This window comes from Schistocerca cancellata, chromosome 2 (genome assembly GCF_023864275.1).
Source record: "Schistocerca cancellata isolate TAMUIC-IGC-003103 chromosome 2, iqSchCanc2.1, whole genome shotgun sequence".
Lineage (NCBI taxonomy): Eukaryota > Metazoa > Arthropoda > Insecta > Orthoptera > Acrididae > Schistocerca > Schistocerca cancellata.
Window position 1 is genome coordinate 95,447,857 of NC_064627.1, and position 72,089 is coordinate 95,519,945.

Consider the following 72,089-nt stretch of genomic DNA (forward strand, 5'->3'; position numbering starts at 1 on the left):
TGAAACACAGAAATTGCATCGATATTGAATACAAAAGGCAAAATTTCGACTTACTTACAAGAGGAGTAACTCTTCTAATAGTTCGTGCTTTGAGCCTTTCCTGGGACAGCAGTATTAGATTCCTATGCACCATTGCAGGTTTACTGTATCCCTTGGCCCTTCAAATCAACGATGAAACACAGAAATTGCATCGATATTGAATACAAAAGGCAAAATATCGACATATTTACAAGAGAAGTAACTCTCCTAATAGTTCGTGCTTTGAGCCTTTCCTGGGACTGCAGTATTAGATTCCGATGCACCAATGCAGGTTTACTGTATCCCTTGGACCTTCAAATCAACGATGAAACACAGAAACTGCATCGATATTGAATACAAGAGGCAAAATGTCGACTTATTTACAAGAGGAATTACTCTTTTAATAGTTCGTGCTTTGAGCCTTTCCTGGGACAGCAGTATTAATTCCGATGCACCATTGCAGGTTTACTGTATCCCTTGGCCTTTCAAATCAACGATGAAACACAGACACTGCACCGATATTGAATACAAAAGGCAAAATAGCGACTTATTTACAAGAGGAGTAACTCTTCTAATAGTTCGTGCTTTGAGCCTTCCCTGGGACAGCAGTATTAGATTCAGATGCACCATTGCAGGATTACTGTATCCCTTGGACCTTCAAATCAACGATGAAGCACAGAAATTGCATCGATATTGAATACAAATGGCAAAATGTCGACTTATTTACAAGAGGAGTAACTCTTCTAATAGTTCGTGCTTTGAGCCTTTCCTGGGACACCAGTATTAGATTCCGATGCACCATTGCAGGTTTACTGTATCCCTTGGACCTTCAAATCAACGATGAAACACAGAAATTGCATCGATATTGAAAACAAAATGCAAAATGTCGATTTATTTATTAGAGGAGTAACTCTTCTAATAGTTCGTGCTTTGAGCCTTTCCTGGGACTGCAGTATTAGATTCCTATGCAACCATTGCAGGTTTACTGTATCCCCTGGACCTTCAAATCAACGATGAAACACAGAAATTGCATCGATATTGAATACAAAATGCAAAATGTCGACTTAATTACACGAGGAGTAACTCAACAAATAGTTCGTGCTTTGAGCCTTTCCTGGGACTGCAGTATTAGATTCCGATGCACCATTGCAGGTTTACTGTATCCCTTGGACCTCCAAATCATCAATGAAACACAGAAATTGCATCGATATTGAATAAAAATGCAAAATGTCGACTTATGTATAAGCGGAGTAACTTTTCTAATAGTTCGTGCTTTGAGCCTTTCCTGGGACAGCAGTATTAGATTCCGATGCACCTTTGCAGATTTACTGTATCCCTTGGACCTTCGAATCAACGATGAAACACAGAAATTGCTTCGATATTGAATACAAAAGGGAAAATGTCGACTTATTTATAAGAGCAGTAACTCTTCTAATAGTTCGTGCTTTGAGCCTCTCCTGGGCCAGCAGTATTAGATTCCGATGCACCATTGCATGTTTACTGTATTCCTTGCACCTTCAAATCAACGATGAAACACAGAAATTGCATCGATATTGAATACAGAAGGCAAAATGTCGACTTATTTACAAGAGGAGTAACTCTTCAAATTGTTCGTGTTTGAGCCTTTCCTAAGACAGCAGTATTAGATTCCGATGCACCATTGCAGGTTAACTGTATCCCTTGGACCTCCAAATCATCAATGAAACACAGAAATTGCATCGATATTGAATAAAAATGCAAAATGTCGACTTATTTATTAGAGGAGTAACTCTTCTAATAGTTCGTGATTTGAGCGTTTCCTGGGTCAGCAGTATTAGATCCCGATGCACCATTTCAGGTTTACTGTACCCTATGACCTTCAAATCAACGATGAAACACAGAAATTGCATCGATATTGAAACAAAAGGCAAAATGTAGACTTATTTATAAGAGCAGTAACTCTTCTAATAGTTCGTGCTTTGAGCCTCTTCTGGGACAGCAGTATTAGATTCCGATGCACCATTGCATGTTTACTGTATCCCTTGCACCTTCAAATCAACGATGAAACACAGAAATTGCATCGATATTGAATACAAAAGGCAAAATGTCGACTTATTTACAAGAGGAGTAACTCTTCTAATAGTTCGTGCTTTGAGCCATTCCTGGGACAGCAGTATTAGATTCCGATGCACCATTGCAGGATTACTGTATCCCTTGGACCTTCAAATCCACCATGAAACACAGAAATTGCATCGATATTGAATACAAAAGGCAAAATGTCAACTTATTTACAAGTTGAGTAACTTTTCTAATACTTCGTGCTTTGATCCTTTCCTGGGACAGCAGTATTAGATTCCGATGCACCATTGCAGGTTTACTGTATCCCTTGGACATTCAAATCAACGATGAAACACAGAGATTGCATCGATATTGAATACAAAATGCAAAATGTCGATTTATTTATTAGAGGAGTAACTCTTCTAATAGTTCGTGTTTTGAGCCTATCCCGGGACTGCAGTATTAGATTCCGATGCAACCATTGCATGTTTACTGTATCCCTTGGACCTTCAAATCAACGATGAAACACAGAAATTGCATCGATATTGAATACAAGATGCAAAATGTCGACTTATTTACAAGAGGAATAACTCTTCTAATACTTCGTGCTGTGAGCCTTTCCTGGGACAGCGGTATTTATTCCGATGCACCATTGCAGGTTTACTGTATCCCTTGGACCTTCAAATCAACGGTGAAATACAGAAATTGCATCGATATTGAATACAAAATGCAAAATGTCGACTTATTCACAAGAGGAGTAACTCTTCAAATAGTTCGTGCTTTGAGCCTTTCCTGGGACAGCAGTATTAGATTCCGATGCACCATTGCAGGTTTACTGTATCCCTTGGACCTTCAAATTAACAATGAAACACAGAACTTGCATCGATATTGAATACAAAAGGCAAAATGTCAACTTATTTACAAGTTGAGTTACTTTTCTAATACTTCGTGCTTTGAGCCTTTCCTGGGACAGCAGTATTAGATTCCGATGCACCATTTCAGGTTTACTGTATCCCTAGGACCTTCAAATCAACGATGAAACACAGAAATTGCATCGATATTTAATACAAAAGGCAAAATGTCGACCTATTTTTAAGAGCAGTAACTCTTCTAATAGTTCGTGCTTTGAGCCTTTCCTGGGACAGCAGTATTAGATTCCTATGCACCATTGCAGATTTACTGTATCCCTTGGACCTTCAAATCAACGATGTAAAACAGAAATTGCATCGATATTGAATACAAAAGGCATAATGTCGACTTATTTACAAGAGGAGTAAGTCTTCTAATAGTTCCTGCTTTGAGCCTTTTCTGGGACGGCAGTATTAGATTCCGATGCTCCATTTCAGGTTTACTGTATCCCTTGGACCTTCAAATCAACGATGAAACACAGAAATTGCATCGATATTGAATACAAGAGGCAAAATGTCGACTTATTTACAAGAGGAATAACTCTTCTATTAGTTCGTGCTTTGAGCCTTTCCTGGGACAGCAGTATTATTTCCGATGCACCATTGCAGGTTTACTGTATCCCTTGGACCTTCAAATCAACGATGAAACACAGAAATTGCATCGATATTGAATACAAAAGGCAAAATTTCGACTTACTTACAAGAGGAGTAACTCTTCTAATAGGTCGTGTTTTGAGCCTTTCCTGGGACAGCAGTATTAGATTCCTATGCACCATTGCAGGTTTACTGTATCCCTTGGCCCTTCAAATCAACGATGAAACACAGAAATTGCATCGATATTGAATACAAAAGGCAAAATATCGACATATTTACAAGAGGAGTAACTCTTCTAATAGTTCGTGCTTTGAGCCTTTCCTGGGACTGCAGTATTAGATTCCGATGCACCAATGCAGGTTTACTGTATCCCTTGGACCTTCAAATCAACGATGAAACACAGAAACTGCATCGATATTGAATACAAGAGGCAAAATGTCGACTTATTTACAAGAGGAATAACTCTTTTAATAGTTCGTGCTTTGAGCCTTCCCTGGGACAGCAGTATTAATTCCGATGCACCATTGCAGGTTTACTGTATCCCTTGGCCTTTCAAATCAACGATGAAACACAGACACTGCACCGATATTGAATACAAAAGGCAAAATAGCGACTTATTTACAAGAGGAGTAACTCTTCTAATAGTTTGTGCTTTGAGCCTTCCCTGGGACAGCAGTATTAGATTCAGATGCACCATTGCAGGATTACTGTATCCCTTGGACCTTCAAATCAACGATGAAGCACAGAAATTGCATCGATATTGAATACAAAAGGCAAAATGTCGACTTATTTACAAGAGGAGTAACTCTTCTAATAGTTCGTGCTTTGAGCCTTTCCTGGGACACCAGTATTAGATTCCGATGCACCATTGCAGGTTTACTGTATCCCTTGGACCTTCAAATCAACGATGAAACACAGAAATTGCATCGATATTGAAAACAAAATGCAAAATGTCGATTTATTTATTAGAGGAGTAACTCTTCTAATAGTTCGTGTATTGAGCCTTTCCTGGGACTGCAGTATTAGATTCCTATGCAACCATTGCAGGTTTACTGTATCCCCTGGACCTTCAAATCAACGATGAAACACAGAAATTGCATCGATATTGAATACAAAATGCAAAATGTCGACTTATTTACACGAGGAGTAACTCAACAAATAGTTCGTGCTTTGAGCCTTTCCTGGGACTGCAGTATTAGATTCCGATGCACCATTGCAGGTTTACTGTATCCCTTGGACCTCCAAATCATCAATGAAACACAGAAATTGCATCGATATTGAATAAAAATGCAAAATGTCGACTTATTTATAAGAGGAGTAACTTTTCTAATAGTTCGTGCTTTGAGCCTTTCCTGGGACAGCAGTATTAGATTCCGATGCACCTTTGCAGATTTACTGTATCCCTTGGACCTTCGAATCAACGATGAAACACAGAAATTGCTTCGATATTGAATACAAAAGGGAAAATGTCGACTTATTTATAAGAGCAGTAACTCTTCTAATAGTTCGTGCTTTGAGCCTCTCCTGGGCCAGCAGTATTAGATTCCGATGCACCATTGCATGTTTACTGTATCCCTTGGACCTTCAAATCAACGATGAAACACAGAAATTGCATCGATATTGAATACAAGATGCAAAATGTCGACTTATTTACAAGAGGAATAACTCTTCTAATACTTCGTGCTTTGAGCCTTTCCTGGGACAGCGGTATTAATTCCGATGCACCATTGCAGGTTTACTGTATCCCTTCGACCTTCAAATCAACAATGAAACACAGAAATTGCATCGATATTGAATAAAAATGCAAAATGTCGACTTATTTATAAGAAGAGTAACTCTTCTAATAGTTCGTGTTTTGAGCCTTTCCTGGGACAGCAGTATTAGATTCCGATGCACCATTGCAGGTTTACTGTATCCCTTGGCCCTTCAAATCAACGATGAAACACAGAAATTGCATCGATATTGAATACAAAAGGCAAAATATCGACTTATTTACAAGAGGAGTAACTCTTCTAATTGTTCGTGCTTTGAGCCATTCCTTGGACAACAGTATTACATCCCGGTGCACCATTTCAGGTTTACTGTATCTCTTGGACCTTCAAATGAACGATGAAACACAGAAATTGCATCGATATTGAATACAAAAGGCAAAATGTCGACTTATTTACAAGAGGAGTAGCTCTTCTAATAGTTCATGCTTTGAGCCTTCCCTGGGACAGCAGTAATAGATTCCGATGCACCATTGCAGGTTTACTGTATCCCTTTGACCTTCAAAACAACGATGAAGCACAGAAATAGCATTGATATTGAATACAAAAGGCAAAATATCGACTTATTTACAAGAGGAGTAACTCTTCTAATAGTTCGTGATTTGAGCCTTTCCTGGGACTGCAGTATTAGATTCCGATGCACCATTGCAGGTTTACTGTATCCCTTGGCCCTTCAAATCAACGATGAAACACAGAAATTGCATCGATATTGAATACAAAAGGCAAAATATCGACTTATTTACAAGAGGAGTAACTCTTCTAATTGTTCGTGCTTTGAGCCTTTCCTGCGACTGCAATATTAGATTCCGATGCACCATTGCAGGTTTACTGTATCCCTTGGACCTTCAAAACAACGATGAAAAACAGAAACTGCATCGAAATTGAATACAAGAGGCAAAATGTCGACTTATTTACAAGAGGAATAACTCTTCTAATAGTTCGTGCTTTGAGCCTTCCCTGGGACAGCAGTATTAGATTCAGATGCACTATTGCAGGATTACTGTATCCCTTGGACCTTCAAATCAACGATGAAGCACAGAAATTGCATCGATATAGAATACAAAAGGCAAAATGTCGACTTATTTATATTAGGAGTAACTCTTCTAATAGTTCGTGTTATGAGCCTTTCCTGGGACAGCAGTATTAGATTCCGATGCACCATTTCAGGTTTACTGTATCCCTAGGACCTTCAAATCAACGATGAAACACAGAAATTGCATCGATATTTAATACAAAAGGCAAAATGTCGACCTATTTTTAAGAGGAGTAACTCTTCTAATAGTTCGTGCTTCGAGCCTCTCCTGCGACAGCAGTATTAGATTCCGATGCACCATTGCATGTTTACTGTATCCCTTGCACCTTCAAATCAACGATGAAAAACAGAAATTGCATCGATATTGAATACAAAAGCAAAATGTCGACTTATTTACAATAGGAGTAACTCTTCTAATAGTTCGTGCTTTGAGCCTATCCTGGGACAGCAGTATTAGATTCCGATGCAACCATTTCAGGTTTACTGTATCCCTTGGACCTTTAAATCAACGATGAAACACAGAAATTGCATCGATATTGAATACAAGAGGCAAAATGTCGACTTATTTACAAGAGGAATAACTCTTCTATTAGTTCGTGCTTTGAGCCTTTCCTGGGACAGCAGTATTATTTCCGATGCACCATTGCAGGTTTACTGTATCCCTTGGACCTTCAAATCAACGATGAAACACAGAAATTGCATCGATATTGAATACAAAAGGCAAAATTTCGACTTACTTACAAGAGGAGTAACTCTTCTAATAGTTCGTGCTTTGAGCCTTTCCTGGGACTGCAGTATTAGATTCCGATGCACCAATGCAGGTTTACTGTATCCCTTGGACCTTCAAATCAACGATGAAACACAGAAACTGCATCGATATTGAATACAAGAGGCAAAATGTCGACTTATTTACAAGAGGAATTACTCTTTTAATAGTTCGTGCTTTGAGCCTTTCCTGGGACAGCAGTATTAATTCCGATGCACCATTGCAGGTTTACTGTATCCCTTGGCCTTTCAAATCAACGATGAAACACAGACACTGCACCGATATTGAATACAAAAGGCAAAATAGCGACTTATTTACAAGAGGAGTAACTCTTCTAATAGTTCGTGCTTTGAGCCTTCCCTGGGACAGCAGTATTAGATTCAGATGCACCATTGCAGGATTACTGTATCCCTTGGACCTTCAAATCAACGATGAAGCACAGAAATTGCATCGATATTGAATACAAATGGCAAAATGTCGACTTATTTACAAGAGGAGTAACTCTTCTAATAGTTCGTGCTTTGAGCCTTTCCTGGGACACCAGTATTAGATTCCGATGCACCATTGCAGGTTTACTGTATCCCTTGGACCTTCAAATCAACGATGAAACACAGAAATTGCATCGATATTGAAAACAAAATGCAAAATGTCGATTTATTTATTAGAGGAGTAACTCTTCTAATAGTTCGTGCTTTGAGCCTTTCCTGGGACTGCAGTATTAGATTCCTATGCAACCATTGCAGGTTTACTGTATCCCCTGGACCTTCAAATCAACGATGAAACACAGAAATTGCATCGATATTGAATACAAAATGCAAAATGTCGACTTAATTACACGAGGAGTAACTCAACAAATAGTTCGTGCTTTGAGCCTTTCCTGGGACTGCAGTATTAGATTCCGATGCACCATTGCAGGTTTACTGTATCCCTTGGACCTCCAAATCATCAATGAAACACAGAAATTGCATCGATATTGAATAAAAATGCAAAATGTCGACTTATGTATAAGCGGAGTAACTTTTCTAATAGTTCGTGCTTTGAGCCTTTCCTGGGACAGCAGTATTAGATTCCGATGCACCTTTGCAGATTTACTGTATCCCTTGGACCTTCGAATCAACGATGAAACACAGAAATTGCTTCGATATTGAATACAAAAGGGAAAATGTCGACTTATTTATAAGAGCAGTAACTCTTCTAATAGTTCGTGCTTTGAGCCTCTCCTGGGCCAGCAGGATTAGATTCCGATGCACCATTGCATGTTTACTGTATTCCTTGCACCTTCAAATCAACGATGAAACACAGAAATTGCATCGATATTGAATACAGAAGGCAAAATGTCGACTTATTTACAAGAGGAGTAACTCTTCAAATTGTTCGTGTTTGAGCCTTTCCTAAGACAGCAGTATTAGATTCCGATGCACCATTGCAGGTTAACTGTATCCCTTGGACCTCCAAATCATCAATGAAACACAGAAATTGCATCGATATTGAATAAAAATGCAAAATGTCGACTTATTTATTAGAGGAGTAACTCTTCTAATAGTTCGTGATTTGAGCCTTTCCTGGGTCAGCAGTATTAGATCCCGATGCACCATTTCAGGTTTACTGTACCCTATGACCTTCAAATCAACGATGAAACACAGAAATTGCATCGATATTGAAACAAAAGGCAAAATGTAGACTTATTTATAAGAGCAGTAACTCTTCTAATAGTTCGTGCTTTGAGCCTCTTCTGGGACAGCAGTATTAGATTCCGATGCACCATTGCATGTTTACTGTATCCCTTGCACCTTCAAATCAACGATGAAACACAGAAATTGCATCGATATTGAATACAAAAGGCAAAATGTCGACTTATTTACAAGAGGAGTAACTCTTCTAATAGTTCGTGCTTTGAGCCATTCCTGGGACAGCAGTATTAGATTCCGATGCACCATTGCAGGATTACTGTATCCCTTGGACCTTCAAATCCAACATGAAACACAGAAATTGCATCGATATTGAATACAAAAGGCAAAATGTCAACTTATTTACAAGTTGAGTAACTTTTCTAATACTTCGTGCTTTGATCCTTTCCTGGGACAGCAGTATTAGATTCCGATGCACCATTGCAGGTTTACTGTATCCCTTGGACATTCAAATCAACGATGAAACACAGAGATTGCATCGATATTGAATACAAAATGCAAAATGTCGATTTATTTATTAGAGGAGTAACTCTTCTAATAGTTCGTGTTTTGAGCCTATCCCGGGACTGCAGTATTAGATTCCGATGCAACCATTGCATGTTTACTGTATCCCTTGGACCTTCAAATCAACGATGAAACACAGAAATTGCATCGATATTGAATACAAGATGCAAAATGTCGACTTATTTACAAGAGGAATAACTCTTCTAATACTTCGTGCTGTGAGCCTTTCCTGGGACAGCGGTATTTATTCCGATGCACCATTGCAGGTTTACTGTATCCCTTGGACCTTCAAATCAACGGTGAAATACAGAAATTGCATCGATATTGAATACAAAATGCAAAATGTCGACTTATTCACAAGAGGAGTAACTCTTCAAATAGTTCGTGCTTTGAGCCTTTCCTGGGACAGCAGTATTAGATTCCGATGCACCATTGCAGGTTTACTGTATCCCTTGGACCTTCAAATTAACAATGAAACACAGAACTTGCATCGATATTGAATACAAAAGGCAAAATGTCAACTTATTTACAAGTTGAGTTACTTTTCTAATACTTCGTGCTTTGAGCCTTTCCTGGGACAGCAGTATTAGATTCCGATGCACCATTTCAGGTTTACTGTATCCCTAGGACCTTCAAATCAACGATGAAACACAGAAATTGCATCGATATTTAATACAAAAGGCAAAATGTCGACCTATTTTTAAGAGCAGTAACTCTTCTAATAGTTCGTGCTTTGAGCCTTTCCTGGGACAGCAGTATTAGATTCCTATGCACCATTGCAGATTTACTGTATCCCTTGGACCTTCAAATCAACGATGTAAAACAGAAATTGCATCGATATTGAATACAAAAGGCATAATGTCGACTTATTTACAAGAGGAGTAAGTCTTCTAATAGTTCCTGCTTTGAGCCTTTTCTGGGACGGCAGTATTAGATTCCGATGCTCCATTTCAGGTTTACTGTATCCCTTGGACCTTCAAATCAACGATGAAACACAGAAATTGCATCGATATTGAATACAAGAGGCAAAATGTCGACTTATTTACAAGAGGAATAACTCTACTATTAGTTCGTGCTTTGAGCCTTTCCTGGGACAGCAGTATTATTTCCGATGCACCATTGCAGGTTTACTGTATCCCTTGGACCTTCAAATCAACGATGAAACACAGAAATTGCATCGATATTGAATACAAAAGGCAAAATTTCGACTTACTTACAAGAGGAGTAACTCTTCTAATAGTTCGTGTTTTGAGCCTTTCCTGGGACAGCAGTATTAGATTCCTATGCACCATTGCAGGTTTACTGTATCCCTTGGCCCTTCAAATCAACGATGAAACACAGAAATTGCATCGATATTGAATACAAAAGGCAAAATATCGACATATTTACAAGAGGAGTAACTCTTCTAATAGTTCGTGCTTTGAGCCTTTCCTGGGACTGCAGTATTAGATTCCGATGCACCAATGCAGGTTTACTGTATCCCTTGGACCTTCAAATCAACGATGAAACACAGAAACTGCATCGATATTGAATACAAGAGGCAAAATGTCGACTTATTTACAAGAGGAATAACTCTTTTAATAGTTCGTGCTTTGAGCCTTCCCTGGGACAGCAGTATTAATTCCGATGCACCATTGCAGGTTTACTGTATCCCTTGGCCTTTCAAATCAACGATGAAACACAGACACTGCACCGATATTGAATACAAAAGGCAAAATAGCGACTTATTTACAAGAGGAGTAACTCTTCTAATAGTTTGTGCTTTGAGCCTTCCCTGGGACAGCAGTATTAGATTCAGATGCACCATTGCAGGATTACTGTATCCCTTGGACCTTCAAATCAACGATGAAGCACAGAAATTGCATCGATATTGAATACAAAAGGCAAAATGTCGACTTATTTACAAGAGGAGTAACTCTTCTAATAGTTCGTGCTTTGAGCCTTTCCTGGGACACCAGTATTAGATTCCGATGCACCATTGCAGGTTTACTGTATCCCTTGGACCTTCAAATCAACGATGAAACACAGAAATTGCATCGATATTGAAAACAAAATGCAAAATGTCGATTTATTTATTAGAGGAGTAACTCTTCTAATAGTTCGTGTATTGAGCCTTTCCTGGGACTGCAGTATTAGATTCCTATGCAACCATTGCAGGTTTACTGTATCCCCTGGACCTTCAAATCAACGATGAAACACAGAAATTGCATCGATATTGAATACAAAATGCAAAATGTCGACTTATTTACACGAGGAGTAACTCAACAAATAGTTCGTGCTTTGAGCCTTTCCTGGGACTGCAGTATTAGATTCCGATGCACCATTGCAGGTTTACTGTATCCCTTGGACCTCCAAATCATCAATGAAACACAGAAATTGCATCGATATTGAATAAAAATGCAAAATGTCGACTTATTTATAAGAGGAGTAACTTTTCTAATAGTTCGTGCTTTGAGCCTTTCCTGGGACAGCAGTATTAGATTCCGATGCACCTTTGCAGATTTACAGTATCCCTTGGACCTTCGAATCAACGATGAAACACAGAAATTGCTTCGATATTGAATACAAAAGGGAAAATGTCGACTTATTTATAAGAGCAGTAACTCTTCTAATAGTTCGTGCTTTGAGCCTCTCCTGGGCCAGCAGTATTAGATTCCAATGCACCATTGCATGTTTACTGTATCCCTTGGACCTTCAAATCAACGATGAAACACAGAAATTGCATCGATATTGAATACAAGATGCAAAATGTCGACTTATTTACAAGAGGAATAACTCTTCTAATACTTCGTGCTTTGAGCCTTTCCTGGGACAGCGGTATTAATTCCGATGCACCATTGCAGGTTTACTGTATCCCTTCGACCTTCAAATCAACAATGAAACACAGAAATTGCATCGATATTGAATAAAAATGCAAAATGTCGACTTATTTATAAGATGAGTAACTCTTCTAATAGTTCGTGTTTTGAGCCTTTCCTGGGACAGCAGTATTAGATTCCGATGCACCATTTCAGGTTTACTGTATCCCTTGGACCTTCAAATCAACAATTAAACACAGAAATTGCATCGATATTGAATACAAAAGGCAAAATGTCAACTTATTTACAAGTTGAGTAACTTTTCTAATACTTCGTGCTTTGAGCCTTTCCTGGGACAGCAGTATTAGATTCCGATGCACCATTGCATGTTTACTGTATCCCTTGCACCTTCAAATCAACGATGAAACACAGAAATTGCATCGATATTGAATACAAAAGGCAAAATGTCGACTTATTTACAAGAGGAGTAACTCTTCTAATTGTTCGTGCTTTGAGCCATTCCTGGGACAGCAGTATTAGATTCCGATGCACCATTGCAGGATTACTGTATCCCTTGGACCTTCAAATCAACGATGAAACACAGAAATTGCATCGATATTGAATGCAAAAGGCAAAATGTCAACTTATTTACAAGTTGAGTAACTTTTCTAATACTTCGTGCTTTGATCCTTTCCTGGGACAGCAGTATTAGATTCCGATGCACCATTGCAGGTTTACTGTATCCCTTGGACATTCAAATCAACGATGAAACACAGAGATTGCATCGATATTGAATACAAAATGCAAAATGTCGATTTATTTATTAGCGGAGTAACTCTTCTAATAGATCGTGTTTTGAGCCTATCCCGGGACTGCAGTATTAGATTCCGATGCAACCATTGCATGTTTACTGTATCCCTTGGACCTTCAAATCAACGATGAAACACAGAAATTGCATCGATATTGAATACAAGATGCAAAATGTCGACTTATTTACAAGAGGAATAACTCTTCTAATACTTCGTGCTTTGAGCCTTTCCTGGGACAGCGGTATTAATTCCGATGCACCATTGCAGGTTTACTGTATCCCTTGGACCTTCAAATCAACGATGAAACACAGAAATTGCATCGATATTTAATACAAAAGGCAAAATGTCGACCTATTTTTAAGAGGAGTAACTCTTCTAATAGTTCGTGCTTTGAGCCTTTCCTGGGACAGCAGTATTAGATTCCTATGCACCATTGCGGATTTACTGTATCCCTTGGACCTTGAAATCAACGATGTAAAACAGAAATTGCATCGATATTGAATACAAAAGGCATAATGTCGACTTATTTACAAGAGGAGTAAGTCTTCTAATAGTTCCTGCTTTGAGCCTTTCCTGGGACAGCAGTATTAGATTCCGATGCTCCATTTCAGGTTTACTGTATCCCTTGGACCTTCAAATCAACGATGAAACACAGATATTGCATCGATATTGAATACAAAAGGCAAAATGTCGACTAATTTACAAGAGGAGTAACTCTTCTAATAGTTCGTGCTTTGAGCCTTTCCTGGGACAGCAGTATTAGATTCCGATGCACCATTTCAGGTTTACTGTATCCCTTGGACCTTCAAATCAACGATGAAACATAGAGATTGCATCGATATTGCATACAAAAGGCAAAATGTCGACTTATTTACAAAAGGAGTAACTCTTCTAACAGTTCGTGTTTTGAGCCTTCCCTGGGACAGCAGTATTAGATTCAGATACACCATTGCAGGATTACTGTATCCCTTGGACCTTCAAATCAACGATGAAACACAGAAATTGCATCGATATTGAATACAAAAGGCAAAATATTGACTTATTTATAAGAGCAGTAACTCTTCTAATAGTTCGTGCTTTGAGCCTCTCCAGGGACAGCAGTATTAGATTCCGATGCACCATTGCATGTTTACTGTATTCCTTGCACCTTCAAATCAACGATGGAACACAGAAATTGCATCGATATTGAATACAAAAGGCAAAATTTCGACTTATTTACAAGAGGAGTAACCCTTCTAATAGTTCGTGTTTGAGCCTTTCCTGGGACAGAAGTATTAGATTCCGATGCACCATTGCAGGATTACTGTATCCCTTGGACGCTCAAATCAACGATGAAGCACAGAAATTGCATCGATATAGAATACAAAAGGCAAAATGTCGACTTATTTACAAGAGGAGTAACTCTTCTAATAGTTCGTGCTTTGAGCCTTTCCTGGGACAGCAGTATTAGATTCCGATGCACCATTGCAGGATTACTGTATCCCTTGGACCTTCAAATCAACGATGAAACACAGAAATTACATCGATATTGAATACAAAAGGCAAAATGTCAACTTATTTACAAGATGAGTAACTTTTCTAATACTTCGTGCTTTGATCCTTTCCTGGGACAGCAGTATTAGATTCCGATGCACCATTGCAGGTTTACTGTATCCCTTGGACCTTCAAATCAACGATGAAACACAGAAATTGCATCGATATTGAATACAAAATGTAAAATGTCGATTTATTTATTAGAGGAGTAACTCTTCTAATAGTTCGTGTTTTGAGGCTATCCTGGGACTGCAGTATTAGATTCCGATGCAACCATTGCATGTTTACTGTATCCCTTGGACCTTCAAATCAACGATGAAACACAGAAATTGCATCGATATTGAATACAAGAGGCAAAATGTCGACTTATTTACAAGAGGAATAACTCTTCTAATACTTCGTGCTTTGAGCCCTTCCTGGGACAGCAGTATTAGATTACGATGCACCATTGCAGGTTTACTGTATCCCTTCGACCTTCAAATCAACAATGAAACACAGAAATTGAATCGATATTGAATAAAAATGCAAAATGTCGACTTATTTATAAGAAGAGTAACTCTTCTAATAGTTCGTGTTTTGAGCCTTTCCTGGGACAGCAGTATTAGATTCCGATGCACCATTTCAGGTTTACTCTATCCCTAGGACCTTCAAATCAACGATGAAACACAGAAATTGCATCGATATTTAATACAAAAGGCAAAATGTCGACCTATTTATAAGAGCAGTAACTCTTCTAATAGTTCGTGCTTTGAGCCTTCCCTGGGACAGCAGTAATAGATTCAGATGCACCATTGCAGGATTACTGTATCCCTTGGACCTTCAAATCAACGATGAAGCACAGAAATTGCATCGATATTGAATACAAATGGCAAAATGTCGACTTATTTACAAGAGGAGTAACTCTTCTAATAGTTCGTGCTTTGAGCCTTTCCTGGGACACCAGTATTAGATTCCGATGCACCATTGCAGGTTTACTGTATCCCTTGGACCTTCAAATCAACGATGAAACACAGAAATTGCATCGATATTGAAAACAAAATGCAAAATGTCGATTTATTTATTAGAGGAGTAACTCTTCTAATAGTTCGTGCTTTGAGCCTTTCCTGGGACTGCAGTATTAGATTCCTATGCAACCATTGCAGGTTTACTGTATCCCCTGGACCTTCAAATCAACGATGAAACACAGAAATTGCATCGATATTGAATACAAAATGCAAAATGTCGACTTATTTACACGAGGAGTAACTCAACAAATAGTTCGTGCTTTGAGCCTTTCCTGGGACTGCAGTATTAGATTCCGATGCACCATTGCAGGTTTACTGTATCCCTTGGACCTCCAAATCATCAATGAAACACAGAAATTGCATCGATATTGAATAAAAATGCAAAATGTCGACTTATTTATAAGAGGAGTAACTTTTCTAATAGTTCGTGCTTTGAGCCTTTCCTGGGACAGCACTATTAGATTCCGATGCACCTTTGCAGATTTACTGTATCCCTTGGACCTTCGAATCAACGATGAAACACAGAAATTGCTTCGATATTGAATACAAAAGGGAAAATGTCGACTTATTTATAAGAGCAGTAACTCTTCTAATAGTTCGTGGTTTGAGCCTCTCCTGGGCCAGCAGTATTAGATTCCGATGCACCATTGCATGTTTACTGTATTCCTTGCACCTTCAAATCAACGATGAAACACAGAAATTGCATCGATATTGAATACAGAAGGCAAAATGTCGACTTATTTACAAGAGGAGTAACTCTTCAAATTGTTCGTGTTTGAGCCTTTCCTAAGACAGCAGTATTAGATTCCGATGCACCATTGCAGGTTAACTGTATCCCTTGGACCTCCAAATCATCAATGAAACACAGAAATTGTATCGATATTGAATAAAAATGCAAAATGTCGACTTATTTATTAGAGAAGTAACTCTTCTAATAGTTCGTGATTTGAGCCTTTCCTGGGTCAGCAGTATTAGATCCCGATGCACCATTTCAGGTTTACTGTACCCTATGACCTTCAAATCAACGATGAAACACAGAAATTGCATCGATATTGAAACAAAAGGCAAAATGTAGACTTATTTATAAGAGCAGTAACTCTTCTAATAGTTCGTGCTTTGAGCCTCTTCTGGGACAGCAGTATTAGATTCCGATGCACCATTGCATGTTTACTGTATCCCTTGCACCTTCAAATCAACGATGAAACACAGAAATTGCATCGATATTGAATACAAAAGGCAAAATGTCGACTTATTTACAAGAGGAGTAACTCTTCTAATAGTTCGTGCTTTGAGCCATTCCTGGGACAGCAGTATTAGATTCCGATGCACCATTGCAGGATTACTGTATCCCTTGGACCTTCAAATCAACGATGAAACACAGAAATTGCATCGATATTGAATACAAAAGGCAAAATTTCAACTTATTTACAAGTTGACTAACTTTTCTAATACTTCGTGCTTTGATCCTTTCCTGGGACAGCAGTATTAGATTCCGATGCACCATTGCAGGTTTACTGTATCCCTTGGACATTCAAATCAACGATGAAACACAGAGATTGCATCGATATTGAATACAAAATGCAAAATGTCGATTTATTTATTAGAGGAGTAACTCTTCTAATAGTTCGTGTATTGAGCCTATCCCGGGACTGCAGTATTAGATTCCGATGCAACCATTGCATGTTTACTGTATCCCTTGGACCTTCAAATCAACGATGAAACACAGAAATTGCATCGATATTGAATACAAGATGCAAAATGTCGACTTATTTACAAGAGGAATAACTCTTCTAATACTTCGTGCTTTGAGCCTTTCCTGGGACAGCGGTATTAATTCCGATTCACCATTGCAGGTTTACTGTATCCCTTGGACCTTCAAATCAACGGTGAAATACAGAAATTGCATCGATATTGAATACAAAATGCAAAATGTCGACTTATTCACAAGAGGAGTAACTCTTCAAATAGTTCGCGCTTTGAGCCTTTCCTGGGACAGCAGTATTAGATTCCGATGCACCATTGCAGGTTTACTGTATCCCTTGGACCTTCAAATCAACAATGAAACACAGAAATTGCATCGATATTGAATACAAAAGGCAAAATGTCAACTTATTTACAAGTTGAGTAACTTTTCTAATACTTCGTGCTTTGAGCCTTTCCTGGGACAGCAGTATTAGATTCCGATGCACCATTTCAGGTTAACTGTATCCCTAGGACCTTCAAATCAACGATGAAACACAGAAGTTGCATCGATATTTAATACAAAACGCAAAATGTCGACCTATTTTTAAGAGCAGTAACTCTTCTAATAGTTCGTGCTTTGAGCCTTTCCTGGGACAGCAGTATTAGATTCCTATGCACCATTGCAGATTTACTGTATCCCTTGGACCTTCAAATCAACGATGTAAAACAGAAATTGCATCGATATTGAATACAAAAGGCATAATGTCGACTTATTTACAAGAGGAGTAAGTCTTCTAATAGCTCCTGCTTTGAGCCTTTTCTGGGACAGCAGTATTAGATTACGATGCTCCATTTCAGGTTTACTGTATCCCTTGGCCCTTCAAATCAACGATGAAACACAGAAATTGCATTGATATTGAATACAAAAGGCAAAATATCGACATATTTACAAGAGGAGTAACTCTTCTAATAGTTCGTGCTTTGAGCCTTTCCTGGGACTGCAGTATTAGATTCCGATGCACCAATGCAGGTTTACTGTATCCCTTGGACCTTCAAATCAACGATGAAACACAGAAACTGCATCGATATTGAATACAAGAGGCAAAATGTCGACTTATTTACAAGAGGAATAACTCTTTTAATAGTTCGTGCTTTGAGCCTTTCCTGGGACAGCCGTATTAATTCCGATGCACCATTGCAGGTTTACTGTATCCCTTGGCCTTTCAAATCAACGATGAAACACAGACACTGCACCGATATTGAATACAAAAGGCAAAATAGCGACTTATTTACAAGAGGAGTAACTCTTCTAATAGTTCGTGCTTTGAGCCTTCCCTGGGACAGCAGTATTAGATTCAGATGCACCATTGCAGGATTACTGTATCCCTTGGACCTTCAAATCAACGATGAAGCACAGAAATTACATCGATATTGAATACAAAAGTAAAATGTCGACTTATTTACAAGAGGAGTAACTCTTCTAATAGTTCGTGCTTTGAGCCTTTCCTGGGACACCAGTATTAGATTCCGATGCACCATTGCAGGTTTACTGTATCCCTTGGACCTTCAAATCAACGATGAAACACAGAAATTGCATCGATATTGAAAACAAAATGCAAAATGTCGATTTATTTATTAGAGGAGTAACTCTTCTAATAGTTCGTGTATTGAGCCTTTCCTGGGACTGCAGTATTAGATTCCTATGCAACCATTGCAGGTTTACTGTATCCCCTGGACCTTCAAAACAACGATGAAACACAGAAATTGCATCGATATTGAATACAAAATGCAAAATGTCGACTTATTTACACGAGGAGTAACTCAACAAATAGTTCGTGCTTTGAGCCTTTCCTGGGACTGCAGTATTAGATTCCGATGCACCATTGCAGGTTTACTGTATCCCTTGGACCTCCAAATCATCAATGAAACACAGAAATTGCATCGATATTGAATAAAAATGCAAAATGTCGACTTATTTATAAGAGGAGTAACTTTTCTAATAGTTCGTGCTTTGAGCCTTTCCTGGGACAGCAGTGTTAGATTCCGATGCATCTTTGCAGATTTACTGTATCCCTTGGACCTCCGAATCAACGATGAAACACAGAAATTGCTTCGATATTGAATACAAAAGGGAAAATGTCGACTTATTCATAAGAGCAGTAACTCTTCTAATAGTTCGTGCTTTGAGCCTCTCCTGGGCCAGCAGTATTAGATTCCGATGCACCATTGCATGTTTACTGTATTCCTTGCACCTTCAAATCAACGATGAAACACAGAAATTGCATCGATATTGAATACAAGATGCAAAATGTCGACTTATTTACAAGAGGAATAACTCTTCTAATACTTCGTGCTTTGAGCCTTTCCTGGGACAGCGGTATTAATTCCGATGCACCATTGCAGGTTAACTGTATCCCTTGGACCTCCAAATCATCAGTGAAACACAGAAATTGCATCGATATTGAATAAAAATGCAAAATGTCGACTTATTTATTAGAGGCGTAACTCTTCTAATAGTTCGTGATTTGAGCCTTTCCTGGGTCAGCAGTATTAGATCCCGATGCACCATTTCAGGTTTACTGTACCCTATGACCTTCAAATCAACGATGAAACACAGAAATTGCATCGATATTGAAACAAAAGGCAAAATGTAGACTTATTTATAAGAGCAGTAACTCTTCTAATAGTTCGTGCTTTGAGCCTCTTCTGGGACAGCTGTATTAGATTCCGATGCACCATTGCATGTTTACTGTATCCCTTGCACCTTCAAATCAACGATGAAACACAGAAATTGCATCGATATTGAATACAAAAGGCAAAATGTCGACTTATTTACAAGAGGAGTAACTCTTCTAATAGTTCGTGCTTTGTGCCATTCCTGGGACAGCAGTATTAGATTCCGATGCACCATTGCAGGATTACTGTATCCCTTGGACCTTCAAATCAACGATGAAACACAGAAATTGCATCGATATTGAATACAAAAGGCAAAATGTCAACTTATTTACAAGTTGAGTAACTTTTCTAATACTTCGTGCTTTGATCCTTTCCTGGGACAGCAGTATTAGATTCCGATGCACCATTGCAGGTTTACTGTATCCCTTGGACATTCAAATCAACGATGAAACACAGAGATTGCATCGATATTGAATACAAAATGCAAAATGTCGATTTATTTATTAGAGGAGTAACTCTTCTAATAGTTCGTGTTTTCAGCCTATCCCGGGACTGCAGTATTAGATTCCGATGCAACCATTGCATGTTTACTGTATCCCTTGGACCTTCAAATCAACGATGAAACACAGAAATTGCATCGATATTGAATACAAGATGCAAAATGTCGACTTATTTACAAGAGGAATAACTCTTCTAATACTTCGTGCTTTGAGCCTTTCCTGGGACAGCGGTATTAATTCCGATGCACCATTGCAGGTTTACTGTATCCCTTGGACCTTCAAATCAACGGTGAAATACAGAAATTGCATCGATATTGAATACAAAATGCAAAATGTCGACTTATTCACAAGAGGAGTAACTCTTCAAATAGTTCGTGCTTTGAGCCTTTCCTGGGACAGCAGTATTAGATTCCGATGCACCATTGCAGGTTTACTGTATCCCTTGGACCTTCAAATCAACAATTAAACACAGAAATTGCATCGATATTGAATACAAAAGGCAAAATGTCAACTTATTTACAAGTTGAGTAACTTTTCTAATACTTCGTGCTTTGAGCCTTTCCTGGGACAGCAGTATTAGATTCCGATGCACCATTTCAGGTTTTTTGTATCCCTAAGACCTTCAAATCAACGATGAAACACAGAAATTGCATCGATATTTAATACAAAAGGCAAAATGTCGACCTATTTTTAAGAGCAGTAACTCTTCTAATAGTTCGTGCTTTGAGCCTTTCCTGGGACATCAGTATTAGATTCCTATGCACAATTGCAGATTTACTGTATCCCTTGGACCTTCAAATCAACGATGTAAAACAGAAATTGCATCGATATTGAATACAAAAGGCATAATGTCGACTTATTTACAAGAGGAGTAAGTCTTCTAATAGTTCCTGCTTTGAGCCTTTCCTGGGACAGCAGTATTAGATTCCGATGCTCCATTTCAGGTTTACTGTATCCCTTGGACCTTCAAATCAACGACGAAACACAGATATTGCATCGATATTGAATACAAAAGGCAAAATGTCGACTAATTTACAAGAGGAGTAACTCTTCTAATAGTTCGTGCTTTGAGCCTTTCCTGGGACAGCAGTATTAGATTCCGATGCACCATTTCAGGTTTACTGTATCCCTTGGACCTTCAAATCAACGATGAAACATAGAGATTGCATCGATATTGCATACAAAAGGCAAAATGTCGACTTATTTACAAAAGGAGTAACTCTTCTAACAGTTCGTGTTTTGAGCCTTCCCTGGGACAGCAGTATTAGATTCAGATACACCATTGCAGGATTACTGTATCCCTTGGACCTTCAAATCAACGATGAAACACAGAAATTGCATCGATATTGAATACAAAAGGCAAAATATTGACTTATTTATAAGAGCAGTAACTCTTCTAATAGTTCGTGCTTTGAGCCTCTCCTGGGACAGCAGTATTAGATTCCGATGCACCATTGCATGTTCACTGTATTCCTTGCACCTTCAAATCAACGATGGAACACAGAAATTGCATCGATATTGAATACAAAAGGCAAAATGTCGACTTATTTACAAGAGGAGTAACCCTCCTAATAGTTCGTGCTTTGAGCCTTTCCTGGGACAGAAGTATTAGATTCCGATGCACCATTGCAGGATTACTGTATCCCTTGGACCCTCAAATCAACGATGAAGCACAGAAATTGCATCGATATAGAATACAAAAGGCAAAATGTCGACTTATTTACAAGAGGAGTAACTCTTCTAATAGTTGGTGCTTTGAGCCTTTCCTGGGACAGCAGTATTAGATTCCGATGCACCATTGCAGGATTACTGTATCCCTTGGACCTTCAAATCAACGATGAAACACAGAAATTACATCGATATTGAATACAAAAGGCAAAATGTCAACTTATTTACAAGATGAGTAACTTTTCTAATACTTCGTGCTTTGATCCTTTCCTGGGACAGCAGTATTAGATTCCGATGCACCATTGCAGGTTTACTGTATCCCTTGGACCTTCAAATCAACGATGAAACACAGAAATTGCATCGATATTGAATACAAAATGCAAAATGTCGATTTATTTATTAGAGGAGTAACTCTTCTAATAGTTCGTGTTCTGAGCCTATCCTGGGACTGCAGTATTAGATTCCGATGCAACCATTGCATGTTTACTGTATCCCTTGGACCTTCAAATCAACGATGAAACACAGAAATTGCATCGATATTGAATACAAGAGGCAAAATGTCGACTTATTTACAAGAGGAATAACTCTTCTAATACTTCGTGCTTTGAGCCCTTCCTGGGGCAGCAGTATTAGATTCCGATGCACCATTGCAGGTTTACTGTATCCCTTCGACCTTCAGATCAACAATGAAACACAGAAATTGCATCGATATTGAATAAAAATGCAAAATGTCGACTTATTTATAAGAAGAGTAACTCTTCTAATAGTTCGTGTTTTGAGCCTTACCTGGGACAGCAGTATTAGATTCCGATGCACCATTTCAGGTTTACTGTATCCCTAGGACCTTCAAATCAACGATGAAACACAGAAATTGCATCGATATTTAATACAAAAGGCAAAATGACGACCTATTTATAAGAGCAGTAACTCTTCTAATAGTTCGTGCTTTGAGCCTCTCCTGGGACAGCAGTATTAGATTCCGATGCACCATTGCATGTTTACTGTATCCCTTGCACCTTAAAATCAACGATGAAACACAGAAATTGCATCGATATTGAATACAAAAGAAAAATCTCGACTTATTTACCATAGGAGTAACTCTTCTAATAGTTCGTTCTTTGAGCCTTTCCTGGGACAGCAGTATTAGATTCCTATGCACCATTGCAGGTTTACTGTATCGCTTGGACCTTCAAATCATGATTAAACACATAAATTGCATCGATATTGAATACAAAAGGCATAATGTCGACTTATTTACAAGAATAGTAAGTCTTCTAATAGTTCCTGCTTTGAGCCTTTCCTGGGACAGCAGTATTAGATTCCGATGCACCATTTCAGGTTTACTGTATCCCTTGGACCTTCAAATCAACGATGAAACACAGATATTGCATCGATATTGAATACAAAAGGAAATGTCGACTTATTTACAAGAGGAGTAACTCTTCTAATGGTTCGTGCTTTGAGCCTTTCCTGGGACAGCAGTATTAGATTCCAATGCACCATTGCAGGTTTACTGTATCCCTTGGACCTTCAAATCAACGATGAAGCACAGAAATTTCATCGATATAGAATACAAAAGGCAAAATGTCGACTTATTTACAAGATGAGTAACTCTTCTAATAGTTCGTGCTTTGAGCCTTTCCTGGGACAGCAGTATTAGATTCCGATGCACCATTGCAGGATTACTGTATCCCTTGGACCTTCAAATCAACGATGAAACACAGAAATTGCATCGATATTGAATACAAAAGGCAAAATGTCAACTTATTTACAAGATGAGTAACTTTTCTAATAATTCGTGCTTTGATCCTTTCCTGGGACAGCAGTATTAGATTCCGAAGCACCATTGTAGGTTTACTGTATCCCTTGGACCCTCAAATCAACGATGAAACACAGAAATTGCATCGATATTTAATACAAAATGCAAAATGTCGATTTATTTATTAGAGGAGTAACTCTTCTAATAGTTCGTGTTTTGAGCCTTTCCTGGGACTGCAGTATTATATTGCGATGCAACCATTGCATGTTTACTGTATCCCTTGAACCTTCAAATCAACGATAAAAAAACACAGATATTGCATCGATATTGAATACAAGAGGCAAACTGTCGACTTATTTACAAGAGGAATAACTCTTCTAATACTTCGTGCTTTCAGCCGTTCCTGGGACAGCAGTATTAATTCCGATGCACCATTGCAGGTTTACTGTATCCCTTGGACCTTCAAATCAACGATGAAACACAGAAATTGCATCGATATTGAATACAAATTGCAAAATGTCGACTTATTTACAAGAGGAGTAACTCTTCAAATAGTTCGTGCTTTGAGCCTTTCCTGGGACAGCAGTATTAGATTCCGATGCACCATTGCAGGTTTACTGTATCCCTTGGATCTTCAAATCAACAATGAAACACATAAATTGCATCGATATTGAATAAAAATGCAAAATGTCGACATATTTATAAGAGGAGTAACTCTTCTAATAGTTCGTGTTTTGAGCCTTTCCTGGGACAGCAGTATTAGATTCCGATGCACCATTTCAGGTTTACTGTATCCCTAGGACCTTCAAATCAACGATGAAACACAGAAATTGCATCGATATTGAATACAAGACGCAAAATGTCGACTTATTTACAAGAGGAATAACTCTTCTAATACTTCGTGCTTTGAGCCTTTCCTGGGACAGCAGTATTAATTCCGATGCACCATTGCAGGTTTACTGTATCCCTTGGACCTTCAAATCAACGATGAAACACAGAAATTGCATCGATATTGAATACAAAATGCAAAATGTCGACTTATTTACAAGAGGAATAACTCTTCAAATAGTTCGTGCTTTAAGCCTTTCCTGGGACAGCAGTATTAGATTCCGATGCACCATTAAAGGTTTACTGTATCCCTTGGACCTTCAAATCAACAATGAAACACAGAAATTGCATCGATATTGAATAAAAATGCAAAATGTCGACTTATTTATAAGAGGAGTGACTCTTCTAATAGTTCGTCTTTTGAGCTTTTCCTGGGACAGCAGTATTAGATTCCGATGCACCATTTCAGGTTTACTGTATCCCTAGGACCTTCAAAAAAACGATGAAACACTGAAATTGCATCGATATTTAATACAAAAGGCAAAATATCGACTTATTTACAAGAGGAGTAACTCTTCTAATAGTTCGTGCTTTGAGCCATTCCTTGGACAACAGTATTACATCCCGGTGCACCATTTCAGGTTTACTGTATCTCTTGGACCTTCAAATGAACGATGAAACACAGAAATTGCATCGATATTGAATACAAAAGGCGAAATGTCGACTTATTTACAAGAGGAGTGGCTCTTCTAATAGTTCATGCTTTGAGCCTTCCGTGGGACAGCAGTAATAGATTCCGATGCACCATTGCAGGATTACTGTATCCCTTTGACCTTCAAAACAACAATGAATCACAGAAATAGCATCGATATTGAATACAAAAGGCAAAATATCGACTTATTTACAAGAGGAGTAACTCTTCTAATAGTTCGTGATTTGAGCCTTTCCTGGGACTGCAGTATTAGATTCCGATGCACCATTGCAGGTTTACTGTATCCCTTGGACCTTCAAATCAACGATGAAACACAGAAATTGCATCGATATTGAATACAAGCGGCAAAATGTCGACTTATTTACAAGAGGAATAACTCTTCTAATAGTTCGTGCTTTGAGCCTTTCCTGGGACAGCAGTATTAGATTCCGATGCACCATTGCAGGTTTACTGTATCCCTTGGACCTTCAAATCAACGATGAAACACAGAAACTGCATCGAAATTGAATACAAGAGGCAAAATGTCGACTTATTTACAAGAGGAATAACTCTTCTAATAGTTCGTGCTTTGAGCCTTCCCTGGGACAGCAGTATCAGATTCAGATGCACCATTGCAGGATTACTGTATCCCTTGGACCTTCAAATCAACGATGAAGCACAGAAATTGCATCGATATAGAATACAAAAGGCAAAATTTCGACTTATTTATAAGAGGAGTAACTCTTCTAATAGTTCGTGTTATGAGCCTTTCCTGGGACAGCAGTATTAGATTCCGATGCACCATTTCAGGTTTACTGTATCCCTAGGACCTTCAAATCAACGATGAAACACAGAAATTGCATCGATATTTAATACAAAAGGCAAAATGTCGACTAATTTATAATAGCAGTAACTCTTCTAATAGTACGTGCTTCGAGCCTCTCCTGCGACAGCAGTATTAGATTCCGATGCACCATTGCATGTTTAGTGTATCCCTTGCACCTTCAAATCAACGATGAAAAACAGAAATTGCATCGATATTGAATACAAAAGCAAAATGTCGACTTATTTACAATAGGAGTAACTCTTCTAATAGTTCGTGCTTTGAGCCTATCCTGGGACAGCAGTATTAGATTCCGATGCACCATTTCAGGTTTACTGTATCCCTTGGACCTTTAAATCAACGATGAAACAAAGAAATTGCATCGATATTGAATACAAGAGGCAAAAAGTCGACTTATTTACAAGAGGAATAACTCTTCTATTAGTTCGTGCTTTGAGCCTTTCCTGGGACAGCAGTATTATTTCCGATGCACCATTGCAGGTTTACTGTATCCCTTGGACCTTCAAATCAACGATGAAACACAGAAATTTCATCGATATTGAATACAAAAGGCAAAATTTCGACTTACTTACAAGAGGAGTAACTCTTCTAATAGTTCGTGCTTTGAGCCTTTCCTGGGACAGCAGTATTAGATTCCTATGCACCATTGCAGGTTTACTGTATCCCTTGGCCCTTCAAATCAACGATGAAACACAGAAAATGCATCGATATTGAATACAAAAGGCAAAATATCGACATATTTACAAGAGGAGTAACTCTTCTAATAGTTCGTGCTTTGAGCCTTTCCTGGGACTGCAGTATTAGATTCCGATGCACCAATGCAGGTTTACTGTATCCCTTGGACCTTCAAATCAACGATGAAACACAGAAACTGCATCGATATTGAATACAAGAGGCAAAATGTCGACTTATTTACAAGAGGAATAACTCTTTTAATAGTTCGTGCTTTGAGCCTTTCCTGGGACAGCAGTATTAATTCCGATGCACCATTGCAGGTTTACTGTATCCCTTGGCCTTTCAAATCAACGATGAAACACAGACACTGCACCGATATTGAATACAAAAGGCAAAATAGCGACTTATTTACAAGAGGAGTAACTCTTCTAATAGTTCGTGCTTTGAGCCTTCCCTGGGACAGCAGTATTAGATTCAGATGCACCATTGCAGGATTACTGTATCCCTTGGACCTTCAAATCAACGATGAAGCACAGAAATTGCATCGATATTGAATACAAAAGGCAAAATGTCGACTTATTTACAAGAGGAGTAACTCTTCTAATAGTTCGTGCTTTGAGCCTTTCCTGGGACACCAGTATTAGATTCCGATGCACCATTGCAGGTTTACTGTATACCTTGGACCTTCAAATCAACGATGAAACACAGAAATTGCATTGATATTGAAAACAAAATGCAAAATGTCGATTTATTTATTAGAGGAGTAACTCTTCTAATAGTTCGTATTTTGAGCCTTTCCTGGGACTGCAGTATTAGATTCCTATGCAACCATTGCAGGTTTACTGTATCCCCTGGACCTTCAAATCAACGATGAAACACAGAAATTGCATCGATATTGAATACAAAATGCAAAATGTCGACTTATTTACACGAGGAGTAACTCAACAAATAGTTCGTGCTTTGAGCCTTTCCTGGGACTGCAGTATTAGATTCCGATGCACCATTGCAGGTTTACTGTATCCCTTGGACCTCCAAATCATCAATGAAACACAGAAATTGCATCGATATAAAATAAAAATGCAAAATGTCGACTTATTTATAAGAGGAGTAACTTTTCTAATAGTTCGTGCTTTGAGCCTTTCCTGGGACAGCAGTATTAGATTCCGATGCACCATTGCAGGTTTACTGTATCTTTTGGACCTTCAAATCAACGATGAAACACTGAAATTGCATCGATATTGAATACAAAATGCAAAATGTCGACTTATTTACAAGAGGAGTAAACCTTCTAATGGTTCGTGCTTTGAGCCTTTCCTGGGACAGCAGTATTAGATTCCGATGCACCATTGCAGGTTTACTGTATCCCTTGGCCCTTCAAATCAACGATGAAACACAGAAATTGCATCGATATTGAATACAAAAGGCAAAATATCGACTTATTTACAAGAGGAGTAACTCTTCTAATTGTTCGTGCTTTGAGCCTTTCCTGCGACTGCAGTATTAGATTCCGATGCACCATTGCAGGTTTACTGTATCCCTTGGACCTTCAAATCAACGATGAAACACAGAAACTGCATCGAAATTGAATACAAGAGGCAAAATGTCGACTTATTTACAAGAGGAATAACTCTTCTAATAGTTCGTGCTTTGAGCCTTCCCTGGGACAGCAGTATTAGATTCAGATGCACCATTGCAGGATTACTGTATCCCTTGGACCTTCAAATCAACGATGAAGCACAGAAATTGCATCGATATAGAATACAAAAGGCAAAATGTCGACTTATTTATAAGAGGAGTAACTCTTCTAATAGTTCGTGTTATGAGCCTTTCCTGGGACAGCAGTATTAGATTCCGATGCACCATTTCAGGTTTACTGTATCCCTAGGACCTTCAAATCAACGATGAAACACAGAAATTGCATCGATATTTAATACAAAAGGCAAAATGTCGACTTATTTATAATAGCAGTAACTCTTCTAATAGTTCGTGCTTCGAGCCTCTCCTGCGACAGCAGTATTAGATTCCGATGCACCATTGCATGTTTACTGTATCCCTTGCACCTTCAAATCAACGATGAAAAACAGAAATTGCATCGATATTGAATACAAAAGCAAAATGTCGACTTATTTACAATAGGAGTAACTCTTCTAATAGTTCGTGCTTTGAGCCTATCCTGGAACAGCAGTATTAGATTCCGATGCACCATTTCAGGTTTACTGTATCCCTTGGACCTTTAAATCAACGATGAAACACAGAAATTGCATCGATATTGAATACAAGAGGGAAAATGTCGACTTATTTACAAGAGGAATAACTCTTCTATTAGTTCGTGCTTTGAGCCTTTCCTGGGACAGCAGTATTATTTCCGATGCACCATTGCAGGTTTACTGTATCCCTTGGACCTCAAAATCAACGATGAAACACAGAAATTGCATCGATATTGAATACAAAAGGCAAAATTTCGACTTACTTACAAGAGGAGTAACTCTTCTAATAGTTCGTGCTTTGAGCCTTTCCTGGGACAGCAGTATTAGATTCCCATGCACCATTGCAGGTTTACTGTATCCCTTGGCCCTTCAAATCAACGATGAAACACAGAAATTGCATCGATATTGAATACAAAAGGCAAAATATCGACATATTTACAAGAGGAGTAACTCTTCTAATAGTTCGTGCTTTGAGCCTTTCCTGGGACTGCAGTATTAGATTCCGATGCACCAATGCAGGTTTACTGTATCCCTTGGACCTTCAAATCAACGATGAAACACAGAAACTGCATCGATATTGAATACAAGAGGCAAAATGTCGACTTATTTACAAGAGGAATAACTCTTTTAATAGTTCGTGCTTTGAGCCTTTCCTGGGACAGCAGTATTAATTCCGATGCACCATTGCAGGTTTACTGTATCCCTTGGCCTTTCAAATCAACGATGAAACACAGACACTGCACCGATATTGAATACAAAAGGCATAATAGCGACTTATTTACAAGAGGAGTAACTCTTCTAATAGTTCGTGCTTTGAGCCTTCCCTGGGACAGCAGTATTAGATTCAGATGCACCATTGCAGGATTACTGTATCCCTTGGACCTTCAAATCAACGATGAAGCACAGAAATTGCATCGATATTGAATACAAAAGGCAAAATGTCGACTTATTTACAAGAGGAGTAACTCTTCTAATAGTTCGTGCTTTGAACCTTTCCTGGGACACCAGTATTAGATTCCGATGCTCCATTGCAGGTTTACTGTATCCCTTGGACCTTCAAATCAACGATGAAACACAGAAATTGCATTGATATTGAAAACAAAATGCAAAATGTCGATTTATTTATTAGAGGAGTAACTCTTCTAATAGTTCGTGTTTTGAGCCTTTCCTGGGACTGCAGTATTAGATTCCTATGCAACCATTGCAGGTTTACTGTATCCCCTGGACCTTCAAATCAACGATGAAACACAGAAATTGCATCGATATTGAATACAAAATGCAAAATGTCGACTTATTTACACGAGGAGTAACTCAACAAATAGTTCGTGCTTTGAGCCTTTCCTGGGACTGCAGTATTAGATTCCGATGCACCATTGCAGGTTTACTGTATCCCTTGGACCTCCAAATCATCAATGAAACACAGAAATTGCATCGATATTGAATAAAAATGCAAAATGTCGACTTATTTATAAGAGGAGTAACTTTTCTAATAGTTCGTGCTTTGAGCCTTTCCTGGGACAGCAGTATTAGATTCCGATGCACCTTTGCAGATTTACTGTATCCCTTGGACCTTCGAATCAACGATGAAACACAGAAATTGCTTCGATATTGAATACAAAAGGGAAAATGTCGACTTATTTATAAGAGCAGTAACTCTTCTAATAGTTCGTGCTTTGAACCTCTCCTGGGCCAGCAGTATTAGATTCCGATGCACCATTGCATGTTTACTGTATTCCTTGCACCTTCAAATCAACGATGAAACACAGAAATTGCATCGATATTGAATACAGAAGGCAAAATGTCGACTTATTTACAAGAGGAGTAACTCTTCAAATAGTTCGTGCTTTGAGCCTTTCCTAAGACAGCAGTATTAGATTCCGATGCACCATTGCAGGTTAACTGTATCCCTTGGACCTCCAAATCATCAATGAAACACAGAAATTGCATCGATATTGAATAAAAATGCAAAATGTCGACTTATTTATTAGAGGAGTAACTCTTCTAATAGTTCGTGATTTGAGCCTTTCCTGGGTCAGCAGTATTAGATCCCGATGCACCATTTCAGGTTTACTGTACCCTATGACCTTCAAATCAACGATGAAACACAGAAATTGCATCGATATTGAAACAAAAGGCAAAATGTAGACTTATTTATAAGAGCAGTAACTCTTCTAATAGTTCGTGCTTTGAGCCTCTTCTGGGACAGCAGTATTAGATTCCGATGCACCATTGCATGTTTACTGTATCCCTTGCACCTTCAAATCAACGATGAAACACAGAAATTGCATCGATATTGAATACAAAAGGCAAAATGTCGACTTATTTACAAGAGGAGTAACTCTTCTAATAGTTCGTGCTTTGAGCCATTCCTGGGACAGCAGTATTAGATTCCGATGCACCATTGCAGGATTACTGTATCCCTTGGACCTTCAAATCAACGATGAAACACAGAAATTGCATCGATATTGAATACAAAAGGCAAAATGTCAACTTATTTACAAGTTGAGTAACTTTACTAATACTTCGTGCTTTGATCCTTTCCTGGGACAGCAGTATTAGATTCCGATGCACCATTGCAGGTTTACTGTATCCCTTGGACATTCAAATCAACGATGAAACACAGAGATTGCATCGATATTGAATACAAAATGCAAAATGTCGATTTATTTATTAGAGGAGTAACTCTTCTAATAGTTCGTGATTTGAGCCTATCCCGGGACTGCAGTATTAGATTCCGATGCAACCATTGCATGTTTACTGTATCCCTTGGACCTTCAAATCAACGATGAAACACAGAAATTGCATCGATATTGAATACAAGATGCAAAATGTCGACTTATTTCGTGCTTTGAGCCTTTCCTGGGACAGCGGTATTAATTCCGATGCACCATTGCAGGTTTACTGTATCCCTTGGACCTTCAAATCAACGGTGAAATACAGAAATTGCATCGATATTGAATACAAAATGCAAAATGTCGACTTATTCACAAGAGGAGTAACTCTTCAAATAGTTCGTGCTTTGAGCCTTTCCTGGGACAGCAGTATTAGATTCCGATGCACCATTGCAGGTTTACTGTATCCCTTGGACCTTCAAATCAACAATGAAACACAGAAATTGCATCGATATTGAATACAAAAGGCAAAATGTCAACTTATTTACAAGTTGAGTAACTTTTCTAATACTTCGTGGTTTGAGCCTTTCCTGGGACAGCAGTATTAGATTCCGATGCACCATTTCAGGTTTACTGTATCCCTAGGACCTTCAAATCAACGATGAAACACAGAATTGCATCGATATTTAATACAAAAGGCAAAATGTCGACCTATTTTTAAGAGCAGTAACTCTTCTAATAGTTCGTGCTTTGAGCCTTTCCTGGGACAGCAGTATTAGATTCCTATGCACCATTGCAGATTTACTGTATCCCTTGGACCTTCAAATCAACGATGTAAAACAGAAATTGCATCGATATTGAATACAAAAGGCATAATGTCGACTTATTTACAAGAGGAGTAAGTCTTCTAATAGTTCCTGCTTTGAGCCTTTCCTGGGACAGCAGTATTAGATTCCGATGCTCCATTTCAGGTTTACTGTATCCCTTGGACCTTCAAATCAACGATGAAACACAGATATTGCATCGATATTGAATACAAAAGGCAAAATGTCGACTTATTTACAAGAGGAGTAACTCTTCTAATAGTTCGTGCTTTGAGCCTTTCCTGGGACAGCAGTATTAGATTCCGATGCACCATTTCAGGTTTACTGTATCCCTTGGACCTTCAAATCAACGATGAAACATAGAAATTGCATCGATATTGAATACAAAAGGCAAAATGTCGACTTATTTACAAAAGGAGTAACTCTTCTAACAGTTCGTGTTTTGAGCCTTCCCTGGGACAGCAGTATTAGATTCAGATACACCATTGCAGGATTACTGTATCCCTTGGACCTTCAAATGAACGATGAAACACAGAAATTGCATCGATATTGAATACAAAAGGCAAAATGTTGACTTATTTATAAGAGCAGTAACTCTTCTAATAGTTCGTGCTTTGAGCCTCTCCTGGGACAGCAGTATTAGATTCCGATGCACCATTGCATGTTTACTGTATTCCTTGCACCTTCAAATCAACGATGGAACACAGAAATTGCATCGATATTGAATACAAAAGGCAAAATGTCGACTTATTTACATGAGGAGTAACCCTTCTAATAGTTCGTGCTTTGAGCCTTTCCTGGGACAGAAGTATTAGATTCCGATGCACCATTGCAGGATTACTGTATCCCTTGGACCTTCAAATCAACGATGAAGCACAGAAATTGCATCGATATAGAATACAAAAGGCAAAATGTCGACTTATTTACAAGAGGAGTAACTCTTCTAATAGTTCGTGCTTTGAGCTTTTCCTGGGACAGCAGTATTAGATTCCGATGCACCATTGCAGGATTACTGTATCCCTTGGAGCTTCAAATCAACGATGAAACACAGAAATTACATCGATATTGAATACAAAAGGCAAAATGTCAACTTATTTACAAGATGAGTAACTTTTCTAATACTTCGGGTTTTGATCCTTTCCTGGGACAGCAGTATTAGATTCCGATGCACCATTGCAGGTTTACTGTATCCCTTGGACGTTCAAATCAACGATGAAACACAGAAATTGCATCGATATTGAATACAAAATGCAAAATGTCGATTTATTTATTAGAGGAGTAACTCTTCTAATAGTTCGTGTTTTGAGCCTATCCTGGGACTGCAGTATTAGATTCCGATGCAACCATTGCATGTTTACTGTATCCCTTGGACCTTCAAATCAACGATGAAACACAGAAATTGCATCGATATTGAACACAAGAGGCAAAATGTCGACTTATTTACAAGAGGAATAACTCTTCTAATACTTCGTGCTTTGAGCCTTTCCTGGGACAGCGGTATTAATTCTGATGCACCATTGCAGGTTTACTGTATCCCTTGGACCTTCAAATCAACGGAGAAATACAGAAATTGCATCGATATTGAATACAAAATGCAAAATGTCGACTTATTCACAAGAGGAATAACTCTTCAAATAGTTCGTGCTTTGAGCCCTTCCTGGGACAGCAGTATTAGATTCCGATGCACCATTGCAGGTTTACTGTATCCCTTGGACCTTCAAATCAACAATGAAACACAGAAATTGCATCGATATTGAATAAAAATGCAAAATGTCGACTTATTTATAAGAAGAGTAACTCTTCTAATAGTTCGTGTTTTGAGCCTTTCCTGGGACAGCAGTATTAGATTCCGATGCACCATTTCAGGTTTACTGTATCCCTAGGACCTTCAAATCAACGATGAAACACAGAAATTGCATCGATATTTAATACAAAAGGCAAAATGTCGACCTATTTATAAGAGCAATAACTCTTCTAATAGTTCGTGCTTTGAGCCTCTCCTGGGACAGCAGTATTAGATTCCGATGCACCATTGCATGTTTACTGTATCCCTTGCACCTTAAAATCAACGATGAAACACAGAAATTGCATCGATATTGAATACAAAAGAAAAATCTCGACTTATTTACCATAGGAGTAACTCTTCTAATAGTTCGTTCTTTGAGCCTTTCCTGGGACAGCAGTATTAGATTCCTATGCACCATTGCAGGTTTACTGTATCGCTTGGACCTTCAAATCATGATTAAACACATAAATTGCATCGATATTGAATACAAAAGGCATAATGTCGACTTATTTACAAGAATAGTAAGTCTTCTAATAGTTCCTGCTTTGAGCCTTTCCTGGGACAGCAGTATTAGATTCCGATGCACCATTTCAGGTTTACTGTATCCCTTGGACCTTCAAATCAACGATGAAACACAGATATTGCATCGATATTGATTACAAAAGGAAATGTCGACTTATTTACAAGAGGAGTAACTCTTCTAATGGTTCGTGCTTTGAGCCTTTCCTGGGACAGCAGTATTAGATTCCGATGCACCATTGCACGTTTACTGTATCCCTTGGACCTTCAAATCACCGATGAAACATAGAAATTGCATCGATATTGAATACAATAGGCAAAATGTCGACTTATTTACAAGAGGAGTAACTCTTCTAACAGTTCGTGCTTTGAGCTTTCCCTGGGACAGCAGTATTAGATTCAGATACACCATTGCAGGATTACTGTATCCCTTGGACCTTCAAATCAACGATGAAACACAGAAATTGCATCGATATTGAATACAAAAGGCAAAATGTCGACTTATTTACAAGAGGAGTAACTCTTCTAATAGTTCGTGCTTTGAGCCTTTCCTGGGACAGCAGTATTAGATTCCGATGCACCATTGCAGGTTTACTGTATCTCTTGGACCTTCAAATCAACGATGAAACACAGAAATTGCATCGATATTGAATACAAAATGCAAAATGTTGACTCATTTACAAGAGGAGTAACTATTCAAATAGTTCGTGCTTTGAGCCTTTCCTAAGACAGCAGTATTAGATTCCGATGCACCATTGCAGGTTAACTGTATCCCTTCGACCTCCAAATCATCAAAGAAACACAGAAATTGCATCGATATTGAATAAAAATGCAAAATGTCGACTTATATATAAGAGGAGTAACTCTTCTAATAGTTCGTGCTTTGAGCCTTTCCTGGGACAGCAGTATTATATCCCGATGTACCATTTCAGGTTTACTGTACCCTAGGACCTTCAAATCAACGATGAAACACAGAAATTGCATCGATATTGAATACAAAAGGCAAAATGTCGACTTATTTATAAGAGCAGCAACTCTTCTAAAAGTTCGTGCTTTGAGCCTCTCCTGGGACAGCAGTATTAGATTCCGATGCACCATTGCATGTTTACTGTATTCCTTGCACCTTCAAATCAACGATGAAACACAGAAATTGCATCGATATTGAATACAAAAGGCAAAATGTCGACTTATTTACAAGAGGAGTAACTCTTCTATTAGTTCGTGCTTTGAGCCTTTCCTGGGACAGCAGTATTAGATTCCGATGCACCATTGCAGGTTTACTGTATCCCTTGGACCTTCAAATCAACGATGAAACACAGAAATTGCATCGATATTGAATACAAAATGCAAAATATCGATTTATTTATTAGAGGAGTAACTCTTCTAATAGTTCGTGTTTTGAGCCTTTCCTGGGACTGCAGTATTAGATACCGATGCAACCATTGCATGTTTACTGTATCCCTTGAACCTTCAAATCAACGATAAAATAACACAGAAATTGCATCGATATTGTATACAAGAGGCAAACTGTCGACTTATTTACAAGAGGAATAACTTTTCTAATACTTCGTGCTTTGAGCCGTTCCTGGGACAGCAGTATTAATTCCGATCACCATTGCAGGTTTACTGTATCCCGTGGACCTTCAAATCAACGATGAAACACAGATATTGCATCGATATTGAATACAAAATGCAAAATGTCGACTTATTTACAAGAGGAGTAACCCTTCAAATAGTTCGTGTTTTGAGCCTTTCCTGGGACAGCAGTATTAGATTCCGATGCACCATTGCAGGTTAACTGTATCCCTTGGACCTCCAAATCATCAATGAAACACAGAAATTGCATCGATATTGAATAAAAATGCAAAATGTCGACTTATTTATAAGAGGAGTAACTCTTCTAATAGTTCGTGCTTTGAGCCTTTCCTGGGACACAAGTATTAGATCCCGATACACCATTTCAGGTTTACTGTAACCCTAGGACCTTCAAATCAACGATGAAACACAGAAATTGCATCGATATTGAATACAAAAGGCAAAATGTCGACTTATTTATAAGAGCAGTAACTCTTCTATTAGTTCGTGCCTTGAGCCTCTCCTGGGACAGCAGTATTAGATTCCGATGCACCATTGCAGGATAACTGTATCCCTTGGACCTTCAAATCATCAACGAAACACAGAAATTGCATCGATATTGAATAAAAATGCAAAATGTCGACTTATTTATAAGAGGAGTAACTCTTCTAATAGTTCGTGCTTTGAGCCTTTCCTGGGACAGCAGTATTAGATCCCGATGCACCATTTCAGGTTTATTGTATCTCTTGGACCTTCAAATCAAAGATGAAACACAGATATTGCATCGATATTGAATACAAAAGGCAAAATGTCGACTTATTTACAAGAGGAGTAGCTCTTCTAATAGTTCATGATTTGAGCCTTCCCTGGGACAGCAGTATTAGATTCCGATGCACCATTGCAGGATTACTGTATCCCTTTGACCTTAAAATCAACGATGAAGCACAGAAAGAGCATCGATATTGAATACAAAAGGCAAAATATCGACTTATTTACAAGAGGAGTAACTCTTCTAATAGTTCGTGATTTGAGCCTCTCCTGGGACAGCAGTATTAGATTCCGATGCACCATTGCACGTTTACTGTATCCCTTGGACCTTCAAATCACCGATGAAACATAGAAATTGCATCGAAATTGAATACAATAGGCAAAATGTCGACTTATTTACAAGAGGAGTAACTCTTCTAACAGTTCGTGCTTTGAACTTTCCCTGGGACAGCAGTATTAGATTCAGATGCACCATTGCAGGATTACTGTATCCCTTGGACATTCAAATCAACGATGAAGCACAGAAATTTCATCGATATAGAATACAAAAGGCAAATTGTCGACTTATTTACAAGATGAGTAACTCTTCTAATAGTTCGTGCTTTGAGCCTTTCCTGGGACAGCAGTATTAGATTCCGATGCACCATTGCACGTTTACTGTATCCCTTGGACCTTCAAATCACCGATGAAACATAGAAATTGCATCGATATTGAATACAATAGGCAAAATGTCGACTTATTTACAAGAGGAGTAACTCTTCTAACAGTTCGTGCTTTGAACTTTCCCTGGGACAGCAGTATTAGATTCAGATACACCATTTCAGGATTACTGTATCCCTTGGACCTTCAAATCAACGATGAAACACAGAAATTGCATCGATATTGAATACAAAACGCAAAATGTCGACTTATTTACAAGAGGAGTAACTCTTCTAATAGTTCGTGCTTTGAGCCTTTCCTGGGACAGCAGTATTAGATTCCGATGCACCATTGCAGGTTTACTGTATCTCTTGGACCTTCAAATCAACGATGAAACACAGAAATTGCATCGATATTGAATACAAAATGCAAAATGTTGACTCATTTACAAGAGGAGTAACTCTTCAAATAGTTCGTGCATTGAGCCTTTCCTAAGACAGCAGTATTAGAATCCGATGCACCATTGCAGGTTAACTGTATCCCTTGGACCTCCAAATCATCAAAGAAACACAGAAATTGCATCGATATTGAATATAAGTGCAAAATGTCGACTTATTTATAAGAGGAGTAACTCTTCTAATATTTCGTGCTTTGAGCCTTTCCTGGGACAGCAGTATTAGATCCCGATGCACCATTTCAGGTTTACTGTACCCTAGGACCTTCAAATCAACGATGAAACACAGAAATTGCATCGATATTGAATACAAAAGGCAAAATGTCGACTTATTTACAAGAGGAGTAACTCTTCTAATAGTTCGTGCTTTGAGCCTTTCCTGGGACAGCAGTATTAGATTCCGATGCACCATTGCAGGTTTACTGTATCCCTTGGACCTTCAAATCAACGATGAAACACAGAAATTGCATCGATATTGAATACAAAATGCCAAATATCGATTTATTTATTAGAGGAGTAACTCTTCTAATAGTTCGTGTCTTGAGCCTTTCCTGGGACTGCAGTATTAGATTCCGATGCAACCATTGCATGTTTACTGTCTCCCTTGAACCTTCAAATCAACGATAAGAAAACACAGAAATTGCATCGATATTGTATACAAGAGGCAAACTGTCGACTTATTTACAAGAGGAATAACTTTTCTAATACTTCGTGCTTTGAGCCGTTCCTGGGACAGCAGTATTAATTCCGATGCACCATTGCAGGTTTACTGTATCCCTTGGACCTCCAAATCATCAATGAAACACAGAAATTGCATCGATATTGTATAAAAATGCAAAATGTCGACTTATTTATAAGAGGAGTAACTCTTCTAATAGTTCGTGCTTTGAGCCTTTCCTGGGACAGCAGTATTAGATCCCGATACACCATTTCAGGTTTACTGTAACCCTAGGACCTTCAAATCAACGATGAAACACAGAAATTGCATCGATATTGAATACAAAAGGCAAAATGTCGACTTTTTTATAAGAGCAGTAACTCTTCTATTAGTTCGTGCTTTGAGCCTCTCCTGTGACAGCAGTATTAGATTCCGATGCACCATTGCAGGATAACTGTATCCCTTGGACCTTCAAATCATCAACGAAACACAGAAATTGCATCGATATTGAATAAAAATGCAAAATGTCGACTTATTTATAAGAGGAGTAACTCTTCTAATAGTTCGTGCTTTGAGCCTTTCCTGGGACAGCAGTATTAGATCCCGATGCACCATTTCAGGTTTATTGTATCTCTTGGACCTTCAAATCAAAGATGAAACACAGATATTGCATCGATATTGAATACAAAAGGCAAAATGTCGACTTATTTACAAGAGGAGTAGCTCTTCTAATAGTTCATGATTTGAGCCTTCCCTGGGACAGCAGTATTAGATTCCGATGCACCATTGCAGGATTACTGTATCCCTTTGACCTTCAAATCAACGATGAAGCACAGAAAGAGCATCGATATTGAATACAAAAGGCAAAGTATCGACTTATTTACAAGAGGAGTAACTCTTCTAATAGTTCGTGATTTGAGCCTTTCCTGGGACTGCAGTATTAGATTCCGATGCACCATTGCAGGTTTACTGTATCCCTTGGACATTCAAATCAACGATGAAACACAGAAATTGCATCGATATTTAATAAAAAATGCAAAATGTCGATTTATTTATTAGAGGAGTAACTCTTCTAATAGTTCGTGTTTTGAGCCTTTCCTGGGACTGCAGTATTAGATTGCGATGCTACCATTGCATGTTTACTGTATCCCTTGAACCTTCAAATCAACGATAAAAAAACACAGATATTGCATCGATATTGAATACAAGAGGCAAACTGTCGACTTATTTACAAGAGGAATAACTCTTCTAATACTTTGTGCTTTCAGCCGTTCCTGGGACAGCAGTATTAATTCCGATGCACCATTGCAGGTTTACTGTATCCCTTGGACCTTCAAATCAACGATGAAACACAGAAATTGCATCGATATTGAATACAAAATGCAAAATGTCGACTTAATTACAAGAGGAGTAACTCTTCAAATAGTTCGTGCTTTGAGCCTTTCCTGGGACAGCAGTATTTGATTCCGATGCACCATTGCAGGTTTACTGTATCCCTTGGATCTTCAAATCAACAATGAAACACATAAATTGCATCGATATTGAATACAGAAGGCAAAATGTCGACATATTTATAAGAGGAGTAACTCTTCTAATAGTTCGTGTTTTGAGCCTTTCCTGGGACAGCAGTATTAGATTCCGATGCACCATTTCAGGTTTACTGTATCCCTAGGACCTTCAAATCAACGATGAAACACAGAAATTGCATCGATATTGAATACAAGAGGCAAAATGTCGACTTATTTACAAGAGGAATAACTCTTCTAATACTTCGTGCTTTGAGCCTTTCCTGGGACAGCAGTATTAATTCCGATGCACCATTGCAGGTTTACTGTATCCCCTGGACCTTCAAATCAACGATGAAACACAGAAATTGCATCGATATTGAATACAAAATGCAAAATGTCGACTTATTTACAAGAGGAGTAACTCTTCAAATAGTTCGTGCTTTGAGCCTTTCCTGGGACAGCAGTATTAGATTCCGATGCACCATTAAGGGTTTACTGTATCCCTTGGACCTTCAAATCAACAATGAAACACAGAAATTGCATCGATATTGAATAAAAATGCAAAATGTCGACTTATTTATAAGAGGAGTAACTCTTCTAATAGTTCGTCTTTTGAGCCTTTCCTGGGACAGCAGTATTAGATTCCGATGCACCATTTCAGGTTTACTGTATCCCTAGGACCTTCAAAACAACGATGAAACACTGAAATTGCATCGATATTTAATCAAAAAAAAGGCAAAATATCGACTTATTTACAAGAGGAGTAACTCTTCTAATAGTTCGTGTTTGAGCCATTCCTGGGACAACAGTATTACATCCCGGTGCACCATTCAGGTTTACTGTATCTCTTGGACCTTCAAATGAACGATGAAACACAGAAATTGCATCGATATTGAATACAAAAGGCAAAATGTCGACTTATTTACTAGAGGAGTAGCTCTTCTAATAGTTCATGCTTTGAGCCTTCCCTGGGACAGCAGTAATAGATTCCGATGCACCATTGCAGGATTACTGTATCCGTTTGACCTTCAAATCAACGATGAAGCACAGAAATAGCATCGATATTGAATACAAAAGGCAAAATATCGACTTATTTACAAGAGGAGTAACTCTTCTAATAGTTCGTGATTTGAGCCTTCCCTGGGACTGCAGTATAGATTCCGATGCACCATTGCAGGTTTACTGTATCCCTTGGACCTTCAAATCAACGATGAAACACTGAAATTGCATCGATATTGAATACAAAATGCAAAATTAAAACTTATTTACAAGAGGAGTAACTCTTCTAATTGTTCGTGCTTTGAGCGTTTCCTGCGACTGCAGTATTAGATTCCGATGCACCATTGCAGGTTTACTGTATCCCTTGGACCTTCAAATCAACGATGAAACACAGAAACTGCATCGAAATTGAATACAAGAGGCAAAATGTCGACTTATTTACAAGAGGAATAACTCTTCTAATGGTTCGTGCTTTGAGCGTTTCCTGCGACTGCAGTATTAGATTCCGATGCACCATTGCAGGTTTACTGTATCCCTTGGATCTTCAAATCAACAATGAAACACATAAATTGCATCGATATTGAATACAGAAGGCAAAATGTCGACATATTTATAAGAGGAGTAACTCTTCTAATAGTTCGTGTTTTGAGCCTTTCCTGGGACAGCAGTATTAGATTCCGATGCACCATTTCAGGTTTACTGTATCCCTAGGACCTTCAAATCAACGATGAAACATAGAAATTGCATCGATATTGAATACAAGAGGCAAAATGTCGACTTATTTACAAGAGGAATAACTCTTCTAATACTTCGTGCTTTGAGCCTTTCCTGGGACAGCAGTATTAATTCCGATGCACCATTGCAGGTTTACTGTATCCCCTGGACCTTCAAATCAACGATGAAACACAGAAATTGCATCGATATTGAATACAAAATGCAAAATGTCGACTTATTTACAAGAGGAGTAACTCTTCAAATAGTTCGTGCTTTGAGCCTTTCCTGGGACAGCAGTATTAGATTCCGATGCACCATTAAGGGTTTACTGTATCCCTTGGACCTTCAAATCAACAATGAAACACAGAAATTGCATCGATATTGAATAAAAATGCAAAATGTCGACTTATTTATAAGAGGAGTAACTCTTCTAATAGTTCGTCTTTTGAGCCTTTCCTGGGACAGCAGTATTAGATTCCGATGCACCATTTCAGGTTTACTGTATCCCTAGGACCTTCAAAACAACGATGAAACACTGAAATTGCATCGATATTTAATCAAAAAAAAGGCAAAATATCGACTTATTTACAAGAGGAGTAACTCTTCTAATAGTTCGTGTTTGAGCCATTCCTGGGACAACAGTATTACATCCCGGTGCACCATTCAGGTTTACTGTATCTCTTGGACCTTCAAATGAACGATGAAACACAGAAATTGCATCGATATTGAATACAAAAGGCAAAATGTCGACTTATTTACTAGAGGAGTAGCTCTTCTAATAGTTCATGCTTTGAGCCTTCCCTGGGACAGCAGTAATAGATTCCGATGCACCATTGCAGGATTACTGTATCCGTTTGACCTTCAAATCAACGATGAAGCACAGAAATAGCATCGATATTGAATACAAAAGGCAAAATGTCGACTTATTTACAAGAGGAGTAACTCTTCTAATTGTTCGTGATTTGAGCCTTTCCTGGGACTGCAGTATTAGATTCCGATGCACCATTGCAGGTTTACTGTATCCCTTGGACCTTCAAATCAACGATGAAACACTGAAATTGCATCGATATTGAATACAAAATGCAAAATTAAGACTTATTTACAAGAGGAGTAACTCTTCTAATTGTTCGTGCTTTGAGCGTTTCCTGCGACTGCAGTATTAGATTCCGATGCACCATTGCAGGTTTACTGTATCCCTTGGACCTTCAAATCAACGATGAAACACAGAAACTGCATCGAAATTGAATACAAGAGGCAAAATATCGACTTATTTACAAGAGGAGTAACTCTTCTAATGGTTCGTGCTTTGAGCCTTTCCTGGGACAGCAGTATTAGATTCCGATGCACCATTGCAGGTTTACTGTATCCCTTGGCCCGTCAAATCAACGATGAAACACAGAAATTGCATCGATATTGAATACAAAAGGCAAAATATCGACTTATTTACAAGAGGAGTAACTCTTCTAATTGTTCGTGCTTTGAGCGTTTCCTGCGACTGCAGTATTAGATTCCGATGCACCATTGCAGGTTTACTGTATCCCTTGGACCTTCAAATCAACGATGAAACACAGAAACTGCATCGAAATTGAATACAAGAGGCAAAATGTCGACTTATTTACAAGAGGAATAACTCTTCTAATAGTTCGTGCTTTGAGCCTTCCCTGGGACAGCAGTATTAGATTCAGATGCACCATTGCAGGATTACTGTATCCCTTGGACCTTCAAATCAACGATGAAACACAGAAATTGCATCGATATTGAATAAAAATGCAAAATGTCGACTTATTTATAAGAGGAGTAACTCTTCTAATAGTTCGCCTTTTGAGCCTTTCCTGGGACAGCAGTATTAGATTCCGATGCACCATTTCAGGTTTACTGTATCCCTAGGACCTTCAAAACAACGATGAAACACTGAAATTGCATCGATATTTAATCAAAAAAAAAGGCAAAATATCGACTTATTTACAAGAGGAGTAACTCTTCTAATAGTTCGTGTTTGAGCCATTCCTGGGACAACAGTATTACATCCCGGTGCACCATTCAGGTTTACTGTATCTCTTGGACCTTCAAATGAACGATGAAACACAGAAATTGCATCGATATTGAATACAAAAGGCAAAATGTCGACTTATTTACTAGAGGAGTAGCTCTTCTAATAGTTCATGCTTTGAGCCTTCCCTGGGACAGCAGTAATAGATTCCGATGCACCATTGCAGGATTACTGTATCCGTTTGACCTTCAAATCAACGATGAAGCACAGAAATAGCATCGATATTGAATACAAAAGGCAAAATATCGACTTATTTACAAGAGGAGTAACTCTTCTAATAGTTCGTGATTTGAGCCTTTCCTGGGACTGCAGTATTAGATTCCGATGCACCATTGCAGGTTTACTGTATCCCTTGGACCTTCAAATCAACGATGAAACACTGAAATTGCATCGATATTGAATACAAAATGCAAAATTAAGACTTATTTACAAGAGGAGTAACTCTTCTAATTGTTCGTGCTTTGAGCGTTTCCTGCGACTGCAGTATTAGATTCCGATGCACCATTGCAGGTTTACTGTATCCCTTGGACCTTCAAATCAACGATGAAACACAGAAACTGCATCGAAATTGAATACAAGAGGCAAAATGTCGACTTATTTACAAGAGGAGTAACTCTTCTAATAGTTCGTGATTTGAGCCTTTCCTGCGACTGCAGTATTAGATTCCGATGCACCATTGCAGGTTTACTGTATCCCTTGGATCTTCAAATCAACAATGAAACACATAAATTGCATCGATATTGAATACAGAAGGCAAAATGTCGACATATTTATAAGAGGAGTAACTCTTCTAATAGTTCGTGTTTTGAGCCTTTCCTGGGACAGCAGTATTAGATTCCGATGCACCATTTCAGGTTTACTGTATCCCTAGGACCTTCAAATCAACGATGAAACACAGAAATTGCATCGATATTGAATACAAGAGGCAAAATGTCGACTTATTTACAAGAGGAATAACTCTTCTAATACTTCGTGCTTTGAGCCTTTCCTGGGACAGCAGTATTAATTCCGATGCACCATTGCAGGTTTACTGTATCCCCTGGACCTTCAAATCAACGATGAAACACAGAAATTGCATCGATATTGAATACAAAATGCAAAATGTCGACTTATTTACAAGAGGAGTAACTCTTCAAATAGTTCGTGCTTTGAGCCTTTCCTGGGACAGCAGTATTAGATTCCGATGCACCATTAAGGGTTTACTGTATCCCTTGGACCTTCAAATCAACAATGAAACACAGAAATTGCTTCGATATTGAATAAAAATGCAAAATGTCGACTTATTTATAAGAGGAGTAACTCTTCTAATAGTTCGTCTTTTGAGCCTTTCCCGGGACAGCAGTATTAGATTCCGATGCACCATTTCAGGTTTACTGTATCCCTAGGACCTTCAAAACAACGATGAAACACTGAAATTGCATCGATATTTAATCAAAAAAAAAGGCAAAATATCGACTTATTTACAAGAGGAGTAACTCTTCTAATAGTTCGTGTTTGAGCCATTCCTGGGACAACAGTATTACATCCCGGTGCACCATTCAGGTTTACTGTATCTCTTGGACCTTCAAATGAACGATGAAACACAGAAATTGCATCGATATTGAATACAAAAGGCAAAATGTCGACTTATTTACTAGAGGAGTAGCTCTTCTAATAGTTCATGCTTTGAGCCTTCCCTGGGACAGCAGTAATAGATTCCGATGCACCATTGCAGGATTACTGTATCCGTTTGACCTTCAAATCAACGATGAAGCACAGAAATAGCATCGATATTGAATACAAAAGGCAAAATATCGACTTATTTACAAGAGGAGTAACTCTTCTAATAGTTCGTGATTTGAGCCTTTCCTGGGACTGCAGTATTAGATTCCGATGCACCATTGCAGGTTTACTGTATCCCTTGGACCTTCAAATCAACGATGAAACACTGAAATTGCATCGATATTGAATACAAAATGCAATATTAAGACTTATTTACAAGAGGAGTAACTCTTCTAATTGTTCGTGCTTTGAGCGTTTCCTGCGACTGCAGTATTAGATTCCGATGCACCATTGCAGGTTTACTGTATCCCTTGGACCTTCAAATCAACGATGAAACACAGAAACTGCATCGAAATTGAATACAAGAGGCAAAATATCGACTTATTTACAAGAGGAGTAACTCTTCTAATGGTTCGTGCTTTGAGCCTTTCCTGGGACAGCAGTATTAGATTCCGATGCACCATTGCAGGTTTACTGTATCCCTTGGCCCGTCAAATCAACGATGAAACACAGAAATTGCATCGATATTGAATACAAAAGGCAAAATATCGACTTATTTACAAGAGGAGTAACTCTTCTAATTGTTCGTGCTTTGAGCGTTTCCTGCGACTGCAGTATTAGATTCCGATGCACCATTGCAGGTTTACTGTATCCCTTGGACCTTCAAATCAACGATGAAACACAGAAACTGCATCGAAATTGAATACAAGAGGCAAAATGTCGACTTATTTACAAGAGGAATAACTCTTCTAATAGTTCGTGCTTTGAGCCTTCCCTGGGACAGCAGTATTAGATTCAGATGCACCATTGCAGGATTACTGTATCCCTTGGACCTTCAAATCAACGATGAAGCACAGAAATTGCATCGATATAGAATACAAAAGGCAAAATGTCGACTTATTTACAAGAGGAGTAACTCTTCTAATAGTTCGTGCTTTGAGCCTTGCCTGGGACAGCAGTATTAGATTCCGATGCACCATTGCAGGATTACTGTATCCCTTGGACCTTCAAATCAAACGATGAAACACAGAAATTGCATCGATATTGAATACAAAAGGCAAAATGTCAACTTATTTACAAGCTGAGTAACTTTTATAATACTTCGTGCTTTGATCCTTTCCTGGGACAGCAGTATTAGATTCCGATGCACCATTGCAGGTTTACTGTATCCCTTGGACCTTCAATTCAACGATGAAACACATAAATTCCATCGAAATTGAATACAAGAGGCAAACTGTCGACTTATTTACAAGAGGAATAACTCTTCTAATACTTCGTGCTTTGAGCCTTTCCTGGGACAGCAGTATTAATTCCGATGAACCATTGCAGGTTTACTGTATCCCTTGGACCTTCAAATCAACGATGAAACACAGAAATTGCATCGATATTGAATACAATATGCAAAATGTCGACTTATTTACAAGAGGAGTAACTCTTCAAATAGTTCGTGCTTTGAGCCTTTCCTGGGACAGCAGTATTAGATTCCGATGCACCATTGCAGGTTTACTGTATCCCTTGGACCTTCAAATCAACAATGAAACACAGAAATTGCTTCGATATTGAATAAAAATGCAAAATGTCGACTTATTTATAAAAGGAGTAACTCTTCTAATAGTTCGTGTTATGAGCCTTTCCTGGGACAGCAGTATTAGATTCCGATGCACCATTTCAGGTTTACTGTATCCCAAGGACCTTCACACCAACGATGAAACACAGAAATTGCATCGATATTTAATAAAAAAGGCAAAATGTCGACTTATTTATAATAGCAGTAACTCTTCTAATAGTTCGTGCTTTGAGCCTCTCCTGCGACAGCAGTATTAGATTCCGATGCACCATTGAATGTTTACTGTATCCCTTGCACCTTCAAATCAACGATGAAAAACAGAAATTGCATCGATATTGAATACAAAAGCAAAATGTCGACTTATTTACAATAGGAGTAACTCTTCTAATAGTTCGTGCTTTGAGCCTTTCCTGGGACAGCAGTATTAGATTCCGATGCACCATTTCACGTTTACTGTATCCCTTGGACCTTTAAATCAACGATGAAACACAGAAATTGCATCGATATTGAATACAAGAGGCAAAATGTCGACTTATTTACAAGAGGAATAACTCTTCTATTAGTTCGTGCTTTGAGCCTTTCCTGGGACAGCAGTATTATTTCCGATGCACCATTGCAGGTTTACTGTATCCCTTGGACCTTCAAATCAACGATGAAACACAGAAATTGCATCGATATTGAATACAAAAGGCAAAATTTCGACTTACTTACAAGAGGAGTAACTCTTCTAATAGTTCGTGCTTTGAGCCTTTCCTGGGACAGCAGTATTAGATTCCTATGCACCATTGCAGGTTTACTGTATCCCTTGGCCCTTCAAATCAACGATGAAACACAGAAATTGCATCGATATTGAATACAAAAGGCAAAATATCGACATATTTACAAGAGGAGTAACTCTTCTAATAGTTCGTGCTTTGAGGCTTTCCTGGGACTGCAGTATTAGATTCCGATGCACCATTGCAGGTTTACTGTATCCCTTGGACCTTCAAATCAACGATGAAACACAGAAACTGCATCGATATTGAATACAAGAGGCAAAATGTCGACTTATTTACAAGAGGAATAACTCTTTTAATAGTTCGTGCTTTGAGCCTTTCCTGGGACAGCAGTATTAATTCCGATGCACCTTTGCAGGTTTACTGTATCCCTTGGCCTTTCAAATCAACGATGAAACACAGACACTGCACCGATATTGAATACAAAAGGCAAAATAGCGACTTATTTACAAGAGGAGTAACTCTTCTAATAGTTCGTGCTTTGAGCCTTCCCTGGGACAGCAGTATTAGATTCAGATGCACCATTGCAGAATTACTGTATCCCTTGGACCTTCAAATCAACGATGAAGCACAGAAATTGCATCGATATTGAATACAAATGGCAAAATGTCGACTTATTTACAAGAGGAGTAACTCTTCTAATAGTTCGTGCTTTGAGCCTTTCCTGGGACACCAGTATTAGATTCCGATGCACCATTGCAGGTTTACTGTATCCCTTGGACCTTCAAATCAACGATGGAACACAGAAATTGCATCGATATTGAAAACAAAATGCAAAATGTCGATTTATTTATTAGAGGAGTAACTCTTCTAATAGTTCGTGCTTTGAGCCTTTCCTGGGACTGCAGTATTAGATTCCTATGCAACCATTGCAGGTTTACTGTATCCCCTGGACCTTCAAATCAACGATGAAACACAGAAATTGCATCGATATTGAATACAAAATGCAAAATGTCGACTTATTTACACGAGGAGTAACTCAACAAATAGTTCGTGCTTTGAGCCTTTCCTGGGACAGCAGTATTAGATTCCGATGCACCATTGCAGGTTTACTGTATCCCTTGGACCTTCAAATCAACAATGAAACACAGAAATTGCATCGATATTGAATAAAAATGCAAAATGTCGACTTATTTATAAGAGGAGTAACTTTTCTAATAGTTCGTGTTTTGAGCCTTTCCTGGGACAGCAGTATTAGATTCCGATGCACCTTTGCAGATTTACTGTATCCCTTGGACCTTCGAATCAACGATGAAACACAGAAATTGCTTCGATATTGAATACAAAAGGCAAAATGTCGACTTATTTACAAGAGGAGTAACTCTTCAAATAGTTCGTGCTTTGAGCCTTTCCTAAGACAGCAGTATTAGATTCCGATGCACCATTGCAGGTTAACTGTATCCCTTGGACCTCCAAATCATCAATGAAACACAGAAATTGCATCGATATTGAATAAAAATGCAAAATGTCGACTTATTTATAAGAGGAGTAACTCTTCTAATAGTTCGTGATTTGAGCCTTTCCTGGGTCAGCAGTATTAGATCCCGATGCACCATTTCAGGTTTACTGTACCCTATGACCTTCAAATCAACCATGAAACACAGAAATTGCATCGATATTGAAACAAAAGGCAAAATGTTGACTTATTTATAAGAGCAGTAACTCTTCTAATAGTTCGAGTTTTGAGCCTCTCCTGGGACAGCAGTATTAGATTCCGATGCACCATTGCATTTTCACTGTATTCCTTGCACCTTCAAATCAACGATGAAACACAGAAATTGCATCGATATTGAATACAAAAGGCAAAATGTCGACTTATTTACAAGAGGAGTAACTCTTCTAATAGTTCGTGCTTTGAGCCTTTCCTGGGACAGCAGTATTAGATTCCGATGCACCATTGCAGGATTACTGTATCCCTTGGACCTTCAAATCAACGATGAAACACAGAAATTGCATCGATATTGAATACAAAAGGCAAAATGTCAACTTATTTACAAGTTGAGTAACTTTTCTAATTCTTCGTGCTTTGATCCTTTCCTGGGGCAGCAGTATTAGATTCCGATGCACCATTGCAGGTTTACTGTATCCCTTGGACATTCAAATCAACGATGAAACACAGAGATTGCATCGATATTGAATACAAAATGCAAAATGTCGATTTATTTATTAGAGGAGTAACTCTTCTAATAGTTCGTGTTTTGAGCCTATCCTGGGACTGCAGTATTAGATTCCGATGCAACCATTGCATGTTTACTGTATCCCTTGGACCTTCAAATCAACGATGAAACACAGAAATTGCATCGATATTGAATACAAGAGGCAAAATGTCGACTTATTTACAAGAGGAATAACTCTTCTAATCCTTCGTGCTTTGAGCCTTTCCTGGGACAGCGGTATTAATTCCGATGAACCATTGCAGGTTTACTGTATCCCTTGGACCTTCAAATCAACGGTGAAATACAGAAATTGCATCGATATTGAATACAAAATGCAAAATGTCGACTTATTCACAAGAGGAGTAACTCTTCAAATAGTTCGTGCTTTGAGCCTTTCCTGGGACAGCAGTATTATATTCCGATGCACCATTGCAGGTTTACTGTATCCCTTGGACGTTCAAATCAACAATGGAACACAGAAATTGCATCGATATTGAATACAAAAGGCAAAATGTCAACTTATTTACAAGTTGAGTAACTTTTCTAATACTTCGTGCTTTGAGCCTTTCCTGGGACAGCAGTATTAGATTCCGTTGCACCATTTCAGGTTTACTGTATCCCTAGGACCTTCAAATCAACGATGAAACACAGAAATTGCATCGATATTTAATACAAAAGGCAAAATGTCGACCTATTTATAAGAGCAGTAACTCTTCTAATAGTTCGTGCTTTGAGCCTTTCCTGGGACAGCAGTATTAGATTCCTATGCACCATTGCAGATTTACTGTATCCCTTGGACCTTCAAATCAACGATGTAAAACAGAAATTGCATCGACATTGAATACAAAAGGCATAATGTCGACTTATTTACAAGAGGATTAACTCTTCTAATAGTTCGTGCTTTGAGCCTTTCCTGGGACAGCAGTATTAGATTCCGATGCACCATTTCAGGTTTACTGTATCCCTTGGACCTTCAAATCAACGATGAAACATAGAAATTGCATCGATATTGAATACAAAAGGCAAAATGTCGACTTATTTACAAAAGGAGTAACTCTTCTAACAGTTCGTGCTTTGAGCCTTCCCTGGGACAGCAGTATTAGATTCAGATACACCATTGCAGGATTACTGTATCCCTTGGACCTTCAAGTCAACGATGAAACACAGAAATTGCATCGATATTGAATACAAAAAGCAAAATGTTGACTTATTTATAAGGGCAGTAACTCTTCTAATAGTTCGTGCTTTGAGCCTCTCCTGGGACAGCAGTATTAGATTCCGATGCACCATTGCATGTTTACTGTATTCCTTGCACCTTCAAATCAACGATGGAACACAGAAATTGCATCGATATTGAATACAAAAGGCAAAATGTCGACTTATTTACAAGATAAGTAACTCTTCTAATAGTTCGTGCTTTGAGCCTTTCCTGGGAGAGAAGTATTAGATTCCGATGCATCATTGCAGGATTACTGTATCCCTTGGACCTTCAAATCAACGATGAAGCACAGAAATTGCATCGATATAGAATACAAAAGGCAAAATGTCGACTTATTTACAAGAGGAGTAACTCTTCTAATAGTTCGTGCTTTGAGCCTTTCCTGGGACAGCAGTATTAGATTCCGATGCACCATTGCAGGATTACTGTATCCCTTGGACCTTCAAATCAACGATGAAACACAGAAATTACATCGATATTGAATACAAAAGGCAAAATGTCAACTTATTTACAAGATGAGTACCTTTTCTAATACTTCGTGCTTTGATCCTTTCCTGGGACAGCAGTATTAGATTCCGATGCACCATTGCAGGTTTACTGTATCCCTTGGACCTTCAAATCAACGATGAAACACAGAAATTGCATCGATATTGAATACAAAATGCAAAATGTCGATTTATTTATTAGAGGAGTAACTCTTCTAATAGTTCGTGTTTTTAGCCTATCCTGGGACTGCAGTATTAGATTCCGATGCAACCATTGCATGTTTACTGTATCCCTTGGACCTTCAAATCAACGATGAAACACAGAAATTGCATCGATATTGAATACAAGAGGCAAAATGTCGACTTATTTACAAGAGGAATAACTCTTCTAATACTTCGTGCTTTGAGCCTTTCCTGGGACAGCGGTATTAATTCCGATGCACCATTGCAGGTTTACTGTATCCCTTGGACCTTCAAATCAACGGAGAAATACAGAAAATGCATCGATATTGAATACAAAATGCAAAATGTCGATTTATTCACAAGAGGAATAACTCTTCAAATAGTTAGTGCTTTGAGCCCTTTTTGGGACAGCAGTATTAGATTCCGATGCACCATTGCAGTTTTACTGTATCCCTTGGACCTTCAAATCAACAATGAAACACAGAAATTGCATCGATATTGAATAAAAATGCAAAATGTCGACTTATTTATAAGAAGAGCAACTCTTCTAATAGTTCGTGTTTTGAGCCTTTCCTGGGACAGCAGTATTAGATTCCGATGCACCATTTCAGGTTTACTGTATCCCTAGGACCTTCAAATCAACGATGAAACACAGAAATTGCGTCGATATTTAATACAAAAGGCAAAAGTCGACCTATTTATAAGAGCAGTAACTCTTCTAATAGTTCGTGCTCTGAGCCTCTCCTGGGACAGCAGTATTAGATTCCGATGCACCATTGCATGTTTACTGTATCCCTTGCACCTTAAAATCAACGATGAAACACAGAAATTGAATCGATATTGAATACAAAAGAAAAATCTCGACTTATTTACCATAGGAGTAACTCTTCTAATAGTTCGTTCTTTGAGCCTTTCCTGGGACAGCAGTATTAGATTCCTATGCACCATTGCAGGTTTACTGTATCGCTTGGACCTTCAAATCATGATTAAACACATAAATTGCATCGATATTGAATACAAAAGGCATAATGTCGACTTATTTACAAGAGGAGTAACTCTTCTAATAGTTCGTGCTTTGAGCCTTTCCTGGGACAGCAGTATTAGATTCCGATGCACCATTGCACGTTTACTGTATCCCTTGGACCTTCAAATCACCGATGAAACATAGAAATTGCATCGATATTGAATACAAAAGGCAAAATGTCGACTTATTTACAAGAGGAGTAACTCTTCTAATAATTCGAGCTTTGAGCCTTTCCTGGGACAGCAGTATTAGATTCCGATGCACCATTGCAGGTTTACTGTATCTCTTGGACCTTCAAATCAACAATGAAACACAGAAATTGCATCGATATTGAATACAAAAGGCAAAATGTTGACTCATTTACAAGAGGAGTAACTCTTCAAATAGTTCGTGCTTTGAGCCTTTCCTAAGACTGCAGTATTAGATTCCGATGCACCATTGCAGGTTAACTGTATCCCTTGGACCTCCAAATCATCAAAGAAACACAGAAATTGCATCGATATTGAATAAAAATGCAAAATGTCGACTTATTTATAAGAGGAGTAACTCTTCTAATAGTTCGTGCTTTGAGCCTTTCCTGGGACAGCAGTATTAGATCCCGATGCACCATTTCAGGTTTACTGTACCCTAGGACCTTCAAATCAACGATGAAACACAGAAATTGCATCGATATTGAATACAAAAGGCAAAATGTCGACTTATTTATAAGAGCAGTAACTCTTCTAATAGTTCGTGCTTTGAGCCTCTCCTGGGACAGCAGTATTAGATTCCGATGCACCATTGCATGTTTACTGTATTCCTTGCACCTTCAAATCAACGATGAAACACAGAAATTGCATCGATAATGAATACAAAAGGCAAAATGTCGACTTATTTACAAGAGGAGTAACTCTTCTAATAGTTCGTGCTTTGAGCCTTTCCTGGGACAGCAGTATTAGATTCCGATGCACCATTGCAGGATTACTGTATCCCTTGGACCTTCAAATCAACGATGAAGCACAGAAATTGCATCGATATTGAATACAAAAGGCAAAATGTCGACTTATTTACAATAGGAGTAACTCTTCTAATAGTTCGTGCTTTGAGCCTTTCCTGGGACAGCAGTATTAGATTCCGATGCACCATTTCAGGTTTACTGTATCCCTAGGACCTTCAAATCAACGATGAAACACAGAAATTGCATCGATATTTAACACAAAAGCCAAAATGTCGACTTATTTATAAGAGCAGTAACTCTTCTACTTGTTCGTGCTTTGAGCCTCTCCTGGGACAGCAGTATTAGATTCCGATGCACCATTGCATGTTTACTGTATCCCTTGCACCTTCAAATCAAAGATGAAACACAGAAATTGCATCGATATTGAATACAAAAGGCAAAATGTCGACTTATTTACAATAGGAGTAACTCTTCTAATAGTTCGTGCTTTGAGCCTTTCCTGGGACAGCAGTATTAGATTCCGATGCACCATTGCAGGTTTACTGTATCCCTTGGACCTTCAAATCAACGATGAAACATAGAAATTGCATCGATATTGAATACAGAAGGCAAAATGTCGACTTATTTACAAGGGGAGCAACTCATCTAACAGTTCATGCTTTGAGCCTTCCCTGGGACAGAAGTATTAGATTCAGATGCACCATTGCAGGATTACTGCATCCCATGGACCTTCAAATCAACGATGAAACACAGAAATTGCATCGATATTGAATACAAAAGGCAAAATGTCGACTTATTTACAAGAGGAGTAACTCTTCTAATAGTTCGTGCTTTGAGCCTTTCCTGGGACTGCAGTATTAGATTCCGATGCACCATTGCAGGTTTATTGTATCCCTTGTACCTTCAAATCAAGGATGAAACACAGAAATTGCATCGATATTGAATACAAGAGGCAAAATGTCGACTTATTTACAAGAGGAATAACTCTTCTAATAGTTCGTGTTTTGAGCCTTTCCTGGAACAACAGTATTAATTCCGATGCACCATTGCAGGTTTACTGTATTCCTTGGACCATCAAATCAACGATGAAACACAGAAATTGCATCGATATTGAATACAAAAGGCAAAATATCGACTTATTTACAGGAGGAGTAACTCATCTAACAGTTCGTGCTTTGAGCCTTCCCTGGGACAGAAGTATTAGATTCAGATGCACCATTGCAGGATTACTGCATCCCTTGGACCTTCAAATCAACGATGAAACACAGAAATTGCATCGCTATTGAATACAAAAGGCAAAATGTCGACTTATTCACAAGAGGAGTAACTCTTCTAATAGTTCGGGTTTTGAGCCATTCCTGGGACAACAGTATTAATTCCGATGCACCATTGCAGGTTTACTGTATTCCTTGGACCATCAAATCAACGATGAAACACAGAAATTGCATCGATATTGAATACAAAAGTCATAATATCGACTTATTTACAAGACTAGTAACTCTTCTAATAGTTCGTGCTTTGAGCCTTTCCTGGGACAGCAGTATTAATTCCGATGCATCATTGCAGGTTTACTGTATCCCTTGGACCTTCAAATCAACGATGGAACACAGAAATTGCATCGATATTGAATACAAAAAGCAAAATTTCGACTTATTTACATGAGGAGTACCTCTTCTAATAGTTCGTGCTTTGAGCCGTTCCTAGGACAGCAGCATTGGATTCCGATGCACCATTGCAGGTTTACTGTACCCCTTGGACCTTCAAATCAACGATGAAACACAGAAATTGCATCGATATTGAATACAAAAGGCAAAATGTCGACTTATTTACAAGAGGAGTAACTCATCTAACAGTTCGTGCTTTGAGCCTTTCCTGGGACAGCAGTATTAGATTCCGATGCACCATTGCAGGTTTACTGTATACCTTGGACCTTCAAATCAAGGATGAAACACAGAAATTGCATCGATATTGAATACAACAGGCAAAATGTCGACTTATTTACAAGAGGAATAACTCTTCTAATAGTTCGTGTTTTGAGCCTTTCCTGGGACAACAGTATTAATTCCGATGCACCATTGCAGGTTTACTGTATTCCTTGGACCATCAAATCAACGATGAAACACAGAAATTGCATCGATATTGAATACATAAGGCAAAATATCGATTTATTTACAAGACTAGTAACTCTTCTAATAGTTCGTGCTTTGAGCCTTTCCTGGGACAGCAGTATTAGATTCCGATGCACCATTGCAGGTTTACTGTATCCCTTGGACCTTCAAATCAACGATGAAACACTGAAATTGCATCGATATTGAATACAAGAGGCAAAATGTCGACTTATTTACAAGAGGAATAACTCTTCTAATAGTTCGTGCTTTGAGATTTCCTGGGACAGCAGTATTAATTCCGATGCACCATTACAGGTTTACTGTTTCCCTTGGACCTTCAAATCAACGATGTAACACAGAATTTGCATCGATATTGAATACAAAAGGCAAAATTTCGACTTATTTACAAGAGGAGTAACTCTTCTAATAGTTCGTGCTTTGAGCCTTTCCTGGGACAGCAGTATTAGACACCCGTACACCATTTCAGTTTTACTGTATCCCTAGGACCTTCAAATCAACGATGAAACACAGAAATTACATCGATATTGAATACAAAAGGCAAAATCTCGACTTATTTATAAGAGGAGTAACTGTTCTAATAGTTCGTGCTTTGAGCCTTCCCTGGGACAGAAGTATTAGATTCAGATGCACCATTGCAGGATTACTGCATCCCTTGGACCTTCAAATCAACGATGAAACACAGAAATTGCATCGATATTGAATACAAAAGGCATAATGTCGACTTATTTACAAGAGGAGTAACTCTTCTAATAGTTCGTGCTTTGAGCCTTTCCTGGGACGGCAGTATTAGATTCCGATGCACCATTGCAGCTTTACTGTATCCCTTGGACCTTCAAATCAAGGATTACACACAGAAATTGCATCGATATTGAATACAAGAGGCAAAATGTCGATTTTTTACAAGAGGAATAACTCTTCTAATAGTTCGTGTTTTGAGCCTTTCCTGGGACAACAGTATTAATTCCGATGCACCATTGCAGGTTTACTGTATTCCTTGGACCATCAAATCAACGCTGAAACACAAAAATTGCATCGATATTGAATACAAAAGGCAAAATATCGACTTATTTACAAGAGGAGTAACTCATCTAACAGTTCGTGCTTTGAGCCTTCCCTGGGACAGAAGTATTAGATTCAGAAACACCATTGCAGGATTACTGCATCCCTTAGACCTTCAAATCAACGATGAAACACAGAAATTGCATCGATATTGAATACGAAAGGCAAAATGTCGACTTATTAACAAGAGGAGTAACTCTTCTAATAGTTCGTGCTTTGAGCCTTTCCTGGGACAGCAGTATTAGATTCCGATGCACCATTGCAGGTTTACTGTCTCCCTTGGACCTTAAAATCAAGGATGAAGCACAGAAATTGCATCGATATTGAATACAAGAGGCAAAATGTCGATTTATTTACAAGACGAATACCTCTTCTAATAGTTCGTGTTTTTAGCCTTTCCTGGGTCAACAGTATTAATTCCGATGCACCATTACAGGTTTACTGTATTCCTTGGACCATCAAATCAACGATGAAACACAGAAATTGCATCGATATTGAATACAAAAAGCAAAATATCGACTTATTTACAAGACTAGTAACTCTTCTAATAGTTCGTGCTTTGAGCCTTTCCTCGGACAGCAGTATTAGATTCCGATGCACCATTGCAGGTTTACTGTATCCCCTGGATCTTCAAATCAACGATGAAACACAGAAATTGCATCGATATTGAATAAAAGAGGCAAAATGTCGACTTATTTACAAGAGGAATAACTCTTCTAATAGTTCGTGTTTTGAGCCTTTCCTGGAACAACAGTATTAATTCCGATGCACCATTGCAGGTTTACTGTATTCCTTGGACCATCAAATCAACGATGAAACACAGAAATTGCATCGATATTGAATACAAAAGGCAAAATGTCGACTTATTTACAAGACTAGTAACTCTTCTAATAGTTCGTGCTTTGAGCCTTTCCTGGGACAGCAGTATTAATTCCGATGCACCATTGCAGGTTTACTGTATCCCTTGGACCTTCAAATCAACGATGAAACACAGAAATTGCATCGATATTGAATACAAAAGGCAAAATTTCGACTTATTTACAAGAGGAGTAACTCTTCTAATAGTTCGTGCTTTGAGCCTTTCCTAGGGCAGCAGTTTTGGATTCCGATGCACCATTGCAGGTTTACTGTATCCCTTGGACCTTCAAATCAACGATGAAACACAGAATTTGCATCGATATTAATACAAAAGGCAAAATGTCGACATATTTACAACAGGAGTAACTCTTCTAACAGTTCGTGCTTTGAGCCTTTCCTGGGACAGCAGTATTAGATTCCGATGCACCATTGCAGGTTTACTGTATACCTTGAAAATTAAAATCAAGGATGAAACACAGAAATTGCATCGATATTGAATACAACAGGCAAAATGTCGACTTATTTACAAGAGGAATAACTCTTCTAATAGTTCGTGTTTTGAGCCTTTCCTGGGACAACAGTATTAATTCCGATGCACCATTGCAGGTTTACTGTATTCCTTGGACCATCAAATCAACGATGAAACACAGAAATTGCATCGATATTGAATACAAAAGGCAAAATATCGACTTATTTACAAGAGGAGTAACTCATCTAACAGTTCGTGCTTTGAGCCTTTCCTGCTACAGCAGTATTAAATTCCGATGCATCATTGCAGGTTTACTATATCCCTTGGACCTTCAAATCAACGATGAAACACAGAAATTGCATCAATATTGAATACAAAAGGCAAAATGTCGACTTATTTACAAGAGGAGTAACTCTTCTAATAGTTCGTGCTTTGAGCCTTTCCTGGGACAGCAGTATTAGATTCCGATGCACCATTTCAGGTTTACTGTATCCCTTGGACCTTCAAATCGACGATAAAAGACAGAAATTGCATCGATATTGAATACAAAAGGCAAAACGTCAACTCATTTATAAGAGGAGTAATTCTTCTAATTGTTCGTGTTTGAGCCTTTCCTGGGTCAGCAGTATTAGATTCCGATGCACCATTGCAGGATTACTGTATCCCTTGGACCTTCAAATCAACGATGAAACACAGAAATTGCATCGATATCGAATACAAAAGGCAAAATGTCGGCTTATTTACAAGAGGAGTAACTCTTCTAATAGTTCGTGTTTGAGCCTTTCCTGGGACAGCAGTATTAGATTCCGATGCACCATTGCAGGTTTACTGTATCCCTTGGACCTTCAAATCAACGATAAAGCACAGAAAATGCATCGATATTGAATACAAAAGGCAAAATGTCGACTTCTTTACAAGAGGAGTAACTCTTCTAATAGTTCGTGCATTGAGCCTTTCCTGGGACAGCAGTATTAGATTCCGATGCACCATTTCAGTTTTACTGTATCCCTAGGACCTTCAAATCAACGATGAAACACAGAAATTGCATCGATATTGAATACAAAAGGCAAAATCTCGACTTATTTATAAGAGGCGTAACTCTTCTAATAGTTTGTGCTTTGAGCCTTCCCTGGGACAGAAGTATTAGATTCAGATGCACCATTGCAGGATTACTGCATCCCTTGGACCTTCAAATCAACGATGAAACACAGAAATTGCATCGATATTGAATACAAAAGGCAAAATGTCGACTTAGTTACAAGACGAATACCTCTTCTAATAGTTCGTGTTTTTAGCCTTTCCTGGGTCAACAGTATTAATTCCGATGCACCATTACAGGTTTACTGTATTCCTTGGACCATCATATCAACGATGAAACACAGAAATTGCATCGATATTGAATACAAAAAGCAAAATATCGACTTATTTACAAGACTAGTAACTCTTCTAATAGTTCGTGCTTTGAGCCTTTCCTGGGACAGCAGTATTAGATTCCGATGCACCATTGCAGGTTTACTGTAGCCCTTGGATCTTCAAATCAACGATGAAACACAGAAATTGCTTCGATATTGGAAACAAGAGGCAAAATGTCGACTTATTTACAAGAGGAGTAACTCTTCTAATAGTTCGTGTTTGAGCCTTTCCTGGGACAGCAGTATTAGATTCCGATGCACCATTGCAGGTTTACTGTGTCCCTTGGACCTTCAAATCAACGATGAAACACAGAAATTCCATCGATATTGAATACAAAATGCAAAATGTCGACTTATTTATAAGAGGATGAACTCTTCAAATCGTTCGTGCTTTGAGCCTTCCCTGGGACAGCAGTATTAGATTCAGTGCACCATTGCAGGATTACTGTATCCCTTGGACCTTCAAATCAACGATGAAGCACAGAAATTGCATCGATATTGAATACAAAAGGCAAAATGTCGACTTCTTTACAAGAGGAGTAACTCTTCTAATAGTTCGTGCTTTGAGCCTTTCCTGGGACAGCAGTATTAGATTCCGATGCACCATTTCAGTTTTACTGTATACCTAGGACCTTCAAATCAACGATGAAACACAGAAATTGCATCGATATTGAATACAAAAGGCAAAATCTCGACTTATTTATAAGTGGAGTAACTCTTCTAATAGTTTGTGCTTTGAGCCTTCCCTGGGACAGAAGTATTAGATTCAGATGCACCATTGCAGGATTACTGCATCCCTTGGACATTCAAATCAACGATGACACACAGAAATTGCATCGATATTGAATACAAAAGGCAAAATGTCGACTTATTTACAAGAGGAGTAACTCTTCTAATAGTTCGTGCTTTGAGATTTCCTAGGACAGCAGTATTAATTCCGATGCACCATTGCAGGTTTACTGTATTCCTTGGACCATCAAATCAACGCTGAAACACAAAAATTGCATCGATATTGAATACAAAAGGCAAAATATCGACTTATTTACAAGAGGAGTAACTCATCTAACAGTTCGTGCTTTGAGCCTTCCCTGGGACAGAAGTATTAGATTCAGAAACACCATTGCAGGATTACTGCATCCCTTGGACCTTCAAATCAACGATGAAACACAGAAATTGCATCGATATTGAATACAAAAGGCAAAATGTCGACTTATTTACAAGAGGAGTAACTCTTCTAATAGTTCGTGCTTTGAGCCTTTCCTGGGACAGCAGTATTAGATTCCGATGCACCATTGCAGGTTTACTGTATCCCTTGGACCTTCAAATCAAGGATGAAACACAGAAATTGCATCGATATTGAATACAAGAGGCAAAATGTCGACTTAGTTACAAGACGAATACCTCTTCTAATAGTTCGTGTTTTTAGCCTTTCCTGGGTCAACAGTATTAATTCCGATGCACCATTACAGGTTTACTGTATTCCTTGGACCATCATATCAACGATGAAACACAGAAATTGCATCGATATTGAATACAAAAAGCAAAATATCGACTTATTTACAAGACTAGTAACTCTTCTAATAGTTCGTGCTTTGAGCCTTTCCTGGGACAGCAGTATTAGATTCCGATGCACCATTGCAGGTTTACTGTAGCCCTTGGATCTTCAAATCAACGATGAAACACAGAAATTGCATCGATATTGAATACAAGAGGCAAAATGTCGACTTATTTACAAGAGGAATAACTCTTCTAATAGTTAGTGCTTTGAGCCTTTCCTGGGACAGCAGTATTATTTCCGATGCACCATTGCAGGTTTACTGTATCCCTTGGACCTTCAAATCAACGATGAAACACAGAAATTGCATCGATATTGAATACAAAAGGCAAAATTTCGACTTATTTACAAGAGGAGTAACTCTTCTAATGGTTCGTGCTTTGAGCCTTTCCTGGGACAGCAGTATTAGATTCCGATGCACCATTTCAGGTTTACTGTATCCCTAGGACCTTCAAATCAACGATGAAAAACATAAATTGCATCGATATTGAATACAAGAGGCAAAATGTCGACTTATTTACAAGACGAATACCTCTTCTAATAGTTCGTGTTTTTAGCATTTCCTGGGTCAACAGTATTAATTCCGATGCACCATTTCATGTTTACTGTATTCCTTGGACGATCAAATCGACGATGAAACACAGAAATTGCATCGATATTGAATACAAAAAGCAAAATATCGACTTATTTACAAGACTAGTAACTCTTCTAATAGTTCGTGCTTTGAGCCTTTCCTGGGACAGCAGCATTAGATTCCGATGCACCATTGCAGGTTTACTGTATCCCTTGGACCTTCAAATCAACGATGAAACACAGAAATTGCATCGATATTGAATACAAGAGGCAAAATGTCGACTTATTTACAAGAGGAATAACTTTTCTAATAGTTCGTGTTTTGAGCCATTCCTGGGTCAACAGTATTAATTCCGATGCACCATTGCAGGTTTACTGTATTCCTTGGACCATCAAATCAACGATGAAACACAGAAATTGCATCGATATTGAATACATAAGGCAAAATATCGATTTATTTACAAGACTAGTAACTCTTCTAATAGTTCGTGCTTTGAGCCTTTCCTGGGACAGCAGTATTAGATTCCGATGCACCATTGCAGGTTTACTGTATGCCTTGGACCTTCAAATCAACGATGAAACACAGAAATTGCATCGATATTGAATACAAGAGGCAAAATGTCGACTTATTTACAAGACTAGTAACTCTTCTAATAGCTCGTGCTTTGAGCCTTTCCTGGGACAGCAGTATTAGATTCCGATGCACCATTGCAGGTTTTCTATATCCCTTGGACCTTCAAATCAAGGATGACACACAGAAATTGCGTCGATATTGAATACGAAAGGCAAAATGTCGACTAATTTACAAGAGGAATAACTCTTCTAATAGTTCGTGCTTTGAGCCTTCCCTGGGACAGAAGTATTAGATTCAGAAGCACCATTGCAGGATTACTGCATCCCTTGGACCTTTAAATCAACGATGAAACACAGAAATTGCATCGATATCGAATACAAAAGGCAAAATGTCGACTTATTTACCAGAGGAGTAACTCTTCTAATAGTTCGTGCTTTGAGCATTTCCTGGGACAGCAGTATTAGATTCCGATGCACCATTGCAGGTTTACTGTATACTTTGGACCTTCAAATCAAGGATGAAACACAGAAATTGCATCGATATTGAATACAAGAGGCAAAATGTCGACTTATTTACAAGAGGAATAACTCTTCTAATAGTACGTGTTTTGAGCCTTTCCTGGGACAACAGTATTAATTCCCATGCACCATTGCAGGTTTACTGTATTCCTTGGACCATCAAATCAACGATGAAACACAGAAATTGCATCGATTTTGAATACAAAAGGCAAAATATCGACTTATTTACAAGAGGAGTAACTCATCTAACAGTTCGTGTTTTGTGCTTTCCCTGGGACAGAAGTATTAGATTCAGATGCACCATTGCAGGATTACTGCATCCCTTGGACCTTCAAATCAACGATGAAACACAGAAATTGCATCGAAATTGAAGAAAATTGCAAAATGTCGACCTATTTATAAGAGGAGTAACTCTTCTTATAGTTCGTGTTTTTGAGCCTTTCCTGGGACAGCAGTATTAGATTCCGATGCACCATTGCAGGTTTACTGTATCCCTTGGACCTTCAAATCAAGGATGAAACACAGAAATTGCATCGATATTGAATACAAGAGGCAAAATGTCGACTTATTTACAAGAGGAATAACTCTTCTAATAGTTCATATTTTTAGCCTTTCCTGGGTCAACAGTATTATTTCCGATGCACCATTGCAGGTTTACTGTAATCCTTGGACCATCAAATCAACGATGAAACACAGAAATTGCATCGATATTGAATACAAAAGGCAAAATATCGACTTATTTACAAGACTAGTAACTCTTCCAATAGTTCGTGTTTTGAGCCTTTCCTGGGACACCAGTATTAGATTCCGATGCACCATTGCAGGTTTACTGTATCCCTTGGACCGTCAAATCATCGATGAAACTCAGAAATTGCATCGATATTGAATACAAAAGGCAAAATGACGACTTATTTACGAGAGGAGTTACTCTTCTAATAGTTCGTGCTTTTAGCCTCTCCTGGGACAGCAGTATTAGATTCCGATGCACCATTGCAGGTTTACTGTATCCCTTGGACCCTCAAATCAACGATGAAACACAGAAATTGCATCGATATTGAATACAAAATGCAAAATGTCGACTTATTTATAAGAGGAGTAACTCTTCTAATAGTTCGTGCTTTGAGCCTTTCCTGGGACAGCAGTATTAGATTCCGGTGCACCATTGCAGGTTTACTGTATCCTTTGGACCTTTAAATCAACGATGAAACACAGAATTTGCATCGTAATTGAATACAAAAGGCAAAATTTTGACTTATTTATAAAAGGAGTAACTCTTCTAATAGTTTGTGCTTTGAGCCTTTCCTGGGACAGCAGTATTAGATTCCGATGCACCATTTCAGGTTTACTGTATCCCTTGGACCTTAAAATCAACGATGAAAAACAGAAATTGCATCGATATTGAATACAAAAGGCAAAATGTCGACTTATTTATTAGAGGAGTAACTCTTCTAATAGTTCGTGTTTTGAGCCTTTCCTGGGACACCAGTATTAGATTCCGATGCACCATTGCAGGTTTACTGTATCCCTTGCACCTTCAAATCAACGATGAAACTCAGAAATTGCATCTATATTGAATACAAAAGGCAAAATGTCGACTTATTTACAAGAGGAGTAACTCTTCTAATAGTTCGTGTTTTAGCCTTTCCTGGGACAGCAGTATTAGATTCCGATGCACCATTGCAGGTTTACTGTATCCCTTGGACCTTCAAATCAACGATGAAACACAGAAATTGCATCGAAATTGAATACAAAAGGCAAAATGTCGACTTATTTACGAGATGAGTAACTCTTGTAAATGTTCGTGTTTGAGCCTTTCCTGGGACAGCAGTATTAGATTCCGATGCACCATTGCAGGTTTACTGTATCCCTTGGACCGTCAAATCAACGATGAAACACAGAAATTGTATCGATATTGAATACAAAAGGCAAAATGTCGACTTATTACAAGAGGAGTGACTCTTCAAATAGTTCGTTGTTTGAGCCTTTCCTGGGACAGCAGTATTAGATTCCGATGCACCATTGCAGATTTACTGTATCCCTTGGACCTTCAAATCAACGATGAAGCACAGAAATTGCATCGATATTGAATACAATAGGCAAAATGTCGACTTATTTATAAGAGGAGTAACTCTTCTAACAGTTCGTGCTTTGAGCCTTTCCTGGGACAGCAGTATTAGATTCCGATGTACCATTGCAGGTTTACTGTATCCCTTGGACCTTCAAATCAACGATGAAACACAGAAATTGCATCGATATTGAATACAAAAGGCAAAATGTCGACTTATTTACAAGAGGAGTAACTCTTCTAATAGTTCGTGCGTTGAGCCTTTCCTGGGACAGCAGTATTAGATTCCGATGCACCATTGCGGGTTTACTGTATCCCTTGGAGCTTCAACTCAACGATGAAACACAGAAATTGCATCGAAATTGAACACAAAAGGCAAATTGTCGACTTTTTTATAAGAGGAGTATCTCTTCCAATAGTTCGTGTTTTGAGCCTTTCCTGGGACACCAGTATTAGATTCCGATGCACCATTGCAGGTTTACTGTATCCCTTGGACCCTCAAATCAAGGATGAAACACAGAAATTGCATCGATATTGAATACAAGAGGCAAAATGTCGACTTATTTACAAGAGGAATACCTCTTCTAATAGTTCATGTTTTTAGCCTTTCCTGGGTCAACAGTATTAATTCCGATGCACCATTGCAGGTTTACTGTAATCCTTAGACCATCAAATCAACGATGAAACACAGAAATTGCATCGATATTGAATACAAAAGGCAAAATATCGACTTATTTACAAGACTAGTAACTCTTCCAATAGTTCGTGTTTTGAGCCTTTCCTGGGACACCAGTATTAGATTCCGATGCACCATTGCAGGTTTACTGTATCCCTTGGACCTTCAAATCAAGGATGAAACACAGAAATTGCATCGATATTGAATACAAGAGGCAAAATGTCGACTTATTTACAAGAGGAATACCTCTTCTAATAGTTCATGTTTTTAGCCTTTCCTGGGTCAACAGTATTAATTCCGATGCACCATTGCAGGTTTACTGTAATCCTTGGACCATCAAATCAACGATGAAACACAGAAATTGCATCGATATTGAATACAAAAGGCAAAATATCGACTTATTTACAAGACTAGTAACTCTTCCAATAGTTCGTGTTTTGAGCCTTTCCTGGGACACCAGTATTAGTTTCCGATGCACCATTGCAGGTTTACTGTATCCCTTGGACCTTCAAATATTCGATGAAACTCAGAAATTGCATCGATATTGAATACAAAAGGCAAAATGACGACTTATTTACGAGAGGAGTTACTCTTCTAATAGTTCGTGCTTTTAGCTTCTCCTGGGACAGCAGTATTAGATTCCGATGCACCATTGCAGGTTTACTGTATCCCTTGTACCCTCAAATCAACGATGAAACACAGAAATTGCATCGATATTGAATACAAAATGCAAAATGTCGACTTATTTATAAGAGGAGTAACGCTTCTAATAGTTCGTGCTTTGAGCCTTTCCTGGGACAGCAGTATTAGATTCCGATGCACCATTGCAGGTTAACTGTAGCCCTTGGACCTTCAAATCAACGAAAAAACGCAGAAATTGCATCAATATTGAATACAAAAGGCAAAATGTCGACTTATTTACAAGAGGAGTAACTCTTCTAATAGTTCGTGCTTTTAGCCTTTCCTGGGACAGCAGTATTAGATTCCGATGCACCATTTCAGGTTTACTGTATCCCTTGGACCTTAAAATCAACGATGAAACACAGAAATTGCATCGATATTGAATACAAAAGGCAAAATGTCGACTTATTTATGAGAGGAGTAACTCTTCTAATAGTTCGTGCTTTGAGCCTTTCCTGGGACAGCAGTATTAGATTCCGATGCACCATTGCAGGTTTACTGTATCCCTTGGAACTTCAAATCAACGATGAAACACAGAAATTGCATCGATATTGAATACAAAAGGCAAAATGTCGACTTATTTATAAGATGAGTAACTCTTCTAATAGTTCGTGTTTTGAGCCTTTCCTGGGACACTAGTATTAGTTTCCGATGCACAATTGCAGGTTTACTGTATCCCTTGCACCTTCAAATCAACGATGAAACTCAGAAATTGCATCTATATTGAATACAAAATGAAATATGTCGACTTATTTACAAGAGGAGTAACTCTTCTAATAGTTCGTGTTTTAGCCTTTCCTGGGACAGCAGTATTAGATTCCGATGCACCATTGCAGGTTTAGTGTATCCCTTGGACCTTCAAATCAACGATGAAACACAGAAATTGCATCGATATTAAATACAAAATGCAAAATGTCGACTTATTTATAAGTGGAGTAACTCTTCTAATAGTTCGTGCGTTGAGCCTTTCCTGGGACAGCAGTATTAGATTCCGATGCACCATTGCGGGTTTACTGTATCCCTTGGAGCTTCAACTCAACGATGAAACACAGAAATTGCATCGAAATTGAACACAAAAGGCAAATTGTCGACTTTTTTATAAGAGGAGTATCTCTTCCAATAGTTCGTGTTTTGAGCCTTTCCTGGGACACCAGTTTTAGATTCCGATGCACCATTGCAGGTTTACTGTATCCCTTGGACCCTCAAATCAAGGATGAAACACAGAAATTGCATCGATATTGAATACAAGAGGCAAAATGTCGACTTATTTACAAGAGGAATACCTCTTCTAATAGTTCATGTTTTTAGCCTTTCCTGGGTCAACAGTATTAATTCCGATGCACCATTGCAGGTTTACTGTAATCCTTAGACCATCAAATCAACGATGAAACACAGAAATTCCATCGATATTGAATACAAAAGGCAAAATATCGACTTATTTACAAGACTAGTAACTCTTCCAATAGTTCGTGTTTTGAGCCTTTCCTGGGACACCAGTATTAGATTCCGATGCACCATTGCAGGTTTACTGTATCCCTTGGACCTTCAAATCAAGGATGAAACACAGAAATTGCATCGATATTGAATACAAGAGGCAAAATGTCGACTTATTTACAAGAGGAATACCTCTTCTAATAGTTCATGTTTTTAGCCTTTCCTGGGTCAACAGTATTAATTCCGATGCACCATTGCAGGTTTACTGTAATCCTTGGACCATCAAATCAACGATGAAACACAGAAATTGCATCGATATTGAATACAAAAGGCAAAATATCGACTTATTTACAAGACTAGTAACTCTTCCAATAGTTCGTGTTTTGAGCCTTTCCTGGGACACCAGTATTAGTTTCCGATGCACCATTGCAGGTTTACTGTATCCCTTGGACCTTCAAATATTCGATGAAACTCAGAAATTGCATCGATATTGAATACAAAAGGCAAAATGACGACTTATTTACGAGAGGAGTTACTCTTCTAATAGTTCGTGCTTTTAGCTTCTCCTGGGACAGCAGTATTAGATTCCGATGCACCATTGCAGGTTTACTGTATCCCTTGTACCCTCAAATCAACGATGAAACACAGAAATTGCATCGATATTGAATACAAAATGCAAAATGTCGACTTATTTATAAGAGGAGTAACGCTTCTAATAGTTCGTGCTTTGAGCCTTTCCTGGGACAGCAGTATTAGATTCCGATGCACCATTGCAGGTTAACTGTAGCCCTTGGACCTTCAAATCAACGAAAAAACGCAGAAATTGCATCAATATTGAATACAAAAGGCAAAATGTCGACTTATTTACAAGAGGAGTAACTCTTCTAATAGTTCGTGCTTTTAGCCTTTCCTGGGACAGCAGTATTAGATTCCGATGCACCATTTCAGGTTTACTGTATCCCTTGGACCTTAAAATCAACGATGAAACACAGAAATTGCATCGATATTGAATACAAAAGGCAAAATGTCGACTTATTTATGAGAGGAGTAACTCTTCTAATAGTTCGTGCTTTGAGCCTTTCCTGGGACAGCAGTATTAGATTCCGATGCACCATTGCAGGTTTACTGTATCCCTTGGAACTTCAAATCAACGATGAAACACAGAAATTGCATCGATATTGAATACAAAAGGCAAAATGTCGACTTATTTATAAGATGAGTAACTCTTCTAATAGTTCGTGTTTTGAGCCTTTCCTGGGACACTAGTATTAGTTTCCGATGCACAATTGCAGGTTTACTGTATCCCTTGCACCTTCAAATCAACGATGAAACTCAGAAATTGCATCTATATTGAATACAAAATGCAATATGTCGACTTATTTACAAGAGGAGTAACTCTTCTAATAGTTCGTGTTTTAGCCTTTCCTGGGACAGCAGTATTAGATTCCGATGCACCATTGCAGGTTTAGTGTATCCCTTGGACCTTCAAATCAACGATGAAACACAGAAATTGCATCGATATTAAATACAAAATGCAAAATGTCGTCTTATTTATAAGTGGAGTAACTCTTCTCATAGTTCGTGCTTTGAGCCTTTCCTGGGACAGCGGTATTAGATTCCGATGCACCATTGCAGGTTTACTGTATCCCTTGGACCTTCAAATCAACGATGAAACACAGAAATTGCATCGATATTGAATACAAAAGGCAAAATGTCGACTTATTTATAAGAGGAGTAACTCTTCTAATTATTCGTGCTTTGAGCCTTTCCTGGAACAGCAGTATTAGATTCCGATGCACCATTGCAGATTTACTGTATCCCTTGGACCTTCAAATCAACGATGAAACACAGAAATTGCATCGATATTGAATACAAAAGGCAAAATGTCGACTTATCTACAAGAGGAGTAACTCTTCTAATTGTTCGTGTTTTAGCCTTTCCTGGGACAGCAGTATTAGATTCCGATGCACCATTGCAGGTTTACTGTATCCCTTGGACCTTCAAATCAAGGATGAAACACAGAAATTGCATCGATATTGAATACAAGAGGCAAAATGTCGACTTAGTTACAAGACGAATACCTCTTCTAATAGTTCGTGTTTTTAGCCTTTCCTGGGTCAACAGTATTAATTCCGATGCACCATTACAGGTTTACTGTATTCCTTGGACCATCATATCAACGATGAAACACAGAAATTGCATCGATATTGAATACAAAAAGCAAAATATCGACTTATTTACAAGACTAGTAACTCTTCTAATAGTTCGTGCTTTGAGCCTTTCCTGGGACAGCAGTATTAGATTCCGATGCACCATTGCAGGTTTACTGTAGCCCTTGGATCTTCAAATCAACGATGAAACACAGAAATTGCATCGATATTGAATACAAGAGGCAAAATGTCGACTTATTTACAAGAGGAATAACTCTTCTAATAGTTCGTGCTTTGAGCCTTTCCTGGGACAGCAGTATTATTTCCGATGCACCATTGCAGGTTTACTGTATCCCTTGGACCTTCAAATCAACGATGAAACACAGAAATTGCATCGATATTGAATACAAAAGGCAAAATTTCGACTTATTTACAAGAGGAGTAACTCTTCTAAAGGTTCGTGCTTTGAGCCTTTCCTGGGACAGCAGTATTAGATTCCGATGCACCATTTCAGGTTTACTGTATCCCTAGGACCTTCAAATCAACGATGAAAAACATAAATTGCATCGATATTGAATACAAAAAGCAAAATATCGACTTATTTACAAGACTAGTAACTCTTCTAATAGTTCGTGCTTTGAGCCTTTCCTGGGACAGCAGCATTAGATTCCGATGCACCATTGCAGGTTTACTGTATCCCTTGGACCTTCAAATCAACGATGAAACACAGAAATTGCATCGATATTGAATACAAGAGGCAAAATGTCGACTTATTTACAAGAGGAATAACTTTTCTAATAGTTCGTGTTTTGAGCCATTCCTGGGTCAACAGTATTAATTCCGATGCACCATTGCAGGTTTACTGTATTCCTTGGACCATCAAATCAACGATGAAACACAGAAATTGCATCGATATTGAATACATAAGGCAAAATATCGATTTATTTACAAGACTAGTAACTCTTCTAATAGTTCGTGCTTTGAGCCTTTCCTGGGACAGCAGTATTAGATTCCGATGCACCATTGCAGGTTTACTGCATGCCTTGGACCTTCAAATCAACGATGAAACACAGAAATTGCATCGATATTGAATACAAGAGGCAAAATGTCGACTTATTTACAAGACTAGTAACTCTTCTAATAGTTCGTGCTTTGAGCCTTTCCTGGGACAGCAGTATTAGATTCCGATGCACCATTGCAGGTTTTCTATATCCCTTGGACCTTCAAATCAAGGATGAAACACAGAAATTGCGTCGATATTGAATACGAAAGGCAAAATGTCGACTAATTTACAAGAGGAATAACTCTTCTAATAGTTCGTGCTTTGAGCCTTCCCTGGGACAGAAGTATTAGATTCAGAAGCACCATTGCAGGATTACTGCATCCCTTGGACCTTTAAATCAACGATGAAACACAGAAATTGCATCGATATCGAATACAAAAGGCAAAATGTCGACTTATTTACCAGAGGAGTAACTCTTCTAATAGTTCGTGCTTTGAGCATTTCCTGGGACAGCAGTATTAGATTCCGATGCACCATTGCAGGTTTACTGTATACTTTGGACCTTCAAATCAAGGATGAAACACAGAAATTGCATCGATATTGAATACAAGAGGCAAAATGTCGACTTATTTACAAGAGGAATAACTCTTCTAATAGTACGTGTTTTGAGCCTTTCCTGGGACAACAGTATTAATTCCGATGCACCATTGCAGGTTTACTGTATTTC